This window comes from Durio zibethinus, chromosome 21, assembly GCF_047325235.1.
Source record: "Durio zibethinus cultivar Kanyao isolate XHJ-2024 chromosome 21, ASM4732523v1, whole genome shotgun sequence".
Classification (NCBI taxonomy): Eukaryota; Viridiplantae; Streptophyta; class Magnoliopsida; order Malvales; family Malvaceae; genus Durio; species Durio zibethinus.
This window is the reverse complement of record NC_143182.1, coordinates 22,731,561-22,803,649: the sequence shown is the minus strand read 5'-3', so window position 1 is coordinate 22,803,649 and position 72,089 is coordinate 22,731,561. Positions and strand designations below refer to the sequence as shown.

General features: G+C 28.7%; 2 protein-coding genes and 1 pseudogene across 31 annotated transcripts in view; 1 reads left to right on the top strand and 2 right to left on the bottom strand.

Moving 5' to 3' along the window:
- The window catches only part of LOC111305831 (ARM repeat superfamily protein), a 13,729-nt gene extending 6,560 nt beyond the window's left edge, over positions 1 to 7,169 (bottom strand). For 14 of the 29 annotated variants that reach the window (XR_002692078.2, XR_002692076.2, XR_016331027.1 and 11 more), the window contains exons 1-17: positions 6,784 to 7,169; positions 6,211 to 6,535; positions 5,927 to 6,025; positions 5,555 to 5,779; positions 5,296 to 5,415; positions 5,029 to 5,112; positions 4,888 to 4,947; positions 4,574 to 4,702; positions 4,313 to 4,374; positions 3,848 to 3,904; positions 3,620 to 3,740; positions 2,441 to 2,575; positions 1,925 to 2,005; positions 1,218 to 1,331; positions 1,010 to 1,089; positions 662 to 797; positions 127 to 276 (exon numbers count right to left, since the gene is read on the bottom strand). Coding sequence is in view for 21 of the 29 variants with exons in the window: in XM_022903685.2 (XP_022759420.1) it covers positions 127 to 276; positions 662 to 797; positions 1,010 to 1,089; positions 1,218 to 1,331; positions 1,925 to 2,005; positions 2,441 to 2,575; positions 3,620 to 3,740; positions 3,848 to 3,904; positions 4,313 to 4,374; positions 4,574 to 4,702; positions 4,888 to 4,947; positions 5,029 to 5,112; positions 5,296 to 5,415; positions 5,555 to 5,779; positions 5,927 to 6,025; positions 6,211 to 6,423 (1,866 nt within the window). In the remaining 8 variants the exon portion in view is untranslated. Of the gene's footprint in view, positions 1 to 126; positions 277 to 661; positions 798 to 1,009; positions 1,090 to 1,217; positions 1,332 to 1,924; positions 2,006 to 2,440; positions 2,576 to 3,619; positions 3,741 to 3,847; positions 3,905 to 4,312; positions 4,375 to 4,573; positions 4,703 to 4,887; positions 4,948 to 5,028; positions 5,113 to 5,295; positions 5,416 to 5,554; positions 5,780 to 5,926; positions 6,026 to 6,210; positions 6,536 to 6,667; positions 6,698 to 6,783 lie in introns of all 29 variants that reach the window. The other 15 variants (XR_016331024.1, XR_016331028.1, XR_016331025.1 and 12 more) reach the window with 7 other exon arrangements.
- Positions 7,170 to 28,307: 21,138 nt separating this feature from the next.
- LOC111306608 (putative transcription factor KAN4 pseudogene) lies at positions 28,308 to 31,240 on the top strand (annotated as a pseudogene).
- A 6,889-nt stretch (positions 31,241 to 38,129) lies between these two features.
- On the bottom strand, positions 38,130 to 51,018 carry LOC111305830 (nodulin MtN21 /EamA-like transporter family protein). 2 transcript variants are annotated; one of them, XM_022903682.2, is made up of 7 exons: positions 50,364 to 51,015; positions 50,205 to 50,252; positions 49,923 to 50,045; positions 45,150 to 45,299; positions 39,045 to 39,216; positions 38,789 to 38,849; positions 38,130 to 38,581 (listed from the first exon to the last, which is right to left on the bottom strand). In XM_022903682.2, the coding sequence occupies exons 1-7, from the start codon at positions 50,937 to 50,939 to the stop codon at positions 38,479 to 38,481; spliced, it is 1,233 nt and encodes a 410-aa protein (XP_022759417.1). In that variant the 5' UTR covers positions 50,940 to 51,015; the 3' UTR covers positions 38,130 to 38,478. The 2 variants fall into 2 exon arrangements, with proteins under 2 accessions (XP_022759417.1, XP_022759419.1); XM_022903684.2 differs by having other exon boundaries at positions 38,248 to 38,581; positions 39,045 to 39,138; positions 50,364 to 51,018.
- Positions 51,019 to 72,089: the final 21,071 nt, after the last annotated feature.

The following is a 72,089-nucleotide window of genomic DNA, read 5'->3' as shown; positions in this document are numbered from 1 at the left end:
TTTGCTGCAGTGAATCATTGAAGAAATTTCAATAACCTGGTTAATACAACTACTAGCAACAAGACTGAACAGGAAAATAACCACGAAACCATAAAAATAGACCAACTACTATAAAAAGTAACTGACAAGTTTCCCAATAGCTTCATAGCTGGAAGATAGCAATCTAGATAATAAGTTGTTCTGTAGCTCCTTGTCAGAAACAGAGCCAAGGACCAGGCTGATTGCGCTAACAACTTCTTCTTCATCTTCCAAAGGAAGACACTTCTTCTCCAAAGCCTGTGAGAAGAAATGATAAAGAAAATAGAAAACAGGATAATGAACGATATATTTAGCAACTATCTAATTTCAATAAGAAATGTTAAAGCAGCTGAAAATGTAGAAAGAGGAAAATGAAAGCAACAAGAAGAAAGAAAAGATAAAAACCAAACAACAGTGATAAGGAAAATTGTTGGCAACCAACAGTTCATAACATGTTGGATCATCAGCTCTATGTTTTAAATTATTCTGGAATTATGCTTATGCAAAGAGTAAACGAAAATAAAGACCTGGCATGGAGAGTATATATGTATGTCAAATAAATTCTGAAAACTTACCACAATTACATGAAGCATTTAAGTATTTTTCACTTTTTACCATATAAAAGAACATGAAGAATAATTACCTCCCATATCCACATCAAGATATCCAAATTTGATGGCTCAAAGGTCACAGCAGAAACATCTTCGCAAAATTTACGGAGGGCAGACGCACAAGCATTTGAGGACAGCGGTTCTGAAATCCCTGCAGCAAGAAATAATCTGGAAGTAGCAAATTAGTGAAACAATGAAATGGTGCATCCCATATAGATTGATAATAGATTTTGCACAACAAATTGTATTTTTTCTTTGCTCTTCACCTAAAACATAACAAAGACAAAATGATTATGTAAAAACACAGGCAAGATTACTACAATATATCTAATAGAAAGAGAGCACCTCATCGCTAAAAAATATAAAATAGGCATCCTTACAGTGAGGGTCTAGCATTAGTTTGCAGGGGACATATCCACTTGGAATAGGAACCAATAACATCTGCAACCGATCTGTAAACCTAGTTAAAAGGAAAAACCCTCCTAAGGAAAAACATTTTTCAACAAACCTACCATTGAGAAATAATATTCATTGCAAATCAAAAGAAGGAAAAAGTAGCAAATATTTTGAGAGGCATAACTGACATACAATGCACATAAATCCCTTGAGATTATCAGAAGGCCAAGAAGATAACACTGTAACCAACTGCATAATCACAGAGAAATCAAAAGTTTGGCCCCCTTGCAAGACCACTTCAGAAACCTGCAATTGCAGGACTCCTACATTATTAAAGTTCCAAGAAAATATGAGGAAATGATAAACTTGTGAATAATCAAGATGGATTCATCCAGTCACGTCTCAAGTGAAACATATTACAAAACCTCTAATGAGGAGTTGCACAAGAACATAACACTAGTGGTCCCACATTAACAGCTGCTTCGTAAAAGCTAGAGCATTTTAGACATTAGAATAGCAAATAGTGACAAGTGTGACTTAAAACATAAATAAAGATGAAGTACAAATACCTGCAAGAAAGGTGTAAGAAATAACAAATTACCCAAATTAATTACATGCAAAATATGCACATACATACACTGACACACATTTTAGATTTGCAAATGTATAAATTAAATATACACAACCTCCTTGACCATTAGCTCAAGCAGTAAAAAAGTCGATTGGAGTTGGTAAGTGTTCATGACAAAAATAAAAAGGAACACAGAACACCATTTATCAGAAGCCAGCAAATAATGTATACAATGCAAGAGTCATCTGACGACATTGGAAATAATGAAATCAATGCACCAAGAACTCAAGGAGACAAAAACCGGCACAAAGAGATACACTGTGCTTACCACATTGAGGGCAAACAATTTGATTTCTACCTCTTTCCAAGGTATTGCCACATTTGAAGAAAACCAACCACAGAAGAAAATCTGGAAAATGAAAAATGAATGAAACAATATAAAGTTGAATAACACCATACTTCGTTACAGAGGCAACAAACGGACAAAAAGGTAACAGCATAAAAAGACAAAGGACACATTGCTAGAACTAATTAGTTATATTATATACACTGATTAAGAGTCCTCGCAGATTGATAAGCATGCAACATTAACGGAGGCAGAGTTCAGCAAATATATCATAGCAAAAAGGAAATGAAGGTAGAGCCACGATGATTCTTAAACTGCAGTAATTACAATAGTATATTAAACTTGGAGGAAGAAACAAAACAAAAGCTTGAAAAGGCATCAAAAAGAATTTAACCAACAAAACATGGACTTCAGCTTTATAGAAGAGATATCATCAATCAGAACAACTTTTAAACCAGTTGAACCACATGGACTAGGAGTATACAACAGAATCAGCACCTTTTGTACAAATGTAGCAGGTTGTAGTAGCTGACATATATCCACCAAAAGTTCAACAAGATTCGTCCTAAATTGGACAAGACCATCGGGCAACTCAAAAGTTCCACTCTCGTCATTAAATGTAGATTCATCCACCTATGAAAGACGATTTCAATGTATTAGTCTCCATTTTCAAATATTAATAGCATAAACAGACATGCTCGTGTGCACAGGTAGTCACAAAGAACAAAAAATGCTAAGAAGTAATAGTCAATGTAAAGTTACATTAAATTGAAGCGATTGTTCAGCCTTCACAACAATAATTAAAGCAAGCATTCATGTCAGTCGCTGAGTTGTTAGAAATACATCATAGGTGAACAAGTTAGGGGCTATCAACCAAATTACTCCTCCCAAGGTTGTGCAATACGACTAGCGGTTAATCCATTTGGAACCCATTTCTCACCTATCAGCATGTTATTAATAATAGAAAGCATGAAATATTCAAGAAAGTGAAAGTACATAGACCATGACATCCCCCAAAAATGTGGTTGGATTGGGTAGTTCAACAAAGGCTTTCATGTTCAAGAAGAATACAAATTGCAAGGCAATTACATCATTTGGTTAAAATAGTAGCAGAATTCTACCGAGGTTTCCAAAAGCATTCATCCAAACACAAGCCCAAAAGGTGTCCTATAGGCCCTCCACTGCAAACTAAGGGAAGATTCAGCATTGAAACAGAATGCAGCAACTCAAGCCAAAAAAATAAAAATGAATGCAGTATCCATCTCAGAACCAAGCTTAAACCCCCAACATGACAGAACCTATCATTCTCTTCAGGTAATTCAGTTCCCTGACCCTTCCTCTTGCTTCAAGCTAAAAATCTGTTGCCTCAATTAAGATGCAAGATACTAATACAATTAACTTGCAAAATTGAAAATAAAATTTAGTCAAACTAGTTGAGACATCTATAAGTTTGGCTCCAATTGGTTGCAAGTTTTCTCCTTGCTTTCAGCTATTACTTTATGCTTTTTCAGTTTATTTTGGGCAAAACACAAGATCTTATTTCCCAAAAATGAGTAAATTGAATGACAGTGCAAACATGATAGTTACACATCCCAATTACACCTATAACGCTCGTCTTTTTTTCATAGAGATAAGGAAAAAAAAAGATGAAGGATAGGTTAAAGACTAGGAAAAAACCTGAGCACGTAGTAAAAGAGCATCAAATAGTGCTGAGAATACAGGAAAAAACATGCCCTCGACACTTTTTTTATTTGCACCATCAACATCAAGACCAAGTATATAGCTTGCAAGACTAGACCTGGAAATGAATGAAGATTGAGCCTCCAAATAAAAAAATTAAACAAAACAAAGAACATAGTATACTGCAAAACAAGCTTTCTTTCAACAGAAGTGTTTCGGAAGTACCAAAATTGCAAAGTAGAGTCTGCAATATCCCAGTCTTCACATGGAAAAACCACACAACTGACAGCACAAATTACATTCGAAATCGGGAATTAAAAGAATGCCAGGATGAAATATTAATTAAAAGCAAAAGGTACCGAAACAAAGACAAAGAACCAGCAAACTGTTGAGGAGAATTCATCCTAGCATGGGCCCTTTCCAAATTGTGATCCCTTTTGCATATGACGATACCCATTATACTTATGAAGGATCTATAACATGTTTATAAACTTTTAACACCCAATTTCCTAATTAGTTACCTATAAAATCCTGCCTGAAGCAAATAGCTGTCACTCATTTTACCACATTTGGGGTTATAACAGCAAGGCAAAGAATGATTATGGGAGAAAACGTGTTCATCAGCTTCCACAGAAATATCAGAATGCAAATATGATTGGTGAATTGAAAATTTAAAGATCAATACATCACCTCAACAGAGCATCCGTCAGCACAAGTGCCTCAGCACTTGCCTCTACGATCAAAGATGGTGCCTAGTGTAAATAAAAGTGGGAGATGTTAATAAGGAAGTGAGTTGAAGATATGCCATCTTGGATCTAACATCACTATCAGAAATGGGATGCCCAATACAAAGTTGTCGGCATAAGCATGAAAGTTGAAACACTTTTCAGTAAGAATAATATTAGTGGATGTAGACTTAAAAGGGGCCATGAGACCATACAAAATACTTACAGCCTGCCCAATTTCAGACATCAAACATGCAAGGCCAGCAACCACCTTCTCATCTCCACCAGTAAGGGCCGGTAGAAGAAGCATCTCTCTTAGAAAAGGTACTCTGCAGAGCAAAACCTGAGGCAGTCCCTATGAAAGCAAGCACAACATTAACTAGATAAATAGATGTAACAAAGTAAAAGAAAAAGGTTTTACAAGAAAGTAAATCATAGAACAAAATCCACAAAGTAGAGGACTATTGCACAGGAAAAATTAAGTTAAATAAATATAGTCAGTCACACCAAACTGCATACTGCAATTTGGTAGAACCATACCTCATGACGACTCACTAGTTCAACAAGAACTTCAACAGCCAAGTCAAATGAAGAGGATACCTATGACCCCAGAGCAAATATAAAAAATATGTACAATAACCACATGGCTCAAAAATCATGACATTGATAGTGAAATGATACCTGCAGGGAGTTGAATACAAAATTAAGCAGAGGATGTGTTGCCAATGAACCTTCGGAGATCTCTGAGAAGCACCCAGCACGAACCTAAACACAAAAAATAAAAAAAAGAGTAATGAAGTAATGGGTTCCAAAAAATCAGAGACTTCATATAACAGTTTCTTCTTTCTTTCTTTCTTTTTGTGTGGGTATGTGTGTCTAAAGGAGCAGATTTTTGTAAGTCACAACTCTGAACGGAGGACTTGACATGATTTCAAGTAACCATATTACCCAGCTGAGTAAACAACGGAGAACTTTTCTGTTCCTTTCATTTGGTTGCAGGCAACCTTCAAACTTATTTTCAGACTGCTGGAGTAGGAATTCAATAACCATAGGAGTATGTGAAAGAAGCTGCTTCACAAAAAAAATAATAATGATGAATAAATCTATAATAAAAAAAACCAGCAATGGCAAAAGAGAGGAAAAGAGAACACAATTAAAACAAAATGAAGTAGAGGAGGCAGCAAGCACAATATGGAAAATAGAAAACCTCTTGGCCATACTGGCTTCTGTGGGATGCACTTATTTTAGAATCAGTAGTTTGGGTGTCAACAATTTCCTCTGGTAGAACAGTGAGCATTTCAAGTACAGCAACAATCCCATCATTCTGGCTGCGCAGATTTTGTAGACTAAAAAAGAGTTGCTCGATAGGTTTTCCATGCTCAACAGATCGAAGTATAAGGGCAGAGAGTGCAAGGCAGATTTGGGTTAATAGCTGTTATCAAGAGAAAAGGAAGCTTAGCAATAGCAGCAGCAGTATTAAATCCTATTGGTTTTTTTTCCTTTTTCTTTTTACAGAAAAAATAAAATCCTATGGTTTAAATAAAGACAGCCTTCAGACAGAAAAATAGAAAAGCAGCACCTGCGGAGGGCCCGAACTGAATCTTTTAGCAGCCACAAGAAGGGCATTAAGCAAAGCATCTTTAACTCCTAGTTGCAAATAATATCCTTCGTTCTGGATCTGCACCAAAATATTTGGAAAATAGAAGAGGCAAGTTTTTATTAATTCCAAAGTTCCCATACTAGTAAAAGCAACTTGAACATTTTGAGCAAATATGAGAGTGTTAGACTATAGAGAAAGCGCCAGCCTGATGCTACTGATAAACTCCTTGAAAGCTAAAAACATTTTCCAAAATCTAAGCATACCTTCCGTTTGAGAATCTGAGCAGCAAAAAATTCAACTTCAAAATCGGAGAATAAACGAGGGTGATCAGAGGTAAGGATTGAGGAAGCGACCTCCCAGGCCGCCTCCGTCTGTTGGAACTGAACCAACCACTGATTAGCTGCAACGCGGTTACAAGATTCTGTATCGTGATTCAGCACATGGACAGCCTGCGCCACCTTTATTTGCAGCTCCATTTTCTGATTCTAAAAATGCTTGACCAATCATAGAAAGCCAATGCTACGAGAACACAAAACTGTGCCAGTATTTCCTTTGATTCATTTCTTCATTTCCTCTTCTCAGTAATTCCTTTAAATTTTCAAACTCAGTTAATTCGAGCTATAAATTATTTTGCTAAGCACAACAAATATTCACTGTAAAACCAATATATGATATTTATATAAATCATAAAATTTAAAACACGATAAAGTCGAAAATCACCCCAATAAGATATGAATCCAATTTAATTTCCTGCAAACAAAGCAAATTGCTATTTTCCATTTAAAAATTACTAAACAGAAAATAAAAGAATAAAAAATAAAAGCAAAAACCCTAACCTTTAAACTTCGGGATTGTGAATGGAGAGCGAAGGGAGAGAGAAGGGTGAAGGAAATGAAGAAGGCGGCTCACTCTAGGCCAGACAGGGGCAGGTGGGAGAAGGGAAGGAAGAAGAGACCGAAGGTGGACTTAAGGACCATAAAAGGCGGATGAAAGGGAGGAAGGAGGAGGGAGAAGGGAATGAAAGGGGTAGGCGTAGCCGGCCGGCGTAAAGAGGGTCAGATTTCCAGCGACCAAGGCGGAAAAATTAGGTTTCAATCCAAGGACGGAAGAGTGAGCTGTAAGAGAAAAAAAAAAAAAAAGAAGAAAATAAAATGCATAAAGAAGGCGTCTGGTCTGCTGAAATCTAATTTTCCCTCTCGGAATTTCTATGTATTAATGTCATGTTTTTTGTTTGGTATCAATACTATTTATAACATTCAGATATTTTAAAGTGTGAAATATACATGAACTCTGAAATCTATCTACTTAGGGTTTTTAAGATTCCACTAGCAATCTAAATTTTATTCTTTTTTATTGAACGAATAGTTTTTAAGATTTAATTAATCCTTTCATATCAAAATAGTTGAACGATAAACTGGATCACAAAAAGACATTCCAAGCATCAACACTTTCTAATAATGATTAAATTTTTTTTGAGGGTTTATAATTAAGTTATTCTTTTCCAGCGATTAAAATTTAAAAAAAAATCATATTTTTAAAATAAAAATGAAATTTATATTGAAAATATATAATTTTGATAAGATTTTTTTTCAAATATCTATAATTTCAATAAGACAACGTTTTTAGATGAACTGTATTTTCCTTGTAAAAAATATACTATAAAAAAATTACTTTTCAAAATTATATGGTAGCAACAATAACAATATTTTTAAGATTAAAAATGTAATTTTTGTTGAATTTTGAAAAAAAATATTTTTTAGAACAAAAAATAATATTTTTTAAATTAAAAATGTGATATTTATTAAGATTATATTGTAAAAATTTTATTTTTCAAAATTTTACAATTTTAACAAAAATAATGGTTTTAACATAAAAGATTATGATTTTTGTTAAATTCTGAAAACTTCATTTTTAGAAACAACACAGACAATGATTTTAAGATTAAAAATGTGCTCTTTGTTGAAATATATTATGCAAAAAATTTATTTTTCAAAATCTTATAATTTTTACAAAAATAACATTTTTAAGATTAAAAATGTTATTTTTCTAAAATTATTAGGAACTAAATTATTTTTTAAAATTATATAGTTTTAACAAAGACAATGTTTTAATAAACGTTATCTTTGTTGAAATTATATTGTGAAAATAAATATGACCTTATATTTTTATAATTTACATGTTGAATAAACAAATAATTTACATGTTAAATATATTATATGTGAAACAAAATCTAAAATATTTTAATTTAATATTATTACATATAAATAAGTAATTTAAATATAAGTATATGTCATTAGCAATTCCTATATTTTTATATATGTCATATGCTATTGACGTGTAATTAATATAAACATAATAAAAGATTGCACTATATAATCTTACTTTCTTCAAACTAAATACAAAAATCTTATATTCTTATAAATTTACAAAATTAAAAAATCACACATTTCTCATAATTTACAAATTTATTCTAAATCACTTCCCCTTCTTAAATCTTAAAATCTGCAACCCAAACGTCCTTAAAGTGTTTTTATGATTCTAAGATATATCAAACAGATAATGAGGTCTATTGCATAAAATGTAAATTTTCTATTCAAAAGATGTTTTTATCCCATATCAATCCTAAAAACAAAATAAAGTGTGGTTCTTCGAATTAAAAGTTTAGTTTTCAAATTTAAAGCAATAAACTTTTCAAAAATGCAAGAAAAAAAGTGTGTTTGTGATAAAAAAAAATTATTTTATTTTTATATATTTTAATATTTTATTATTTCATATATATTTCTAAATATTTCAATTATTCACAACACTTTTTCATATTAATACCAAACACATAAAATTTCTAACTACTATTTAAAAACAAACTATAACCACATTTTTCTCATCACATTTTTTAAACGTATTTTTTCAACTCAAACTTTTTTCAACCATAACAAAAATACTAAACTAGACCTAAATCATTAATATCTATATTTATATCTATACTATTAATAAAAGGTTTACTAAAAAATACTATTAATGAAAAAGTTTAAATTTGAGTTTTTTTGTTAAGAAAGTTTGATTCGGTTCACTTAATACCAATGTTAGATATAATGAAAATAAAAAATAAAAAAAATTATTTAATATAAAATTTTAAACATTTTTAATTAATTTTATTTTTAAAATTGTTCACACAGTCAATTAAAAATACCAATACTTTTATAATTAATTAGTTTTTTTCCTTTCACCTATTTTTATAGTAACTAGATAGTGCCTCCATCGCATGTAGTCATTTTAAAAAATCTTAAATTGAATAATATTGCAAAGTAGTAATAATAAAAATAAAAGTTATTAAAAAAATTCTTTATCTTCTTACTCATTTTCTAAATAAATAAAGATTTAATGATTTATTTTATTTATTATTTAATTTTACAACATAATTTCATTTATTTCAATTTTACTTTTCATAAATTCCATAATTTTACTTTATTTTCTTATTTCCATTTATTATCATTGTTTGAAAATCAATATTTATAGTAGACATTTTGAGGCCTTTTAAATTATTTTTCATATTAAAATATTTTTAAAAAATTTATTATTAAATTTTTTTTGTAAAATTTTATCATAAAAGAATTTTAAACAATCAATTTTTTTATTTATTGATTTCTTTACCTAACAATCTATCAATATCATTAATTTTAATAATTAACAATAAAATAAAATAAAAAACAAGTCCCTTTTTTAATTTTTTTTTCTTTTTATTCTAAAAACAATGTTGTTTAAAGATACATATATATATATATATAAATCCATGTTAAAACCATAACCTTATGTTCTTTTAATCTTTTTTTTTCATGCCAATTACTTCTTTCTTTTGCTTTTCCTGCCTTCACCCCACTAGCGTCCTTCTCACCCTTCAATCCCTCCCTTGCAGATAGCAATGTTCTTGCCACTGGTTGCATCTTCTTTTTTTCCTTAATTTTTCTTTTTCATTTTATATTTTCTTGCACCGTTTCTTTTTTTCCTTTGTTCATGTTCCTTTTCTCACTTTTCTTCCATTCCTTCTCTTTTCCTTTAATTGAAATTTTTAATGTTTTTATTTTTTAGTTTTACCTTTTTGTTCAATTTCTTTCTTCTGATGTTTTTTATTTTTTGGTAGTTGTAGTTTATGATTGTGAAACTATTATGGATTTAGTATTTTTCTATGAAGAATTTATTGGCAATGCTTTTCTATGAGGATTTTTTTCTAGAATTTCACTTTTATTTTTTGTTTATTGGTGGCATTTGATTATATGGTTATTATAATTTTTGGAAAAAACAAATGGCAAAACCTTTTTCTCTTGCATTTTTGTTACTTTCTAATAAGTTTTAAGTTATGAGCTTTTTAGTATAATTGTTTTTTTGGTAAATTTATTGTATTTTTTAACTGGTATTTATAGGTTGGGAGTTTTTGTTGCATGTTTCTTCTTTTTTTTTTTTGTATAAAAAAGCTTGTAGCTTCATGATAAATGAATCAATTATAGGCGTTGAGATTTAAACGTCAAACTTTTTGGATGTAAGGGTGGTTATAGAACCAACTAAGCTAAACTCTGGATTATTATATTGTTTTTTTCTTTTCTATTTTTTCACACAAAAAATTCTTTAGATCAATATATTTTCAAAAACCTAAATAATAAAAAACCAACCTAATTGTTGCCAAATGGTAACTAATTGCAAACTCAATTTTGCTTTAATTGAAAACATGGCACTTGCAATAATTTTAGTAATTAATAGATAATTGATCATCAATCTCATTGGGAACCATACTTTTCTTATCATTATATTACTTGATTTGCAATATATATGCGCTTGCAATTAGTGTGATAATTTTCACAATAAGTTTTTAGCGGCGTTACCTAGTATTAATTTTCTTATCTTTACTAATATTGATAACAAATAACTCTAGTCTTAATATAGCTTGTTTTTTTTACTTTTTTTTTTATTGTTAGGGTTTTTTATAATGTAAGAGATGATTAATCAATTACAATATAATACATTTGATTCTACAGTTGAGCTCACTTGTCAACATAATAGAAAGGATAAAAGATAAGCTTATAGACAATCTGGTAATGAGATTAAACCAATATTAAGAAGAATCAAATAGAAAGAAATTTAAAACTAGTAAAGAAGACAAAATAACCGAAAATCAAAAGAATCAATGATTTATGAGAGACTTTGTAATCTCGTTGGTGAATGATACAATTTTTAGGATTCGGCATTCAAGTTAATAATTTTGAAATCAAGCATGCTATTTTTCAAATGATCTAGATACCAATGTAGTTTTATGGATTGCCAAATGAATGCTTATATAGTCATTTTTTAGAGATTTGTGATATATTCAAGTAGAATGGAGATTCAAATGAAGTAATCCACTTGATAATATTCCTCTTTTTATTGAGAGACAAGGCCAAAAAATTACATAATTCTCTACCAACATGGAGTATTTCAACTTAAGATGTACTAGCACAAAAGTTCTTATCTAAAATTTTCCCACTAACAAAAACTGCCGAGCTAAATAATGATATTACTCAATTCAATTAATAAGACATGAAGATTTTGCATGATGCATAAGAAAGATACAAAGATTTTTTAGAAGGTATCATGATCATGGCATTTTGAATTGATTGCAAATTCAAGCATTTTATAACAGGTTAATGAGCAAACAAAAATTATTGTTGACACACATCAAAAGAAGCATTAATGGTCAAGATATCAGATTAAGCATATGCATTTTTTAAAGAGATAGGAGCCAAATAATTACCAATGACCAACAGAAAGATCCAACACTAAAAAAATTGTTAAAGTACGTGATATTGTTCCTTTGACGGCTGTCATATATCGAAATTTGAAAACATGACTTTTAGACGCAATATTAGTTACCATTAATATTTTTTAAACTAAGTGCTATTAGTCATTTAATGAATCATCTTTTTAAAAGATGTGATAAAATTAACTAAGAGTTCTAAAAGAATAATTTTTTGTCTGTGAAATAGAGCTAAGTTCAGGAGTTTGATTATGTGTAAAGAAAGTACTATTACTTCCATAACGTTTACCTAAATGATAATACCAAATAATTTTATGTTGTCATATACTGTCCTAGTTAAATGGTGTTTTTATTCATAAATAAATTTTACTATTAAAATATTAGAAAGAATGCTTTATGTTTTCTTTATCATTTTAAGGGAATTCCTAAAAATTGTTCTTACCTTATGAGCATTCAAGAATCTCTTTTTTTTTTCTAAGAGACTCTATCATATAATTCATTAAATGTTTTATGAAAAATGTTTAAAGTCTAATTTTGGAATTACTTCTAAATTTTCTTATTTTTATTTTTTCTTGATAATAAATATCCATTATTCATATTGAAATTTTTATCTAAACTTCTTTATCATTTTAACCAAATTTAGAAAAAAAAAAAAAAACAATTCTCACATAGAAATTTACCAAATATCATTTTTTAAGAGACTTTATCATCTAATTCATTAAATATTTTATGGAAAATGTTTAAAGTCTAATTCCAAAATTACTTCTAAATTTTCTTATTTTTATTTTTTCTTGAAAATAAATTCCATTATTGATATTGAAATTTTTATCTAAACTTTTTTATCATTTTAACCAAGTTTTGAAAAAACAATTCTCACATAGAAATTCTTTAAAAATCAACCATTTGTGATTTTTTTAAAAATTTCATCGTTAGATAATTTTCATTCATTTTCTAAATTTTATAAAAATATATTTAATAAAAGAAAATTAAATTTATAAATTATTTATTTTTAGCTAACTTATAAGTTTTAATTTTTATTTTTGTATTATAAATAATTAAAACATGTCCTAGTTTAAATTTTAAATAAATAACAAAACAAATAATAAAACAAGATAAATAAAATAAATAAGATAAAAATTAACAAAAAGAAAAAAATGAATGATATAAAATAAATGAAAAAAATAAAAAACTAAATAAAAATAATTAGGAAAAAGAAACAAAAGAAGACAAAAATACCAAAATTTGGGTTGAAAACTCAATTTGAATCTAGCTAAGCTTAGATATTAGGCTTAGTCAACACTTTTGGGCTTCGGCTAAATATTAATCTAGTTAGCAACTTATCAAAATAAGTCAAACATAGGTCGTGACTAGGTTCAATTTGAATCATGGACCATAATGTGAATCTCCTTATTTTTCTATAACAAAAAACATTGTTTTTTTTAAACCATAATAAAAAAAATACCCTGTTTTCCTTTATTTTTCTTCATTTTTTTTGTTTTCTTCTTTATATTTCACCCTTTTTTTTTCTCAACTCTCTTTAAAATGAAAACCACTAGCATTCAAAACTTAGAAATCAGTTGTTCTCAATTGTAGCCATTATTGTTGGCCACCTCTAATCGTCGCTCATAACATCGAAATTACTCCCAAATTCACCTAAAAACCTCTTTTGATATCTTATATCTTTTATTTAGTTTAATTTTTTTAAAAAAGGTCCACAAAGCCTTAGATCTAAAACCAAGTATTTAGTCTACCTATAGCATTGTCCATCATCCATTCAGTTACCATCCTTTGTCCGATCACTAGCAATTCTTTTATGCCCTGTCAAATTCAAGCTACTAAAAAAGAAACCAATATTCAAGATAAAAAATTTAAAAACCCAAACACACTATCGTTTCTAGCATCTCTAGCCATTATTCAAACAATCCAACACTACCTAAATTATTTCCCCCACTCTTTTTTAGTTTAGAAACTCTAAAAAACATAATTGTTAAACCTAAAACTTTAAACTACTCATTGCCAAAATTTTCTCTTTGTGTTTTTTCTTATTGAATGCTTTTTGAAAGTTGTGTTTTTGTTGCTTCTAAGTTAATTACTACGTGTCTTTTTTTTTTTTATTTCTTGGGTTGGCTAGAGAATTATGTGATCTTTTGCTATGAATTTTTTTATTAGAAGTTTTATGTTTGACTTTGTGATTGAGTTGTTGACCATTTTCTATTGATTGTGATCATTACATGTTTTTATAAAGATTAATCTTAATTCAAGAAGAAGTCTTTGATTTAATAACTTTGATCTTTAACTATTTCAACAAAAAAAAACTTTTATGTTTAGAAAAGTTAATCAAAATCACTTTCAAATCATTTTCCAAAATTTTCTTTCTTTGATTTTTTTGCCATTTTGTTTTCTTTTTTTCATTTTTATATTTTTTAAAAATAAAAAATAATAAATACACCAAAGAAATAAAATAAATACAAAAATATACCTAAGACTTAAAAAATAAAAAAAAAAAGAAAATTGATGGACAAAAAATGAAAAAAATGAATCCCGAGATTCAAAAGTATTTCAAAATACACTAGACAAAATGAAATGTTTACAACAATTTTACTACTTAGGTAGCTGCATTCATCTTTCACAAAATTGATCATATGAATGTCAATGCTATGCTATAGTATATTCTCTATTTCTTATGAATTTTGTGAAAGAACACATTTTAATATGATTGAATTATTAAAAACATGACACCTCTTGAGCAAATGCACTATGTAGGTTAACTTCATCACCAAATAAACTTAGCAACAACCCTAACTCCAACTATTTTAATCAAGGGTGGAGTAATCATCCAAACTTTTCATTAAAAAAATCATCAGAATGTCTTATAGTAACAATTTTATCAAGCACTACCAAGGTTTAGCCAACAACCAGAAAATAAGCCTTAAATGAAAAAGGTTTTAGCATAATATATGACAAAGATTACTTCAACATTTCAAAACCTTTTTCATCTAACTTAAGAATTGGATAACTTAAATTATAACTTAGCTAACTCATAAAGGAATTTAAAAGTGTAAGTTGGGCAGCTAGCTAAAGCCATAAACTCTTAATCATAAAAGAATTTGACATGTATTATAAAAGTAAACATGAAAAAGTAATATAAGACAACAACATTAAAAAATGGCAAACATAAGGAGCAATCCACTAAACTATAGCAAAACAATGCTCTATTATCTACCAATTCACAACTTGAGACACAAGTTCATGAGAATGCGAAAGGAAGTTCCAAGTTGTTATTGGACAATCTTCCATCATATGTTTTTTCTATCCCATTTCTTCAGAGATTTCAAAAACAAGAGTTGGACAAACAATTTCTCAAATTTCTAGATGTTTTCAAACAACTTCATATTAGCATTCATTTTAGGATGCTCTAGAACAAATGCCTAGTTACGCAAAATTTATGAAAGAGATTTATCCAAGAAAAAAATTGGTACACTTTGAGACAATGAAGTTGAAGAAATGTAATGTAATCTTGCAAAAGAAACTATCATAGAAGATAAAAGGCCTAAGGAATTTTACTATTCCTTGTACATTTAGTAACTTATATTTTGATAAAACCTTATGTGATTTAAGAGTAAACATTAACTTAATGCCTCTCTTAGTTTACAAGAAAGTAAGATTGAGAGAAGTTAAGCCTACTATAGTGTCATTGCAATTAGCTGACAAATTCATCAAGTATCTAAAAGGGTTATTAAAGATGTCCTGGTAAAAGTGAATAAATTGATTTTTTTTGTAAACTTTATTTTGTTAGGGAGAAAAATAAAAAAATCTCAACCATACTTGATTGACCTTTATTAGCTATTAGAACGACATTTATTGACCTATAGAAAGAAAAACTAATTTTGAGATTTTAGGAAGAGAAAGTTATCTTCAATGTCTTTAAATTAATAAATTATCAACCATAATCTAATTATTGTATACAGATTGATACTATTGATGAAAAGGTATAAAAAAATCTTTGATATAAGATACATATTAAATCTTTTGGAAGCTTGCCTTGTCTAAACATGTTTTACATAAAAAAAAAAACCTAAAATAGAAAAGTATAAAAGATTTTTGAAAACCACAGCTTCACTATCACTAAAGCTAAATATTGAAAACATAATTAAGTCTTTTACACTACTAGCCCCCTTATTAAATAGTAATCGAAGTTGAAACTAAAAATCATGTCTTCTTACTTATAATATGCATTTTTAAGTGACTATTTTGCTCTTCCAATCATTATTTCTACATCACTAAAGGATAATATATGAAAAGTTGCTACGGTTCTTAAAAAGTACAAAATAGCCAAAGCATGGACTATTGCTGACATTGAAAATGGCTCAAAGGTCAGTTTTATTTGGATGCCATTATCCTCATATGCCCTGTCACCAGCACACTTATAAGAAAAAGTTTTATTACAACTTTTATCCCTCATGATTCTAATTGATAATTGAAAAAAGCAAAAAGTTAAACTAGTAGCTATAATTAAGTGCTTCTTGAATAAGTAACCTAAGCTTTCTATTTATATTGTATATTACTATTTCATTTTTTCTTTATTTTCTTTTATTAATCTTTTATTTGTTTTGTTAGGTTTTGAGTTTGCATAAGTTTAAAGATCAATGTTATAAATTTCCAAATACTTTTTGACAACTCAAGTATGAGTTCACATCTTAAAATGCAAATTTATGGAGTAATTTTTTTTATCTCTTTTATTTTTTTGAACATTATAGACAATGTTTTAATTTAAGCTTAAAGGTCAGCAGTCAAATTTTTATTTTTTTAAAGTTGTGCTTTGCGTTGTTAGGTTAGAAAAATGTAAAAAAAAAAAAAAAAATGGTTAACATACTCATGCCAATAATAAGAATATGATTGAATTTTTACATCACTATTAGAAAAGAATAAATGCTATCTTAGTTGGTTATTGATTCTAGAAAAGCTTGGTTTGAATTGTAATTTTCTTTTCTCATAAAAGTACACTTGACCTTGATTACTAGGTTGTTTGTTTGTTTGAAAAAAAAATGTTAAAGTTGAGAAATCTTTTTTTTTTAATCTCATTACGTCATCTTTGAATTGTTTGAACCTTTCAAGCCATCATTATTATTTCATCTATATTTCACTTTTTAAGCTTTAAATATTCAGTAGCTTTTCTTTTTTTGTTTTAGCCACATTATTTTTATCCAACTAACCTTAAAACTTATCCTACTTTTCAAAAGAACTTAAGAGGTATCAAAGTTTGGAGTAAAAAATTATTTAAAAGGATGAAGGGAAATTTTAAGCTATTTAGGCATCAAAATTCAAGTGCAATAAAAAAAATTGTATTTCATGGTTGTTAGAAAAAGATATGTGAAAAGGAAAACAAAAAGTTTATTCTATAAAAAGTGATCTTGAGGTGAATAAAGTTGATTCAAAGAATTAATGAGAGGAAAAGTAAACAGAGTGTAGTCTTTTATGCTATATATATGTGTTCTCTTACTTTGTTAGTTCTTATCATTTATTTTGTAGCCATTACCCAACCTTCACATTACAAGCTTAATAAAATCCTTTTGATCATGGGATATGTACTAATCTACATTAGTAGAGAAAGATATGAAAACAAACCTATGGGATTTGAACATCCTAACTGAAGATCATATTTCTCATTTAGCATAGATTGGTTTGAATAGCAAATAACATGTAAGATTGGTATTAAACTCAAACAAAATAAAAGAATAATACAATTTGAGTTAGAAAAATTTCTTGAATTAAAAGGTAAACTTTTATGGTATTTGTGCTTTTCTTTGTGCCATGTATTTTATGCAATATTTAAGGCCACATTGAGAGTGAAACTTGATTATACATTCTTTTTTTTTCCTTCTACTTAAGAATTAGTAAATTTTAAGTTTGGAGATTTGATAAGTTTAAATTTTATACATTTGATATACCTCCTTAAACATATATTTAAGTCTTTTTTATTATGATTCGAGCTGATTTGGTGTTTTTATTTTATATGTAGGAATGAGACTTTTAGTTGGATTAAATAAATAAAAAAATAAAGTCAAAGAAAGACTTAAATAGATGGAGTTATTGCAAGACTAAAAAAAATTTATCTTTATCATAATAAGATTTGATGACTTAATGTCCTAATAAAAAACTAATAAACCTTTACTATAAATAAATAGTCGAGAGTAAAAGAAAAAAAATGAATAGAGAGAAAAAGAGAAATGGCACTAAGGATATAATTTGTAAAAAGCAACTAATGCTTATTAGTGTTTTTCATTTAATTTTGTTTTGCTTAAGCTTTAACATTTCTTTATTGTTTTGCTTCTCAAATTCTATATTTTTTTCATTTTGCATTTTAGAACTTGTAACCAACTTTTATTTTGATTTTATTTTCTAAGACTTTTCTTCTTTATTCACTATTGTTATTTTTTTTAGTTTTCATGATGCTAAACTTTTTATTGATCTTGATTTTCAATTTAAGTATGAATTCAATTTTTAATATAAGATTTCAATGTAACTCATACCATGTATCAATGGCCAACTAATATTTGTATTAAGAAACAATTTCAAGGATAATTTTGGAAACAAAAAATTGATAAAACATAAAAAATGTTCTAGACTACTATAAAAATGAAAGAGAAGAAAAATGAGAGAATATGAGCTCAAAAAAAAAAAGAAAAAAAAAGTTTATTCAATTATCGATGGCATTAAAAGGTTTTATGACTTTGATCAAGTGAAATCTAGAAAAAAAAAAGGAACCTTTTGTGATGGGAGTAAAACCCGAATAAACCCTAAAATCCCTCATTATGAAACACTTGTCAAATTAGTCTACCATTTTTTTCTTAACAAAGTTAGAAATAACAGTTGACATAGAAGTCTCTCACTTGTAAAAAGATGTTATGGCTAGATGTCACGGTTCTAAGACCTTTTTTTAGCTTTGAAAGCTGGAGGTTGCATCAATCATAATTCAATAAGCTATTAATTGCCACCAATAGTGTTTTGCTTGCATGCAAGGCAACACACCAGGTAAAGCTATCACTAAGGGTGAAAGAGATGCATTTTTGTACAAGCAAGCTATTTATTGCCACTAACAGCTTTTTGCTTGCATGTAAGGTAACACACAACGTAGAGTTATCATTAAAGGCGTAAGAGATGCATTTTTGTACTGGTAGTGCTGGACAAGCTTTTAGGGAATAATCTTTTTCTTATTTCTACCTTTCTTTCCCATGACGATTAGAAACAAGCAAATAAAAAATTTCACTTTGAATTTTGAACTTCAATATTGTGCTGCTCATGGTGTTTGGAAGGAAAATGGGAAGAACAAAGGATATAGAGAGATAAAGGCTATTCATTTCAGCTTGGTTTTTTTTTTTTTCAAATCTGTTTTTTTTTAAGTAACTTTTTTTTTCAAAAATCTCACTTTTTTGGAGGGATAATTTTAGTAAAAACTCTTTCAATTGTTTCTTGATATTCTCGATTGTATTTCTATTTGAGAGAAGAAGCTTTTAGAGATACCTCATGCAATCTTGAAACCTAATATTTACTTTTTCTTGAATAACACTTTAGGGATAACGTTCATAGATTTGATAATAGCAGACCGTGCATTGGTTCAAATAGTATCATCCTCATCGATGACTTTCTCACCAGAAGCAAAAGCAAAAACAGGTAAGGCATGCCTTTCACTCTTGATCTTTCTTAATTAGGGTTCTGATTCGATTTATACCTTATGAAATTCTAAAACGTAATCTTTACTTTTTCTTAAAGGACACTTCAAGGACAACGTTCATAGATCTGATAATAGCAAATTGTGCATCAGTTTTGGCAACATTATCCTCATCGACAACTTTTTTACTACAAGTAAAAGCAAAAAAAGGTAACCATCTCTTTCACTCTCGATCTTTTTTTATTAGGGTTTTGAATCGATTTATTTTTTTTTTAATTTTAAGTTTGGCAATCACAGATTTTGAGATGCCAATAATTAGTTTTAAAGCTAAGTTTTATTATTAAATTTAATTTTCTAGTATTTAGTTGGGCTTTTATAGTTTAATGTAATTTGTGTGTGATTTTTCAACTTGTATCATATGCACAACTTGCAATGAATATTAGGTAAATATTGGATGCTTTTACTTTTTTTTTTATTTCTTTATTTCTTTGTAGGTTTAGTATACTCTTTTTTTATTTGGCTTTGCATATAATTTTTTTCGATTTATTAATTTTTAAAAGTTTTTTGTATTTCTAATTTTTTATTTTCAAAGTTTTTGGTAGGCATGCTTTCAGGCTATCACTCTACCTAAGACATTGGATCTGGATGCCATGAAAATAGATGGTGATATGTGTATTGAAGGGTAAGCCTTTTTAAACTAATTCATTATTTTTTACAGTTTTTGTGCACCTCTGGATATTAATTGATATGATGCTATTTGAATTTTCATTTACAAAGCTTTGGATAATCATTTCATGGTCCCAAAGATATAACACTTGTAGATACTATATAGAATTGAACTGCTATTTTTATCCTATAGTGGCAATGATGTAACATGTGTTTTACCTTTTCAATAAATCAAATTCCTATTAGGAGGGATCCTTATGTTGCTATAACCTTTGATTAGGCAAGACATTTTTTCACTTGGCAAATTAAAGTGAAACATTGATTTATCATTTGTTTCAAGGCATTGGAATTACATTTTCACCATAATATCATGGAGGATATCATGGAAGATGCATCACCATAAAGATGATTGTATTAAACCAATAGTTATTGTGTTCCAATTGAATTTAGCTGACATGGGAAGTATAATATTTACTTTTATAGTATATTTATGAATTGCTTTTATTATATATGGATGGAAGAATAATTTGAAATTTTATCTTAGAAATTTATAAGTTTTTATACTGTGTAACGCCTAGTTATTGAATTAGTTTTTCTTTTTTGTCATGAATAATTTTTTGTCTAAATAGGTTCCTGTCATAACGTTTAGGTTAGGAACTACTGATTAGATAGACACAAAAATCATGTAGTCACTACCAATCTTTTTTATCTATGTGTGATTAGTTACCTATGTGAATCTTTTCTTTTTAAGGTTATCATAAACCTAAGCTAAAGGTCCTTAAAAAGAATAGGTTATAATCTACATCAACAGAACTAAGGTTCGAGAGTCGGTTACGTGCAAAGAATATATTAGCACCCCTTTATGCCTAAAATTGGTACAAAATTAATTATGTGTTATCTTATTTAAACCTTATTAAAGATAGTTTTATCATGTAAATAAATCAATTTCAATCTTTTTATTTATTTACAAAACATGGTGGTACAATAATTCTATCAAAATATCAAGCAATCATGTAATAAATATTAAATCATACTAAGCAAAAATTATCATGCAAATATATTATAAATCAAATGAAATATCATATAATAATATCATGCCTAGATCATGCTAAAATATTCATGCAAGAATGTCATGTAAATGTATTAATTATCATGCAATAATAATAATCATGTAAATATATAATATCATGCAAAGATATTATCATGCAATAATATTCAATAATGCAATAATATAAAATACCTTGAAAATATATTAATAATCATTCAATTAAATATATAATCATGCAACCAAATATAATCACACAAATATAATCATGCAATCATGCACATAATAAATATAGAAACATATAATCAAATACATTGCAACTACACATGCAATTAAATATATAATCATAAAAATAAAAATACATAAACCATGCAAATAATATGCAATTAAATATATAATCATCCAAATAATAATATATAAACCATGCAAAAAAATGCAATTAAACATGTAATCATGCAAATAAATATATTAATAATCATGCAAATATATTAATAATCATCCAATCAAATTAAATATATTAATCATTAAAACAAATATATTAGGCAAATAAATCATCATGCAAAGATAATATTAGTCATGTAAATTCATGCAAAAATAAATACCATGCAATAAATATAAAAATAAGAATAAACAATTAAATATTATAATAGTTATACAAAAATGACAAAAAAATGAAAGCAAACATTACCTCATTGGGTTTTAACAATTTTTCACCTTTCAAAAACAGATATTTCTTACTATAAATCTTAGCCTTTCTTCTAAAATCTCCAACAGGATCTTCGTGCAAATTTTTTTGCCTGATTGCTTCTTCCCTATTGATTCAAAACTTTGCTCAAATTTTTTTTTCTTTTCAATGACCTCTATTTGATCTTGAAGTCATTTGCTATGAGGCCCCCCTCTTGATCTTAGATTCAAGGTTCCTTATATAAAGAATTGAATCCCTTTCGATTTAGAGAAAATTAATTCAACTGAATCTAAGTTTTTTTTTCAAAATTTATTCTCTGTGTAATCTTTTCTTTTTCAATAAATTAAGCTCCAAATCTTTCTAAAATTATTCAACCATTAAAGTTAAAATCTGAGATAGAATTTAAGAGTTGAATTGAATCCAAGATTTTTCATGTAAAATCCTATATTTTTTTTTATTTTTTCTTTTTTAACCACTTAACTTTGACTCTTTCAACTAAAAAACAAAAATTAAACAAAAAATTTAACTTAAAAAATTAAAATACAAATAAAATTCAAGGCTTAATCTTTGGGCCCAAAATTCAATTTTTTTTATTAAGACCCAATTGTATAATCAAAATCAAAATTTGAAACCTAATAAATTTCAAAAACTCCCTAAACAAAATAAGTTGTCTATAGTTGCCCCTTTTTGTACATTTTTTGTGAAATAGGAATTATACAAAGACAAAAGACATCCATTTTGTTCAAGTCAAAAAAAGTCGAAAAAGAAAATGGTAAAGGCTTATCCTTGACAGATATTAGAAACTTTCAAAAAAAAAAAAAACAAAATGCTCCCCCACAATTAAAGCTTTGAAACTTTTGAAAAATAAATGCTCTCCCACAATTGAGGCTTTGCAACTTTTGAAAAAATACAATGCTCCTCCACAACTGAAGCTTTGAAATTTTGGAAAAATAAATTGTTCCTCACACCTGAGGCTTTAAAATTTTGAAAAAATAAAATGAGATATCTGACTTTGAAGATCATGCCTTAAGATATTACAGATCATTCTTACTTTCGAAAAAGCTCCTCCCTGATAAGGACATTGAAAATTAAAAAATTCATATCTTAAAGTGATTTTTTTCATCTTAAATGGACCATCATTAATCAGCTTCCAATGTCCTTTCTTCAAATTATCCCAACATCTAGTTCCTATTTCATACTTTCCAAACATATGCAATGAATGTATGGATGAATGAAAAAACTTAAAAATTCTTAAACTTAATTTCACAACTCAAACTTTAACTTTTATTCTTTTCTGACATACATAACATGTAGTGAATGTAATGGATGCAGTGAATGCAATGCAAAAGATTCAAGATTTTCAAATTTTCCAAGATTCGTAAATGTCCCAAGATTCACCAAAGTTCAAAAATTCATAAAGGTCGAAGATTCTCAAAGGTCCCAAAATTCACAAAAGCCCAAAATAATTCTAAAAATCCATAAGTGAAGCTTCTCATTCAAAAATTTTTTGAGATTCACATCCAAAGATTCACATTTGAAAATCTTAGAAGTTTACCCTTAAGATTTACATTTAAACATCTTAGAAGCTAACATTCAAGATTTACATTAAAAAATTTTAGAGATTCATATTCAAAATTCACATTAAAAAATCTTAGAGATTTGCATTAAAGATCACATTCGAAAAGTCCAAATATTAAAAAATTTTAGATATTTTCATCCAAAATTCAGAGATTCAGATTTGAAAATTTAAATCTAAAATTCAATGTCTCAAGGATTCCATCCTCTTGTGATGAAACTTCAACATTTTTCTTTTCATATGCCAACGTAGATAAGATTAAATTCTTAATCGGTGCTAAGAGCTTAAGATTCAACTAGTGTCAGCAAATCAAATCTCTTTGTTTTTTTCTTCACCTTAAAGTTTTACAAAAGTCAATACTAATGTATCTTACCAATATGCAAATGCAAAAAATGTCCCAATAAATTATATGCAAATGTCTTTTTTCATCATTTTCTTAACACATTAAAAAATGTCAAAAATTTAAATGCTCATCAAATGGTGCAAATACATGGTTCTAAGTGTGATGTAAATGTAATATTTAAACAATGATTTATATACTCACCAAATGATGTAGATGCATGGTACAAATGATTATGCAAATGCATGGTCCAAACAAAAATTTGTACATTTACCAAATGATGCAAAAATAATTATTGAAACAAAACATTTTTGTTACCCCAGACTAGTCACTCTTGTCACATTGATCTTGGAAATCATGTTTCTCCTATCCATCGAAATTCATATATACTACAATCTAAATTTGAAAATTCTCAAAATCTCTCAAAAGAATAATCACACAAATGAACCCACATAACAATTTTCCATGACTAAAATGTATCTATCCATGTGACATTTAGATCTCTTGAAAACTAATGATTACTACCCAAAATAAACTAGGTCAATCACTTCTTAGTCTTTCTAAAAGGATGAAATGGTTTTGCATATTGAGATTAAGTTATTAAAAAAAACTTTGTTAGTGAATAAGAAAGGGATAATCAATGTTTCTTTATCTAGGCTTATAAATGAAAGTTCAAATTTGAAAATTGATTTTTTTAAAGCACAATTCATTTTGGCACTCCTTTAGGTTCTTGATATGGGGCATTTTAACAAATCTCAAGATTGACTGTGATAGGTTTAAAATTTTTTTATAAAAGAAAGACTGGCTCAAAATTTCTAAAAATGAAATATTTAAATTTTAAAACACATCTTCATATTAGGGTTCATCTTCTTGGATTTCTTAAAAGTTTTCATTGTTTATTGGCTTCTTCAAAATCATTTCCTCTATTGCTTAAGTTGCTTTCAATCTTACTTTAAATTGCCCTTTCGGGGTTTTTTCCTTAGAGCTTCATTCAATTTTTTTCCTTTTTCTTTTTTTTTTCTTTTTTTCTTTTTGACTAAGATATCATGCATTTGAAAACTCAAAATTCATCGAAAATAAAAAAGTGATGGTGATTTCCTAAAGAAAAGTTCTTCAATTTAGATATCCAAACTTGATCAAAATGGACTTTTCAAAAGACATAATGTAGGCCAGAGTTTGGAGTTGTGAAATAAAAGATAAATAGGCCAAATATGTGTTTAGAGGTAATCAAATCAATGATCATTTCTTTTTTAAATAAAAATTTTCTTTTCACATTTTCCATCTTTCTTTTTTCTTTTTTCATTTTTCATTATCATTTTTCAATTTTCTTTTCTTCTATTTCTTTTTTCTATTTCTTTCTTTTCTTGTTTTCGTAATTTTCAACATTTTTCAAAAAAGATCTAAACACCAAAAGGCTTTGCCCCTGAAATAATTAAAGACCTTCACCTTCCTTTCTTGTGAACAAAATTTTCAAACTTTATCCTCTAGTGTGGGGGGATCCTTAGTTAGGGTTTCTTTAAAAAAATTCGATAGGCTTAACAGGGATAGCAAATAGATATTTTCTTTTTGGTGAAGGGAATATGAAATATGACCATTTATCATATCAACTATAAATACCTTTATTCAAAAGTAATTCTCAATAGCATATTTTTTTCGTTAATTTTGGAATCCTTTAAATATCTTATATACAGATGTTACAATGAATTCTTTTCTTATTTTTCTTTTTATTTTTTCCTTTTTTTTTCTTTCCTTTTTGACAACTCAAGCTCAAAGTATATCATTTTACTACATCAAATGAAGTCTCAATGAAACAATATTCTTTTTCACAACTCACACCAAGAGATAAAATCAATGCCATCCAAAGGAAAATATACTAAAAAAATTGGATAATTTGACTTATTGGTAAATTTGCCCCAAGATGTAGGCAAAGAAAAATTTTAGAGCAACGAATGAAAGAGAAAAAGAATTTTGTATAAGTCAAGTTGTCAAACAAGGATATTAAGGGCATATGATCTTTTCAATAATTCTGCCCTAAGAAAAAAATCAGAGAGGTTTAAGCTTTATGAAAAAACACGGGTAAGTGAAACAATTGGGTATGTTCATTCTTGATAATAATCACCAATTCTCTTAAGATTGTTTTCAAAAAAAATTTTCTTTAAAAAGAACATTTTTCAATCATAAAAAGAAACCATGTGAATTTTTATTTTCAAATAATCTTAAATTAAAAAAATAAATACAAATACCTATATGTAATCATAATGAAAAACAAGAATTCATATTTATGTACCAAAGATTGCCCCAAACAAATGAAATAATATACATACAAAAATATTTACATGGATAAAAATGTGTATGCAAATACATGTACGCAATACATTCATATTCACAAATATTTACAACATTGAAAAGGCAAAAATTACCTCAAATGAATAATATAATATACATACAAAAATAGATAAAAATTTATTTACAAATATATACATGTAGTACATAGTGAAAAACAAGAATTCATATCCAAAACTATGTACAAAATTGCAAAGGCAAAGAATTTTCCAAACAAATGAAATAATGCACATAAGAAAATGTTTACATTGATAAAAATGTTTATGCAAATAAATGTATGCAAAACAAATTGAAAAAAAAAAATTTAGATCCATAACTATGTACAAAATTGAAAAGGCAAATGAAATAATGCATATACAAAAATGTTTACAAGTATGCAATACATAGTAAAAATAAAATTCATATTCCTGACTATGTAAAAAACTTAAAAAAAATACCTTTTAATTAATAATTAAGCATTCACATCTTATAATATATGAAAAAGTGAAATGGAATAATGCATGAATGAATGTATATATGAATGAATGCAATAAGAAGGATTTAAGAATGTAAATGCATGCATATACAGTAAAAAAAAAGGGTTAGTAAACATAATATATATAAGAAAAAATATAAAGGGTTAGTATGCATATAATATATAAATTTATAAGTAAGATAAATATCCCATCATGCGTCTTATTTAGGGTTTTCAAGCAAAAGGAAGGGCAGGGCTCCAATTAAGGTATAGATCCTTATTATTTATTTACATGCTGTGTTCAGAGGTCTGACACTCTAAAAGTTCTCAAATTGTTTCGTACATCATCGCCCATTATAGACTAGTAAGGCACCCCAATCATCGCCCACCATTAAAGGCTCATACGAAAATGATTCAATTTGAATGGGAGTTTTCACTAGCTCACATAAAGGTTATCACCTCATGAGAGTGTAAGCACTTGCTCCCTTCTAATAAAGGACAAAACTTGAGTCTAGACCTTATGCATGAATGCAAGAATGGTATGTGTAAAGGGACATGCCAAATAATCAAATAAATTGATGCACATTAAAAAATTAAAATTTGCAAAACAAGAAAATAAAAACAAATAGGTTAATAATATGAAAATCACAAATAATTACATAATAAAACTATCAAAGTAAGGTTTAAAATAACACATAACTAATTAATGGCTTGACTTTTCTAATATCCCTAGTGGAGTCGCCAAACTGTCATAACATTTAGGTTGGAACCTATCAATTAGACACAAAAATCATAGAGTTACTACCAATCTTTTTTATCTAAGTGTGATAGGTTACCTATGTGAATTTATTTTTTTTAAAGTTATCATAAGCCTCAGCTAAAGGTCCTTAAAAGAATAGGTTTTGATTTACATCAACAGAACTAAAGTTAAGGAGTCATTTACTTACAGGGAAGGTATTAGCACCCCTTTACACCTAAAATTAGTACCAAATTATTTATGTATTATCTTATTTAAGCCTTAGCAAATATAGTTTTATCATGCAAATAAATCAATTATGATCCTTTTATTTATTTACAAAACATGGTGGTACAAAAATTCTATCAAAATATCAAGCAATCATACAATCATGCAAGAAATATTAAATCATACCAAGTAAAAATTATCATGCAAATATACTATAAATCATACCACATATCATATAATAATATCATGCTTAGATCATGCTAAATATTCATGCAAGAATGTCATGCAAATATAACAATCATGTAATTATATAATATCATGCAAATATATTATCATGCAATAATATTAAATAATGTAATAATATAAAATACCATGCAGATATATTAATAACCATTCATTCAAATACATAATCATGCAACCAAATATAATCACATAAATATAATCACACAATTATGCACACAATAAATATAGAAACATGCAATCAAATATCATGCAATAACATATATCATGTAATAAATATAAAATCATGCAATAATAATAAATAAATAACCATGCAAATAAATATATTAATAATCATATAATCACACAAATAAATAAATTAGTAATAATGCAAATAGATATGCAATTAAATATATAAACATGCAATAAACATGCAATTAAAGATATAATCACACAAATAAAAATATACAAACCATGCAAATAAAAATGCAATTAAATATATAATCATGCAAATAATAATATATAAACCATGCAAATAAACATGCAATTAAATATATAATCATGTAAATACATATATTAATAATCATGCAATCAAATTACATAATTAATCATGCAAATATATATCAGCCAAATAAATTATCATGTAAAGATAATATTAGTCATGTAAATTCATGCAAAAATAAATATCATGCAATAAATATAAAAATAAGAGTAAGCAATTAAATATTATAAAAGTTATGCAAAAATCATCAAAAAAAATGAAAGCAAACATTACCTCAATGGGTTTCAACAATTTTTCACCTTTCAAAACTGATGTTTCTTGCTATAAATCTTAGCATTTCTTCCAAAAACTCCAACAGGATCTTCTTATAAATTTTTTTGCTTGATTGCTTCTTCCTTATCGATTCAAAACTTTGTCCAAATTTTCTCTCTTTTTAATGACATCTATTTGATCTTGAAGTCAATTGCTGTGAGGTCCCTTATTATCTTAGATTCAAAGTCTTTATATAGGGATTGGATTTTTTTTTTATTTGGAAGAAATTAATTCAACTGAATCTAGGACTTTTCTCCAAATTTTATTCTCGATATAATTTTTCATTTTTTAATAGATTAAGTCCTAAGTCTTTCCAATATTATTCTACCATTAAAGTTAAAATCTGATATAGAATCTAAGAATTGAATTGAATCCAAAATTTTCCATGCAAAATCCTACATTTTTCTTTTTTCCTTTTTTTATTCATACCCATTTTTTATTTTTTTTTACCAATTAACTTTGACTTTTTTTACTAAAAAAAACAAAAATTAAACCAAAAATTAAACTAAAAAAATTAAATACAAATAAAATTTAAGGCTTAATCTTTGGGCCTAAAATTCACTTTTTTAATTAAGACCCAATTGCGTAATCACAATCAAAATTTGAAACCTAATTAATTTCAAAAACTCCCCAGACAAAATGAGGTGTTTACAGTTCCTATTGTTAAAAGAAGTAGATCATTAGCATTTGTGTATAGTGGAATGTATCTTAGCTTTGTTAATGGCCTGACATTTTCACCATTCTTGATACATCGATTTGGATAGCCATCAGTGTTTTACTAATTTAGTTATCTAAGAATAGTTGTGGCTAAATAAGGTAAACTACTGCCAAATTTGTTTGAGTTTGTGTTATAAGTTGTTTCTGTTTTCATGCATGGATTTCTTTGCATGTGCTATCAACCGATATAATCTATTAGCTTTCAGGTATAAAAAGTAAGCAAAAATAAAAATTGAACTAGGTATTTACAATGACCTATTTGAGATTGAATTCTCTATAAATGGATAAATTTTTTTTTCTTTTTTTGCATGTTTAGTATATACTTTTTTTTTTATTTTGCTTTATATGTGATTTTTTTGGATTTATTAAATTTCAAAAGTTTTTGGTATTTTTTATCTTTAAAAGTAAAAGAAAAAAAATTTATCCAAAACAGAGAAGTTCTATGAGCAAACAAGAAAGATCATTCTAAAAACAAATATGCTATAGTTGTAAGTAAGAACAATGCTTTTTATTGTTTATTAATAGGTTTTTTTAATTTTAATTTAATTTTTCTTTTTCTCTTTGTCTTTTGTGGTTAAATTTAGGTTGACAAAGCTAGTGGAGATAAATGGAAGAGGATGTTCGAAGCTATTAGTATTATGCTATTTCAACGTTAAATATCTTTTAAAAAGTACTTGCAAAAATGCTTGTTGATTACTTTAAAATAAATGGTTTTAAGAAAAATAACCTTATATTGCTAAGGCAGAGAAGCAAAAGGCTTAGTATAACTGACTTATCTTCTTTGTTTTATTTTTGAGAAAATGATAATTATATGCTATTGATTTATCTCCATGTTAAGGTAATTCTTAATTGCTCTATTCTATGGTTATGTTGATAATTTTTTCTTTTGGATGCTAGGTTTTTACTCCGATTGTTCCAGATATAATGGTCACTCCACTTAAATATGGTCATCTCTGCCGTGTAATCGATACAATGGCTCTTTATGTTTTTGATGAAAGATATACCTTTGAACAAACTATTATGGAAAGGGGTCGTGGCAATCCTTTATTCAAATTTTTGTTGGAACTAGGCTCAAATGAACATACTTACTATGTCTGGAGACTATATTATTGTGCTCAGGTTTATTTGTTAGATACCTGAATGCATCTTCTTAGTTTTATCCCTTGTGTTATACTGAAATGTAATGTGCCATGCTTTGTTTTACATGTGAAGAAGGAATATAATTGAAGAATTTCAATGTTTGTGAAAATGTAAGGTGATACTATTTAAAAGAAAGAGAATCACACCTTTGCTTGATTTATCCTTATAAATTGGCCCACCATCAATTTCAGATTGTAAGGTTAAGGAAATGGCCTATGATGGGTTATCAAGGAAATCAATCTATAATGATAGAAGTTCAATGAGTGATTCTGACAGCAGTGGAAGTGATTTGAGCCATGAAAATGGATACAGTAATTTAACATTTAGAGGACCCATGTTAAGCTTAGGGTTTGAAATAATAGATTTGGATCTTTCCCATTTACAAAAACCAAGAAACCTTAATCACCATTAGCATCAATATCAGCCTCAAATCTATGGTTGTGATTTTAAAAGAAATGTAAAAATGATCAATGGAGTGAAAAGAAGCATCAGAGCTCCAGAATAAGATGGACTTCAACCTTCTATGCTTATTTTGTTCATGCAATCTAGCTTCTTGAAGGCCATGAAAGTAATATACTTCATAAACTCAAATATCTTTTCATCTAGAATAGGTATGTTTACTTTTTCTCTTTTCCCTATTAGTGCAAATTGAAAAAGTTTATTGCAGAAAGCATAACAAGTTTACATATTTGTATTAGCAATTATCATAAAAGCAACACCAAAATCTATCTTAAAAGTTGATGAATGTCAAAGATCTAACCCTAGCTCACGTGCAAAGTCATTTGTAGAAAAGGTTACTGTGGGCAATCTTCATTTATTTGAACTTATGTATATGATCAAAAGTGTTATAGTTTTATGATTTTTCATAATTGTTTTGGCACCTTTATCGTGTTTTATTTTTGTATTTCTATGATTCAACTGTAGTGGGTGTGGAGAAAAAATGGGTAAAGAGAAAAAGGCATCTAGTTATAGATGGTAATCTTCTCAAGATGAACTTTTTTTCATTATCTCTATGGGTGTTCTGTGTTCATGTAGATGTATAGAACAGTGGAAAACACTGACAATGGATCAAGTAATTAGATTTTCCCTTAAAACTACATCATTTTTTATTTCTCTTCTATTTTTCTAATTTGTTTTAGAGCTAACTCGGTGACCAAGTATGACAAAGGCTCTATCATTTGATCCACTATTCCTCTCTAAAACAAAATCATTTGGAACTATTAGATTGATTGATCTAAATATGAATTATTTGCTAGGTGTTTGATAAAGCAAGAGCAATCCCTCAACTTATCGTAGGTGTTTCAAGTCAAAGGTAGACAGACATAAGTTTGAAGCAAAAAACAATAAGTGTTGATTTGGATAGAAGACTATCTTTTGGAAAAGCTAATACCAACCTTTCTTATTCTCTCAAATCATCACCAATCTCATAACAATCAACACCATAAAAAACCCTAAAGTGAGGACATCAGCAATGTCTCCCCTTTATACTTTTTTTTTTTAATTTTGTTATCTAAGAAGTTACATCATGATTTTTTCTATCTTCACAAATTTAAAAATAAAATAATGCCAAATTTAAATGGATGCATCAACTTAATACAATCGTACATGCATGCATATAAGCATACTTTTGGCCATGGATTGTTTCGATCCAATATGTTATCTGTCATTATTTATGATGTAGATAAGGCTAATTTATTAGAGGCTCAAATACATAGATTTTGATGAAGATGACCTAGGTTTTTTTTTTTATAAGCTAAGCATTTTCGTGTTCCATTCCAAAAACCAAGTTCCATCCAATCCCCATCTATTAGATTTTGAATGTATTAATTCCTATATCTTTTAATAAAAGTCAAGATTTTTTGTTCAAATTTCAATGCTACTATAACCTAAGAAAATACATACCACAAATAAACCTCATTTAACAATTAAAACCAACCACTTATTCAATACTTACAACAACATCAACATTGATCCAACTTTAATATTTAGCTTAATAACTATCAAAACAATTTATACAACTTTATTTTGCATCAACTCATCACACGAAATTTAAAGCAAAATCAAATAAATAATAAACACAACACCAAAAAAAAAAAAAAACCCCACAATAACATCAACTTAAAAGCTAAAACAAAATTAAAGAAAAAAATGATCAAATCTCAACTTCAATTTTCATAGACCGCTTTTACAATTAATGAAATTCTTTTCAAAAGTGTTAAAACAATATTGATGATGCTTAACTTTTTTATTCTTTTTCTAGATGGGTAGCACCACCTCTACCTATTACAAAAAGTCCAAAGCATGAAAAAAACTTCAGTACCACATATGCTGTAGGAAAAATCAAGGTATCCCAAACATGAACATATTTTGTTCCAATTGTGTCACTTTTGTGAGATTTAAAAAATAAAGAAATAATTAAATAAAAATAAAATAAAACATATAAATAAAGTAAAATAATTAAAAATAAAATTGATGAATAAGGGTACAATGATAATTTTTAATGGGTATTTATTTTAATTTTTGAAATTAATTGTTTAATTGGTTGGTTGGTAGCTATACTTAAGTTTGTCTCGATCCTTTTATATATATATATATATATTTTAATCGGTGATGTTGAATTTTAGGCTCTTAGAACTTTTAAGGGAAGTGTATTAAGATCTAGGCGATCTTTTGGTAAAGATTCTCCTTCATCTCATTGGCAGAGCATTATTGATAGCCTCAACACCCTCTTTAGTACTTTGAAAGAAAAAATGTTAGTTTGTTCATTCTAAATCTTAAGTTATAACTTTAGCTTTATTTTTTAAACAGGTATATTCCTTTTGTTTGATCTAACATTAGTTTATGAATATGTGAATATCTCTGATAATGAAAGTTCAAGTATAATACCTCATGCTTCCTCAAATGCTAAAGTTAATAAAATATCACAAAATGTTCTAACAAATAATACTCAATTGTTGGGTATTCCTTTGGAGACTTTAAGTTTCAAATAATCATTCACTACTATGCAGGAAAATACAAAAATCCAATCTTGAAAGAGATTGAAAAAAAGCTTTTGAATGACCTTGTGACACTTTTGGAGTCAATAGAGCCATTTGATCATGATACCATGCTATAGGCAGCAAATACTACTTTTGATGCTTTGGCTTATTTGTCAATTGAATGTAGACGTTTTGTTGATTGTGTGATGGAATTTATTCAGCATAAATTAAGAGTTTCAGTGTTTCACGAGTGGAGTCAATTATACAAAATAACTATAATCTACAAATGCCAACCATTCATTAAAACATTGAGAAATGTATAGATTTATCTAGCATCCAAACAAAAGAATTTGTTGCCTTAATTACCTCTGGGAATTATCTTCAGCTAATCCATGAAGTGGTTTATCATGTCAAGGACATGCTTTTTCAAATTAGGAAGCTTAAGACTATTTTTTTTATGTGTTGCCAATGATATAAGGCAAGCAAAGAGAAGCATGCAAGCTACCTATCAAAAGTTGACAAAAAAATTGGAACTTTCATAAGAGGAAGAAGAGCAATGCATGGTAATGACAACATTAGATGGGGTAAGAACTCACCTTAATCTTATGATATATAGTACCATATGTTTTTTTCTTTTATATGAAACTGACCAAGTTTTATACATGTATAAGTTTTATACACGTATATATACATGGCATTTTAGACATGCTCCAATTCAAGTAAAATTTATAGGCTAAATCAACGGAAGTGACAAAAGATAGTAAGGAACTACTTCAATAAGACATATAAATGTCTGGCATTAACGAAAACAAAACAAAAAAGCCTTGGCCCACTTTAGATTAGAGAAGAACAGATGTAGATGTATTTATATATACTGCTATTATATTTTGGTTAGCATAACTTATGTGTATAACCATGTGTGTGGGTATTTAAGTGAACCTCTATCTAAAACTTTATCTTTTTGTTAATGACTTTTGAAATCACTTAATGACCTAAACATAGAAAAACTTAATGATTTTATAAGGTGCTGTAAAGCACATTATCATTAGCCATAGATCAGTTTTAGCTACAAAAAAAATAAGGTTTTCCTCCAAAAGTTTACGGGCTTTTTGCTCTCTTAATTTATGAAGTCTAGGCTCTTGTGTTAGAGTCTTTTTGCAACAATTGATATTTTAAATTGATATATCTTTCTATTTTCTTAAGTTATTAGGTATATTTCTCTATGTTGAATGTCGAGTTGCAAATAAAGTTACTTATTCTTTTGTGATCCAATGATGATGACAAACAAACATTCAATGAATAAGTTTAATATCTCATCATCATTAACTTTGACTAATGTAAATATTCAAAATATAAATAGTTGCATAATTTTTTTTTTGCTCTTATACATTGTTCAATATTTAAATTATTAATATATAATTTTATTTTACTTTTGTAATTAAATTATAAGTATATAACTTTATTTTACTCTCATGACGAAGCACGGGCTTGAAATCTAGTTTTAATTTAAAAAAAAAAAGGAATAATTCAAGTAAAATGGTTAAGTGAAATTAAAATCTTAAAATTTAATCACTTTAAAATTTTTGTACTTTGTACATAACTTTTAATTTTTAAAATTTTTATTTGATTTTGCTCTTCAATTTATTTTCTGACTTTAAAATTTTAGGTTGTTAGATAAATTTATAATTAGAATAATTTTAGTAGTTAGTAGATAATTGATCATCATTCTTCGTGAAAATGATATTTTTTTTATTTGATTTGTGATATTGTATACTTGTAATTAATGTAAAAAAAGCACAACAATTTTTTTAAAAAAAAAAGAAAGGGCAAAATTAAAGGAGATGATGACAACTCTAATTGAGTCAAAAGTACAATAATTCTTAAAAAATTATTTTTTAAAAAACTTGAAATAGCATTTATATAGTTTAGCTTACATTGGAAATAAGTTTAAAACTATCTCTTTCAAAGAATAAAAATTTTAAAAGTAAAAATATTGAAAAATATTTAAACTATTTTATTTTTTTAAAATAAGTTAATATATATTTATTGTACCTAAATTAGTTTTTATCCTTTAATATATATCCAAATAAGCTTTTATTTAAAAAAAGGTTGATTTATATTAAGTAGTTATTTAGGTGCAAATTAAAAATTAATAATTTTTTTGAATATAAATTAAAGATAAAATGTTTATTTAAATTTAAAAATTTATTTAAGTACAATAAAAATATAAAAGATTTATATAAATACAAATATAAAGACTTACATAAATAAAGTAATAAAATTTAAGAAATTTATTTTATAATGTTAACTTATTTTAAAATACCATTATGCTAGAAAAAGTTTACTAAATTGAACAATTGAGTTTTTTCTTAAAATAAAGTACTTATTAATTTTAATTTCGTAACTAAATTAGTTTTAAACTTTATTTTAAAACTAAAATACTTTGACTCAATTAAATTCTATCTCATCATTTTATTTCAGCATCTCCTTCGTTCCATCATCAATCCTCTCTCTCTCTCTCTCTCTCTCTCTCTCTCTCTCTCTCTATTTTTCAATTATTTTGTATCAATTTTCTATTATTTTAAATCATTCTCGAATATAAAAAAAAAAAAAAAATCCCATTCCAATTGACAATCAAAATTTAGAACAGTACTTCTCCTATTCCAATAGTTGGGCGTTTCTGTTCCCATCTTCTTTCTTCTCTCTCACGCCAAAATCACTCTATTATAAGATTTCTGCGATGAGTAATAAAAATGTGACGCTTGCTACTTATAATTGACTCTTTTCTAATTTTTGGAATAATTTATTTTTGTCTCATATTTCACAATAGCTGACATCCTTCCCTCGCAATCTTTTTCTCTCATCATTCTTCTCTGATTTTTTTAGTGGCCAGATCTGTTAAAATAAGCTATTTTCTCAGCTCTAAAAGCACCTTTACCATAAGCTCTGTATTTTCCATATTGAAAGACTTTTTCCGGAGGATAGTTAATTTCATTTGGAGTATCCCTTTTGAGCAGTCCCTGATTTTTCTTCACAGACAATTGCAACTTGGACATAGCACCTCGAAGTTGAAGCACCCATGGAAACCAAACTCTCTTTCTGTGGTTTCAGCCCTTCAAAAGGAAGAGGATTTTTCGGGGTAAGGTAAATTGGGGAAACTTTCACATAGTGTTTGACGCAAATTATTTTACCAACAAAATGAAAGAATATTGGCCAATTCTATGAATTTTAGAACACGGAAGAAAATCCTTTAATCTGATTATGAAATTCTGTACAAAAAGCTGAAAGATGAAAGAAAGTCCTCTATTTTGAAAGTGGAGGCTATTATAAGAGATATCAAAGCATGGAGAAGTCAGTTTGAAGGTTTTCAATTAAATTGTGTAAACAGGAAAGCCAGTTTAGATGGCTAATTAGGTAGCAAACCAATAAAAGCAGGGAAGTCCCTCTCAAATTGTGTTCGTTTGCCAGCTTTCCGTTGTCTTGAATTTTTTAGAGGGCTTCTAAATTCACATAATTTTTCTCTTCACATTTTTTAAAATAAAATTATTTAATTATCATTTTCACAAAATTTTAAATATTTATATCCGAAAATTTTTACGATTTTTTAAAAATTTATTCAATAAAGGAAAGTGAGAAATTTTAAGAAAATAAAAAAAATTATTAAAAATTTTAAATAGTAAATATAATTGAAAAATTATTATTAATTTAACTATTTTTATCTTAAAAAAATAAAATTTTATGAGATTTTAATTAAATTAAGGATTCAATAATAAATATAATTTTTTATAAATTTAAAATTTATCATGTTTTTAATAAAATTTTTTTATATTGATTATTAAAATTTTATAATAACTTTAACTAAATTGAACCTATTAAATGAATCTCTTGATAAATTTCTCTCATTAGTATATTAAATTTTGACAAAATTGTATAATAATTAATAATATTACTTATACAATTTTAAATAATTTCAACTCTTATATGTTGATCAATCGTCCTAAAATTTTATTCTTTTATTATTATTTGTGACATTAAGAGATAAAATATTTAATTATAATCTTATAAAATTTTATTCTTTTTTAATATTAAAATAATAAATTAACTTTCTTTTTATTAATTTTAAATTATAATATTTTTTAATAATAATTTTTTATTATAGTAATTAATAAAAAATTTTAGTAAAATTCTTTTTTTATAATTTTTCTTCAAATCTCTATTAACTTTTTTGAAAATATATTTATGAAAGATTATAAAATTTATTAGATATTAATATCCAAAAACTTATGAGAAATATAATAAAACAATTTTACTTTAAAAAATTTTAAAAATAAGACGTTAAGAGTAAAAATAATGATGTATTTAAAAACTCTTTTTTTATTGTATTTATGACTATAGAGTTTAACATTCTATAAATAATATATATTTTTTCTGACGAAAAAAAAATTGTATCACTTCTCGTAAATACTTGTTTGATGAAACTTTAAATAAGAGAATAATTTTGGAGAAAAAAAAGAAAAAAGACAGAGAGAGAATATGTAGAAGATATCAATGATTTGCACAAAGAGAGAGAAAAGAGAGGATGTCAAGAGGAGAGGATTTAAGGAAAGAGACACTGATCGGATTAAAATGATGATATGCAATCTGAGTCAAATCATATTTGTTTTTTGGTCAAAACAAATCATTTTGTTTTAGAATAAAGTTTTAAAATATCCTAATTAGAGAATTAAAATAAACAATTACCTTGATGTAAAAAAAAAAAAAAAAAAGAAAGAAAAAACCGGATGTTCACAGCCTACGTTAAAACATTACTTTACATTTAGAAAGCCTTGATTGAATAGAGACAGCACATCTAAATATATTGATGCATATTTGACTCAATAATTGATGCAAGAATCTCTTTAAAAAGTAGAGTTTGAATCCCACCCCTCTAACAGAGGCAGCGATGGGCAGTCAAGCACTCTTGAGAATAATATTTACTGAGACTAATTGCTTCAATAGCTTAGCAAGGCATCTCAAACCTCATACACTTTCCTCAACCATGTCCCATCTTTCAAAAGCAAGTCTGGCTCCAAACATGGCCCAATCAGGTAAAGTCAAAATCATTCTATTTCAGACAAGTCATATGCATCTACAACGTGCTCTTCACTGTAAACTGTCTCGAAAGTTAACCATGTATATGGCAACTATGGTGACAATGGCCCCAATCAGTTGCAAGGTTGAGAAGGTCTCACCAAGGTATAAAAACCTATGGTCAGGAATCACAGCATTAGCAGTGGACCAAATTACAAAGACCAGAAAATCTATTTTATGTAAAATATATATATATATATGGATGTTACTACATTAAGACACATCTATGGATGTTACTTTTTCATGTCAGAAATTTAACATTACATTAGAATCCTACATTACCAATTCTAAATTGAACATTGTGTGCAATGCAACATCTTACCCAAAAATTGAAGCAAACATAGGCGTCAAGAAGGTGAGGGAGCTGAGCTTCGTCAAGCTACCTGAAATCCATTAGTAATGCCAAATCAAATTTCATATACAAGTTTAAACCTGAAATGCCAGACAACTTTCAGATCAGAGATGCACCATATGTTGACCCCCCCCCCCCCCCCCCCCCAAAAAAAAAAAAAAAGGAAACTACCAAGATAAGGTATGGAAAAGAAAAAAACTCGTTCAAATTTCAAGTCAAATTTAACCTTTAGTTGCACTGTAGAAGTATACACCATAGCTGATGGCACTTCCAAAAATTGATGTATAAAAGAGTGCCAACACATCACTTGCCGAAAGCTCCTGAAAACTCCCATTAAAAACAGGATCATAATTGAGAATGGAAATTCCAACAAGAGGAAGACCACCAATAACCATGTGCTGCAAGAAGATTACATGTACATTAGTCTCCAATTTCCATATTACATAGAGGTTGTGCAAGTAGACAAAAGGACAAAGTATGACTTACTGTAACTTTGCAGCATCAATTATCTCAAAAACCTTTGTACCCCTAAAAGGAAGTAGCAAGACAGGAAAATGGAGCCTATAGGAGGAAAATTATATATATATATAAAATTAACTCCAGATTGCTTATATTTTGGTATTTGTGAAGCAACCAATCCTTTTTTCCGGTATCAGAGCCCTACTCGCTAAAATAGAAAAAAAAATTGTGACACAATTAGACTGGTAGATTGAGATAACCCAGCCTAAACAACTATGAACTTAGATCAAACCTCTACCTCTACCTCCTTTTGTAGTTTTTTTTAAACCCTCTCCGTACTTAGAAAATCTTCAGATGTGGATTTGGAAGGGTAGTTTCTTTGGAGAAGGGTATGAAGAATGCTAGAGATTTTAGCCATGAGGAAGAAGGCTGAAAGCAATCAGGGGGATTCATAAATGCTATTACTGGAATGATCTTCAAAGTATTCTGGATTCATTCTTAAATGACTAGCTTTTGTGGGGTTAACATTCTCATTAGGGTTATGAAAAATTCATGGTTTTGCCAAAATGGGTGTTTACACTTTTCAAGGAATTCTGAGTGTGTGGTTGCACATGAAGTCAAAATTAACATATGCTTAATGTCCTAAAAAATGTGAGATTGAAGGGACAAGGTGTAGAGGTTGGGCAACTATTTCCAAGGCTGAAAAAGGTGTTTATTCAGAGAGTTATTTTATTAACTTTGTTTATTTTTTCGGCTCAACTGCAATTTCCATATTTCTAAATTCAGATTCTTTTTGGATTTAGCGTTGCTTAAATTATACATATTATAATTGCTTTATTGTACCAACAAGGGATTGGCTCAATCAGTAACTTTGTTCGCCTATCAAGGTAAGTAGTCTTGAGTTCTCCCTTCTCAGTCCCCACTCTTTGGAGGCTAAAATTCTAGGATCTACAGCATGTAGGATGTAATTGCAGACAAGCCCAACAAGTTTTAGATATTTAAAATCTGTTGGTGTTTCGAATCTTCAAGACAACAAATTCAGATCACTGGAAAATTTGTTGGCTGTCTAACTTTGAAAGGTGTAGGAGACCCTGAACACATGGTGGCTGCTGTTGAAGTATTGCGGTAGACCTTGAAACAATTGTAGGCTGGCTTTGAATCTTCAGCCATTAGCCAGGTAGGATGGTTATAAATAACCAAGTTAGCAGCCCATTTTATTTGTTATGAAAATAAAACAATAAGAGAGAATTCACTAACAATTCGTCATGCAAGGCTGGAAATCCTACATGATCAAGCTAAGGCTAGAATATAATTAGATTGTCTCTGTTTCGAGATAAGAAAAAAAATTCTCTCTTTATTAGGAAGAACATTATTCTTGTTGGCTGCTAAAATAAAAGATAGAATTATTAAACCTACTTGGATAATATGCAATTAGATATTCCCTTTAATGGTGGTTGGATGGAGTTTGGTAGATATAATATATTTATATCATTATTTTAAAAGCTAAAACATGATCATTTGATTGGTGTTAATGGCTGATATTGAAAGAATTTAGATTGATATGGTTTAATAAAAAAACATATCGTGTAGAGACCAAAGTGCTGGGTATCTACAACTTTCGATTTAGTTTTGTATTGAATTGGACAATTTCAATATTTGAATTATATATGGATGAAAATCTAGTCAAGTCTACTTTCAAAATAATCAAATGGAAAAGATAAACCTATCTTATTAAAGGGTGTGTATGCTGTTCAATAGCTACACCAGCATTAACTTAGAAAATTTACTGTACTTTCTCTAGGTGGAGTTACGGGTTGATCTTTATACAATATTAAGTCATTTTCGAATGCATTAAACTAATAATGATTTGGAGTTTTATAACTTAAGATAATTGTTTTAGTAAGCAGTAACAAGTTGCAAGAATTAGAGTTTAGGATTGGTTGAAGGCTAGTACAGTCATATTAATTACTAAATATGTGATTCTTACTTATACATAGTTGTAATTTATAAATATTAGGCTGATAACCGTATGGTACATCAAGAAATCATATGTGATTGTATACAAATTAAGTGACTTACCAAATCTCCAATTGTTTTTTAAATGTGTAAGTATATATATGTTAGAAATATGCCAAAAATGGTTTCGTATATTTTTATATGAAAATGGGTCTTCATTTGGATTGTTTTGATGGAATGTTTTGTGAATGGTAAAATGATTTGGAAACCATGAGCTAATGAGTTATGATTCAAATCTATCTAGAAATTATGCCTTGGAAAAATATATTGGAATTGAATTGGAATTTGCAAAAATGTTCTTCGTCATCATGGTTTTGTAAATCCATAAAAGAATTGAAATCAGAATGGTTATAAAATCTGAATTTGGCTACCTTCTAGAGCCTACCTATCATTGGGGATGAATAAAATGGGAAAACATGCTAATTTGTTTTTAGCCTATACGGGGTATATTTCTGAATCTGGACCTTGCTACAAGGATGAAAGTGGACATAGCCTATTGAATCTGAATCTGTCTGTGTTTTGGACTCTACCATTGGGGATGGATACATTGGTATTACATGCTAGCATTATACTTAGCCTCTTTAAGCATGCCAGCATTATACTTAGCCTCTTTAAGGTTATTTCTGAATCTAGACCTTGCACTAGAGCGTATTTCTGAATCTAGACCTGCACTAGAGTGAAAGTGATTGTAGCCCATTCAATCTGTTTATGAATCTAAATCTAGAATCATACATGAATCTTAATCTTTACTTGAATACGAATCTGTATCCATGACCATTCAAATTATTTACCACCCATACTTCCTTATTTGAATCTAAAAATTCATTTAATTATTGAAATCTGAATAATTTGTGAATAATTGTCTCTAATGAAACATTGATTTTTGAACAATCTGTATCCATGACCATTCAAATTATTTATTTACCATACTTCCTTATTTGAATCTAAAAATTCATTTAATTATTGAAATCTGAATAATTTGTGAATAATTGTCTCCAATGAAACATTGATTTTTGAATCCATTAACAACTACTAGTTGGCTAGTCTTTGTGGAATTCGGGTCAAGAGAATGTTTCTAGCACTTATGATATTTTAGCTTCGACTTACTATTCAGTGATAGATAAAAACTTTAAAGATTCCTAGTCTAACAATAAATGAGGTGAAGGATTTCAAAACCTCTTATGAATTATTTTTGATCTTATCTAACTTTACAAGATTAAATTCAAACTTATTTTGGAATTTCTTTAAGCATTTGTTGCAAGTGATTATTTAGAATCTGTAGCTTCACATACTTGCAAAAATATGTGGCTGTTGTTGAGTCCTAGACTAGGATCAGTGGCATAGGAGAATACTTTTAATAGATGAAAAATGCTTTTACATTACCTATTTTACCCCTAAAACTTACATCTAAAAGTTGACTAAAGCTAATTTAAGATGAAAGGTGTCATTCCTTTTTCCTCTTTTTTTTCCTCTTTGTTTTTCCTCATTCCTTTTCCCTGCCACTGTTGGCCAACTTTCATGCCAACAAAAAGGCTAGAGCCAATCTTCATGGTAGATCAATTGAGGAGAGGCCCAACTAGAGCTCAATATTGGATCGGCACTAGAAGAGGTCAAATGTAGCCCATGCGTGCACCATCCAGTAGCTTTGGTCACCACTCTGGAGTGGCAGGGGTCAAATCCTACCCTCCACATCCAGTGGCTAGCCTTTGGTTGGCAGGAGAAGAAAAGAAAAGAAGAGAAAAAAAAAAAAGAAAAATTATATATATTTTTGTTCAAAAATTTAAAATTATATTTATAACCATAAATTTGAAAATTTATCATATTTATTTAAGTAAAGGTATTTTTGACCATTGAAAAAACTTCCTATCTTATCCTTAATTATACACACACTAAACATGGTATAGGATAAAAATCATCCTAACTACTCTGAATCCTTACATACACCAAACATCGTATAAGATGATATTATCTAAATCAATCCAATCCAATCCACGATGATATTATCTAATCCAATCCAATCCACTTCCTTATCTTATTTTATCCGTTACACTCCATAATTTTGCACGCCAAACCAACTACGCTGTTAAAGTATGTTTGGATAAATATTAGCAAACGAAAGCAAAAGAAAAGAAAGGAAGATTTTTAAAGGAAAGGATATATGTACTCACTATTTGGATAGCTAAAATTAACAAAGGAAAGGAAAGAAAATAAATCCTAACAATCATTATTTGGTTAAAGAGCGGAAAGGAAATGATTCATTATAATATTTTTCCCAAATTTACCCTTTTTAAATAAAATGTTTTATTTATCAACCGAATAATTTACAAATTAATTATTTAAGTAAAAGAAAAGGAAAATTTTAATAAAAGAAATGGATTTTTATTAATCCATAAAAGAATGTATGTTTGGAATTATTTCCAGACATTTATATTTTATTCAAAATTAATTTTAATGAGAAAATTACAAAATCTATATATGTCTTAGTAAATAAATTTAATTATAAACTTACATTAGTATTTTCTCACAAATTTACAAGCTACATTAGCATCAACATAATTTCTCCAATTGTATGTGTTTTTTCATGGACATGTTTTATTTTCTCAAATTTGTGAAGTAGTAATAAAATAAAAAAAAGATATAAGGCTCTAGCTTAAACGAGGAAAAATAAAAGATATGATTTCTTTTTATTATGGACAATGGTAGATTACCTAAATCAATAATAATTTCAAATTTATTTTCATATAAAATAAAGAAAATATTCTAAAAGAAAAAAATAATATAATATACATACAAAAAATTCATAAAAATAAATTTGAAGACCTTATTATTAGAAGTTGATGAAAGTTATAAGAAAGTAAAATAAGTAGAGAAAGGAGTTTAGATGTGATAAAAAGTAAATATTAATATCATTTATCAAGTTTACAATGTATTCTTTGAAATTTGATGAAAATAATAATGATATAAATGTCATTTTATATTTTAAAAAATTTTATCTCTTTTCTTTCCCTAATTTTGCCCCAAATTGGGGTAATTGAAAAATGGAGCATTTGGGCGAAAATGAGGGATGCTCAATCCCCCTTCCTTTTCTTTATTTTAATTTAAATAATATCCAAACAAGGAAAGGTTTCCCTTTCCCCAACTTTTCTTTCCTTTACTTTTCCTCCCCTTCAATTCAAACATAGGCTTAAGGTTAAAAACGAGCATCATTACATATAATCAATCGAGAAAGGGGTACATCCACTCACAAATGTCACCCTTTAGCTCTTTACATGTACTAATATCTTGAAAGTTATGTCTTTCTTCTAGTTTTGACAATGCAGAGAAGGTATAAAAAATGAAACTATAGTTTCATTCTGAGCTTTTGGTCCCAATCTAGTTTCATAGGAATTGAAAACAAGTTTCAGGAGAAACTGATATTGTGAAGGGGAAAGTTGTTGAGAGTAGAAGGAAGAGAAGAAGCATGACATCGAATATGTAAAAGTAATGTATACACACTTCATCTTGTGGTTCAAGTACACAAACCTAAGGAAGGATGATCAGGTTTTGAAGGGTAAGTCGATGTAGATGTCAATATGAAAAACGAGCATGGAAGCTGAGAGGTTGATGGACCTGTTTTTGTGAAAATAAAACTTGAGATTGTGGATGATGATGACTTGCTTATTTAATTTCCGAGATGACAAATTATTAAAGTCATGGTTGTCTCACTCTTATCTTCTGTCATGTATGCAGCCAACTATCTCTTTAGAAAGAAAGAAAATAAGTAAAAACTAAAGATATTTTCCAAAGTCGATGAGAGGCATCACTAAGAATGACAGATATATAATAAGCTTACGATAGAGGAAACTGGGATGCCTACCCATCCAGTTGCCATGATAGGATCAGAGTATTTGGAAACCCAGCGGACCATTACTGTTCCAACTGCCATACTCTGAGCTGCAAGGAGCATCAACCACTCTCCACTCCCCCATAGTGAAAAATTACTTTCATCTAAAGCAAGTGCAGGTACCTGCAAAACACAGTTCATCTCATACTAAGGGGAAACATATGAACAATCTTATTTGCTTAAGCAAAAGCCTAAAACTATGAAATTATATTAGATCAAAATATATTATAATATAAAGCCTTAAACAACAACAAAATCTCTTAGAAGACACCATATACATGAGAACTGTACTAAAAAGCACAATAGTGATAGCTGTTCAAAGAAATGAACTAGGACCTCACCCTTCTAAAACAAAATGAACAAACCATGGTTCACAAGGAATAAAGAAAATGGTAGTTTGTTTTAAACAAAGTGTTACGTAGGTCCATAACTAACCTCCTAAAAGTTAAAAAATTTTCTATAAAATTCTGTACATGTATGATTGTATGAGGCAAATATGCAAACAAGATCATCCTTTCGTGATTTAGATTTTTTGAGTTTTACTCACTACACTATATCAAAATGGTGGGCACTCATGTCAAGCCCAAAGCATCACTTCCTGATGGGTAATTTCAAATCAAACATAACTTATTTGATATTATTCATTCACATAAACACATTCCCTAAGGCTTGGACACAACCATCTAGCACAAACAACTCCTTGGAGATCAAAATTCCCATCCAATAGTGAAAACCATGAATTACATGTGAATTTGTTAATAGCTTGGAGATGAAGCACTATGCAACTTGATTTCCCATGATCTGTAGCCTAAAAAAATTGAGCAAATTAACAAAATCATTTTATAGGTATTTAATGAGTTTCTATGAGTTTCAGCTAAGATGGGTAATGCTTGAAGCAAAGTGGTTAATTCAATTAAAAGATGCGCAAAAAGTTGTTTCTCGATCAGTTTGAGGTCTAAAATGTTGATTGAATAATTCAAGATGAGTTTGGAGTGAGATCGAAGTGTTCAACCTGAAAATCCTAGTATTGGATCAATTATCTGCATATCTTATATCAATACCAGATATTCTTGGGTTTTGCCTTGATTATCCTGTTTAGTATGGATATTGTAATTTTTTGGGATTCAACGAAGAATACTCGAATTACAAGATAAAATATTCAAATATTTTAGTTTAACAAATCTAAAATTATTTCACGACATCCAAAAATCTGGGTATCCAACTCAAGACCTTAACATTTAACACTCTGCAATATGTACTACCACCTAAGACTAGTGTGTGTGCATGTGTGTGTGTGTGTGTGAAAAAGAGAGGGCATAGTTTTCTTAAAATTTAACCCATAGAAAGCAAAATGAGGAAATTAGAGTTCATTGGAAAAAAAAAAAAAAATAGTACCAGTATTCTGCATCATGATTGAATCTCTGTACAGGTGGATTGCTATTTAAAATGAGTCAATTAGTTCTTTGTTTGAAAACCTCTAAAACTCTACTTGTCGCTTAGCATTTCACTAATGAGTTGTTCAACTCCAGGTATTGACCAAGATTATTATTTCAAATTTTGATAAGGAATTTGAGTGTTTTTAGGCCATCTTTGAGGAGAATGTTGAATACAAAGATAAAATTTTGTTCATTTTTTCAACTTCCCAGCAATGGCAAAGCAAAAGTTCTAACAGAAGCTCCTTGATCTACTTCATTGTTGTGTTCATGATCATGTAGTAAATTAGGATACAAATTCTCCCATGATTGAATTTAGTTAGAAATTTCCTATGAATCAAAGCATCGAGACTCATCTTGGTAGTGGGACCAGATGCTTTGGCAAAGCATCTTGATGATATTTTGACAACATTGGATATTTATAATTATGAAATTTTTAGGTGTTAACTTATGAATTGCAAATCTTTGAAGTGCTAAGTTACAAATCAAGAATCATTGAGGTTCTTACTTGAAAATATGAAAACTTATAGAATAAATTCAAAATCATTTGAAGTTTGGATTGTAAGATTGACAGCATATAGATACCTCAAGGTACAAGTCGCCACTTAGTGCCAGCCAACAACCCATTTTGATTGATGACTCATTAGCTAACTTTTACAATGTCCATACAGTCTGGTCTAAAATCAGTTGATTCAGGTCCAAGTGTCTTAAATAGAGCCAAGCCGGTCTAAAATCAGAAGGAAATAGAGAAACCTGTTCTTTCTCCTGCCAGTAGTTGAATGCTGTATTTTGGTTTTAAAACTTAGTCGTGCCTTTATAAGGTTGATTGCATAATTAGGCTATGACCTATAATTTGTAGCAAGTTGTCTTAGTTGTCTAATCATTTTTTAGGTTTGATAAGTTAGAACTCTGAGAATAAAGGAAGAACAGATTATTTGATTGTTTTAAGCTTAAACATTTCCTACTGATTTGGGTGTTTGAAATTTCATAAGGTATTCAATCAGTTCATCGTGAGTAAACATATGATGATTGATGGAAAAAGGTATTGGCATTGGAAGCATTTGGAAATTAATTTCTACATTTTTAAGCTCAAATACCTAATTTCAAGGATAAATTGATATTTTTAGGAGATTTTGAGTTTTGATTTCAAGTGAGTGGCTAATTATAATTAATTCCCTAATATTTGCAGCCTTTGGCCTTCAGTTAACCATTCTATTGAAATACATTGATGTTCCTTATATTTGACATATTAGATTGTTGTTGAATCCTTTTGTTAAAAAATTGTTCTCTTTATTGATCACCATATGACCTTTAAGTTAGAAATGAGTCATATGTGTTTTTTTTTGGCTTTAACTAGTTTTCATTGTACCAATTACTCCAGTTATCAAAACCTCTCAACTTCTACTGATATACCATTTAAGTTCAGATTAAAGCCTTTCCAAAATACATTTAGTATGCCAAAATGATCCCAAAGGCATAGTTATCAACCCTTTTCAAATTATTTCTATTTAGAGTGTTTTAGGATGGTTATCAATATTTATACATTTTGGTTGAAGATATCTCTTGGTTGAATTCAGGAACTCTGTCTAAGAGTTGTTTCATCTATTAACATCATTAGAGCTCTTTTTAAAAGTGAAATGACTTTATTGGACTTGTTTATGCAATTTGATCTACTATGATAGTATAAATTATCTTTTAAACTCATTTGAAATCATTGTATTATAAAATAGAATTTTGAAGAGATTTATGTGCTTTTTGAATCATTTTAACAGAATTTCACATCTAAACCAAAATGAAATCAGGCAAATTTTATTAGCCTATGCACTTTGAATATGACATTTTATGAGCATTAATGTCACTATTTTGACCTATTTCATAAATCAGTGAAGCCTTATATGTTTTGACCATGCCCATTCAGATTTGACCAATGGGAGTTTGACCCATTTGATTATTCAATGAGAGTTTGGATCATCAGCGCACTGATAAGAAATTGATATATGGACCTGTTTAGATGGTAGTATCCTCTATGGGAGTTTGAACTGTTTAGATGCATCAATGGGAATCTGAACTTTACTGTACGGTGTCAACGAGAAATGTGAACCAATGTGAATACTGTTTTGGTAAGATTTATCCGTGTAAGTATATATTTTCATAAGAAAGAACTTCAAAATATTTTTTGAGCTTTTGAGTATAAGAACCTTATTAGTTTGTTTCAAAGATTATTCATAAGTTATGAGCTTTATTTTCGATATGAGTACTTCGATAAGTCTTTGTTTAGAACCTTGTGATTGCCATATTCTAAAGGTGTTGGAAATGCCCCCAATTTGGTCTCTTTTTGCTTCTACTTGCGGTGCGTTTCATTTCCTTAACTATGATTAGTCAACTTGCTGAACTTTGTGGGCTCTTTAACTTTGCTTAATTTTTTCAGACTAAGCTTTAGAATAGTTCAGACACAAGTTTGAATGTATTTGGCAAGGGTGTGTAAGAAAGTGATATTAGATCCTAAAGGACTTTTCTTGGTATTTTAGAATTGCTCTTATAACTTTGAAAGTATAATCTTTTCTTAGTATTTTGCACATTAGTATATGAAAAATGCATATAAACCTTGAACAAAAGGCTATGGGTTTGGGATGTGACAGAGATGGTATTAGAGCACTTAACTTTTACCAAAAGTTCAAACTTGAGGTCTCGACTAAAAGACATTAAAGCAGAGGATAAAGTGGGGGTTTGGCCCAGCATTAGAAGCATTTCTACTTTAAAAGCTGAACTTTTTTGGGCAATCTAGCTTTTAAACTTTTTAGTTCATCAAGAAAGCTAATTTTAACTATTAAGAGAAGTTAAAAATTGAAGGTTCACATCAGGCTTGTGTTCTAAACCCTATCGAAGTCATGTTATTTTTTTTTTTTTTTGCACTAGAATGATGAGTCTATTATATACAGGTAACTTAATGGGATTGTGATAACTCAAAACAAGCAAATACCAAGCTAAAACTCATCAAATTTCCTTTAAGTGCTATTTTGTCTCCAACATGCTTTTGATTGATTTAACAAGGTCAATAAATAAATAATTCATGCATCTCACATTTAGACAGAACTTCTAGGAAGCAATATATAATTGTATTTGTATTAATGAATCAGATAAACCATAGCTCGAAGACTGATAATCGATTCAGGAAAAAAGAAAATCTGGAGTGATAATTATAAGAAGTAATAAATGATTATATTGATGAACAAGTACATAAACCATAGCGTGAAGACTGATAATAGATTTAGAAAAAAGGGAAAAAAAAAAAAAACTAGTGCTTATGGCTTACCTCCAGAAGCACTAGTCCGATAACCCCAAGGGCTAGTCCTGCAGCTCCTACTAATCCAATGGACTCATCAAATAACAAGGCAGCAAGTACAGCCACTGTCAAAGGCTGTGAGTCAATTATCACCTGAAAAAATTCAAACAGGAATAGGTCATTCTTTTTAAAATTTTTTGGATAATTAATAGGTCACCTTTCTAATATGCTTATCACAGAAGGAGAGAGAGATTAGGTACTAAATTGTCTCCATTATAGACAAATTAGAATGGAAGGAAAAGGAAAACATACACTGCCCAAACCTGCAGAAGTCCTCTGCAATCCTTGAGCAAGAAAACCCTGAAGATTCCATCAACAAATATAATATATATATATATATATATAATTGGACAATGTTTTCCATGCTTTGGAAGAAAAGAAAAGAATAGATAAGGAAGAGAAAGCAAAGACCTGGAAACACGAGGCGTCCACAAGAGCAAAGAGAGCAATGGAAAGCCAAGCAGTGAGGCCAGAAGGCAAAGGCCTGCCCTTTGACTTGGCAAACGCCACCAACAGCAACCCCGCCGGAATCAAACGAAAAGAAGCCACAAAGAAGGGCCCTGCTTTGGGCAACACCTCCTTCATTGCCACCATTGCCGTACCCCAGAAGAAGAATGGGGACACCAGCACTGCCCACTCCAATAAAGTGTTGCTTTTGCCCTTTTCAGCTTGTTCTGCTTTTTTTTCTTCCTTTTCATTTCGAGAGACAAGGCACTCTGCGTCCAGGCCTGTACCCAAGCAATCCACAACTTCTGGGTCTTTAGCTTTGCAGTTGATTCTGAAACGAGTGGAGTGGGCATTGAAGATATAGGATAGTTTTAAAGTTTCTGAAAACTGGGCAACAAAGGAGCTATTGTATTTGTGTGAGGCTGACGAGAATGACCATGAAGAAGAAGAAGAAGAAAAAGCAATACTATTATTATTACTATCATACAAGGAGAAAAAAGGAGGGGAAGAGGGAAAGGTCCAGCAGTTGCAGCACCCCATTTTCCCCAATGCCGATAAGGTTTGAAGCTTTAATTTGCTACTCGCATGTCAGAAACTCGGAAATTAACAAATAAAAAATACAATTACTATTTGGGCCAGTGGACTTAAAGTAATTACTACTATGGAAAAAACTATCGCTAGGCTTTATCTACGGGAAATTCTAAATACATTCCAAGTTTTATTTTCTAAATCTCATTTTTTAAAAAAATTTTTTAGTGATACCATTTAATTATTTTTTATAAAATTTTTAAATTATATTCAATAAATTTTTTAATTTATAAAAAATAAATCTATTTTCAGAGGGTGAGAAAAATTTTTAAAAATTATTAGAAATTTTTTATTAATTAGTGTAATGAAAAAAATTATTATTGAAAAAATTATAAATTTTAAAATTAATAAAAAAAAGGTTGATTTTATTATTTTAACCTTAAAGAAAATATAAAATTTTAAAGAAAAGAAAAGAGAACTTTTTTCACACAAGCTTCAGCGTACTATTCCACATCAAATAAGGATTTGCTCAGATGTGTATCATCTTTTAAGTTTGGTATATTTTAAAAATCTAAAATCATGAAAGAAGAAAATTTTTTATCTTTTAGTAAAGATAAAGCTAAATGCAATTTTTCGATTAATTTAATATAGAGGATCAAAAACATCTTGCCTAGCACCTTTCTTTACCACCACTAAATCAACATAAAATAAAATTAGAGATCATAATGAATAGTAAATAAAAATATATCTATTATTATTCGATTTGTTTATATCAAATTTGGATAATAATAAATGAATAATTAACAAATTTGGATAAGAGATTTATTATCTGTAATGAATTTAGAGTGAATATGAATAGTATTTACTGAATATTTAATATTTAAATCCGTTTAAATTTAATAAAAAATAATAGATATCTAAATCTATATTCATATCCGTTATCCATTTATATATATAAAATATATAAAATTTTATACTTCTATAAGATTTTAGACTTTAAAAAAATAACTTTTATTTATTATTAATTAAGATTGAACTTAAATTTTAAATTAAAATTCTTGTTTATTTTATATTTTGACAAAAAATTTACATAAATTGATATTTTAATAGATTAAGATATTTAAATGAAGAGTACTTAAACTGATATTTAAATAGATTCAGATTTAGATAATGATATTAAGTTTAAACAAATTTAAATATTATAATTATTAAATAAATTCGAATACAAATATTTCAAAAATAATGGATATCCACTCTGTTGACACTTTCAAATAAATGCAGAATTTAATGAGACAACCCAGAATTTACTTGTATGCACATTATTCTTACGAAATTCAAGTTTATTAAAATGTTGTTAAATGGTTGGCAATTTGTCACTAAAAAGTGGTCTTAACATATCAGTATGAGGGGAAACATGTTTTTTATTATAAAGTAGGTTGAATGTTTACTCCGACTAATCTGTCCAAGAAGTAGATCACGTACTTGTACAACCATTGTGGTCATTTGTCCATTAGATCCAAGAGGAATTCATGAAATAAGAAATGATGATTTCACCTTGGGCCCAAACAGAAACAAAATTCTACATGCTAAAATCAAGAAAAAAGGAGAATAAAAATTGATAATCATTCCTAATAAATTTTATGTAGACATTTTTAATCATCTATTTATTGTAATTGAAACACCAATCAACAAAATGAAAGATATATCTTCCAGCAAGAGTGCTAGCAAGATAAATATGATAATAATTTTTTTTTTTTACATCAGAAAGACAAAATCCTAATACAAGTAAGGAGAAATGGGAAGCCTGACCTTTGATGTCCCTTTAAGTGCCTTTAACCACTAGGTTAAAGACTTGGGGACAAAGATGATAATAGTTACTACACTGGAAATGGTGACAATTCACAATTTAGAGAAAGTTTTGTTTCGATCAATCAATCCAAGCCTAAGCTTAACTAGATTAACTAGTCAACTTATTCTTTAATTAATTGTTGCAGGAATACAGGCATGATCCTGAGTAGTTATCTATTTGATAAATATTTACCAATATTTCAACATGAATTGCTCATTAAAAAAAATTAAGTCAAGATGGCACTCAAACCAAAGAATAAAAGACCATAATTTGGCCATAGCTTCCAATCATTTTCTTAAAGTCCTAGCATATGCAATTAAGTGGAAAAATGGAACTAAGCAATTTATAGAGTAACTTTGTATTAATGATCAATGCTTAATTTAGGATTTAATTTTTTTATCTGATTTTCAATTAAAAATATAATCTTAAATTTGATTAAAATAAAAATAAAATATTTTTAAAATTAATTAATTAATGATTTTTTAATAGAAATAGATAACATGCGTGTTATAATAGTGTGATATCTTGAAATAATGTTGACAAGAAGTAAAAATATTAAAACCTTAAAAGAGTATTTGGTTTACGAAATCTTAAATTTCGAGAGAAAAAGTGATTTAGAGGAAAGTGATATTGAAAGAGAATATGTGATTCTTAAATTTTTATTGACTTAAGGAATCTATGATTTTTGTATTTGGTTTATGGGAACGTAAGATTACCTAATAAAGTTATTTACAACATTATCTTTGATAATACATAAATAACACATGACATTCATAATACTAATATATGAATAACATGTTATTGTCCCTCCGTAGGAAGACATGCGGATCAACATTCACATTAAGGTTGATATAAAAGTTGGAAAGGGGTGGTAAAATCCCCTCTCAAGGGTTTCCAAGGGCAAAACCCCTAAAACAAATTTTATGTGCAATAATATTAAATAAATGTATTTTAGATTTTATATATAATAATATAATTTTTCATGTTCTTAACAAATTTTATGTTTTTATTTTAAAATCGTTGTCTTTTCAACAAAGACAATGTTTTTTTATTTTAAAGCACCGTCTTTGTTGAATTTTGAAAAATATTCTTTTCATATTTTTAATAAAAATTACATTTTTTATCTTAAAAATATCATCTTTATTAAATTTTAAAAAATATTTTTTTTCATATTTTCAATAAAAATTACATTTTTATCTTACAAACGTTATCTTTTCAACAAATACCATGTTTTTTATCTTAGAAATGTCTTCTTTATTAAATTCTAAAATTTTGTATTTTATGTTTTTCAATAAAAACTGCATTTTTATCTTAAATTTGTTATTTTTATTTAATTTTGAAAAATATATTTTTCATTTTTTAAATAAAAGATTATATTTTTATCTTAGAAACATTGTCTTTTCAACAAACACTATGTGTTATATCTTAGAAACATCATTTTTATTGTATTATAAAAAATATTTTTTTCATGTTTTTAACAAAGATTGCATTTTCTATTTTAGAAATGTAATATTTGTTGAATTATAAAAAAATATTTTTTCATGTTTTTAACAAATACTGTGCTTTCTATCTTAAAAATGTTATTAGTTTCAGGTGATCAATTACTATGATTTACCAATAACTACATTTTCATAATAAGAAACATAGTCATTGATATGAAGAAATATAAAACAAAATTTAGTAGTATCAATTAATATGTTTTTTACATACAAAACATAATTAAAAATAACATAAATACTATATTATACTGAATTTACCAACAACAGCTACATTTTTATATAAAAAAATTTATGTTTTATCAATTACTACATTTTCATGTTAAGAAACATTGTTGATATTGAAAATATAAAATTTATTTTGTTATTATTTTCTAAGGTTAACTACATTTTATATGTTAAAAACATAATGCTTTTGAAAATTTAAAAAAAAATCAAAATCCTAATTGCCAAGTATTTAATCGTGTGGTTAGGAATATAGTTTTATCCAATCGTGTGTCTAGTAATATAATTTTATGTGTTTGAATGAGTTTGGATTTATCATACAATTACGTTAATTTTGAAGGGTAAAATAAATAGTAAAAAATTATTATTGAGATAAAAAATGAGACATAATTTACTTTCTTTTAAAAAATCTTGGTTTCTAATTTTGAGCTATTTAGACACTGTTAAAAATTTTAAAATACCTTCAAGAATCAAATACCTAAAACAAATTAAAGAATTAGATTACTAAAACCAAGGTTCCTAAAATAATCTAATTTTTCCCTAAACTAAATGTCTGGCAACTCTTTTATTCCATCTTCTACTCTTATACCCAAACCTCTCTTTAATCTCTCTCTAAGCCTGTTACACTGCCATCCAGTAGCTTGTCATCATAGTAGTAGGTGTTGCTCTTTCACTTCTTTTGTTTCTTTTTTCTCATTTTTTCCTTTTATGTTTTTTTTTTTTTTTATAAATTTTGTATTTCCATTTTAAACTCAATGTTGAATGTGGAAAGCCCAAATCCCTTTTTTGGTTTGTCTGCACAATTTTGCTTTAATTGTATACAAACCTAAGTGTTTGTCTTGAAAATAAAAGAACATCTTAAGTAGATTTTCAAGCGATCATTGAGCCGTTCCCTAGTTCGGTTTCATTGCTATCTCTATAGATTGTTCATAGTCGCATATTCATTGCAGAGAGGATAAGTACTCCTTATAGTCACAAATCCACTGTTTTTCTTTCTTTAGTCAGACTAGTGTACATTTCTCGTCTAACTTTGAGTCTTTAGTGTCTCTTTTTTTTTTTTGTCTTTTCTGTTGTGTTTTTTTTTTTCTTGTCTCTCTTATTATGCTTTAGACATTGAAAGTTGTTATGGGTATTTTTATGTCTAGAGGACAAATTGACCTTTTCTCTCATTGGAAACTATTAATAGATAATGAGGAATATTTTTTACTTTTTTATCAACCTAATATGTTAAACAACCTAACATATACAGTGCCAAGTTAGCTCAACTACATTATTATCCTGCTCGACATACCATTCACCTTCTGCTTATAAATAGAGTCATCTATATACTATCTATCTAATCTAACTTTTTCTTTACTTTTTTATTTTTCTCTTTTTCCAACCTCTCTTATTTTGACCTCTGACTTAAGCTTTGAAGTGTAAATGCATGGGATACCCCCTGCCTTTTACTCTTAGCCGTTCTCTTTTTCTCTTATGATTTTTGGGTCCTAACCCTCAACTCAAAGTTCGGCACCAATATTTGGCACACCAGGTAAAGACATATTTTTTAGCCAAGCTAAACATTATGCCACTCAAAAAGAGAGCTAACAAGGAATGAGAGCCAATCGTCCCATCTAGGATCAAAACCCACAATAACCAACCTATAGACCAACCTATGCCAGCACGAGCAAGGCCCATCATGAAATAATTTCAAGCCTTAGCCGAACAAATTCAAACCTTAAAATAGATGCTTCAAAGCATAACACCACCCTAAGCCTTTAAAGTACCCAACTTGGTCACCTCAAGCATATAACCAATAGAAAGACAACTGAGCTATGAGAAAGTTTAAGCCTATTCAACCTCTATAAAAGAGAAATATGCCATTCCAACCACATATCATCACTACCATAGCCACATTTCTACCTAAGCCACTACCCAAAAATCCAAATAAATTAACCTAGAAAACCAGTTGAACAAAAATCTAAAGGCTAGAATGCAAGCCAAGAAAAAAAAGCTAAAAGAAAAGTTATTGGTTTTGAAGATGAATTAAAGTTATTAGAGACCTCATCTTTCATCGAAGAGATTGACAAGACCATGCCTTTAATGGGATTCAAAATGTTAAACTTGGAGACCGATTTGATTATTTGAAACTTTATATAACTAACATAATGATATAGGTGCAAACTAGGCTTTGATGTGTAAAGGATTGGCTACAATCCTTAAAAGGGTAGCTTGATCCTAGTATAGTAGCCTTAAATCGAGATCAATCACTACATTCAAATAGCTTAACTACTCTTTCTTCTCATATTTTGTCAACAGGAAAAGAACTAAAAAAAATTACCTCAAGCTTGATATTAATTCATCAAGGTAGAAAACAAGTCTTTAAAAGACTATGTTATGCTTTTTAACGTGAAAGCTCTATAAGTGAAAGATCTAGAGCAAACAGTCACTGTTGTCACTTTAACAAGTGAACTCAATGACAAAAAGTACCACCTGAAACTTAGTTTGTCTTTAGAGCCACCAAAAAAGCTAGCCGACATCCTACTTATGGCCAAAAAATACATAAATGTTAAAACTATTAAAAAAAACAATCGAGGTAAGAGAGATTCATTTCTCTTTTCAACGATCGAGGTAAGAAACGACTCATCTCTTGTTTTCAATATAAAAAAAGATAAAAAAAAAACTCTATGATCATCCCTCGAAGAAGAGACGACATAAAGTTAAGAGCTCGAGTAGAGATAGAAACTATATTGCATTAAACATCTTTTGAAAGAAGATTCTGATGCAAATAAAAAAAGATCCTAAGCTCAATAGCCAAAGTCACTGAGACAAAACACAATAAGAGACCCCACTAAAAGATACGTTTTTCACTGAGACATCGATCACAATATAAAAAATTATATTGAATTGAAAAATAAGATAAAAAGTCTAATTAAGAGAGGTCGGCTAGAAAAGTTTGTAGATTGATAAAGATAATGTCAAGGCAAGTCAGACTACAGAAAAAAAACCAATGAGAAATCATAAGGACAGACCAAATAGGAACCAAAGTGATAATAATCAAAGAAATAAGTAAGAAGATAAAGGTTGAGCAGTAGATAAAAAGCCTATTATAAGCATAATTAATGTGATTATTGAGGGAAGTTCCACATCAACCAAGAGAAAGTTTGATCAAGGAATAATCATGGGCATAGGTTTTCGATGAAGAAAGAAAAAAACTAAAAAGATGAACTAATCTTTTTCATATTGAGACATGGAACAAATCTAATTTTCACATAATGATACCATTATAGTCATTGTTGTTGTATATAATCATATAGTAAAAAGGATTCTAATTGACAATGTGAGCTCGATTGATGTGTTGTACTATGCAATAATTCTAAAAATGAGAATAAAAAAAAAGACGTTAAAGCCATTTATTACCACGTTGATTGGCTTTGAGAATGAATAGATGCTAGTAAAAGGAACAATCAAGTTACCGATGATACTAGTAAATGAGTCAAGGAGTATTACATTGGTTATCAAATTTATGGTGGTAGATATACCCTTAGTTTTTAACATAATATTAGGCCTACCTAGCCAGTTTGTTATACGGCTAATTAGATAAGCTCTTTACTTAACGATCAAATTTTTGACATCGAATAGGGTTCGAAAAGTCCAAAGAGATCGGTCCACAATACAATAATGATATGTCACAATAATGAAAGATAGGACTATAAAGTGGACTAATAGTTCGACTAGGGAAAGAAAGTCATAAAAGACAGAGAAGACTGACGTAAAGATCGAATAAGCGAAAGAAGCAAAACAAAGTGACCTTGGTAAAAAGCAACAAGAAACTAATAAAAAAGAAGTGTACTTTCAATTAGCTTCTACCTTTTAAAGTCCACATTTGTACAAGCTATTTTTGTAATTTTTGAATAGATAATAGAACCGAGCTCTTAAGCTAGCATACAGATATGTCAACAGGACTGAGCTATTAAGCCAACCCAAAAAAAAATATGAAATACAAATCTACATTTTGATTCAAAAATATTTTTTTATTGCACGCCACTTTACTGACAACAAAAGCTAAATGTTACATCGAGATATGTCCTTTTCATAGGAAACAATCCTGACCTAATTTAATAGAAAGAAATAATCAACCAGAGATTTAAGGTAAATGGCAATAAACTAGAACTAGTTGAGAAACTCATCTCTATGCCATTCTAGGAGAATAATTTCAAAAAATGTATGCAAATCAGGGTCAAATTAGACAATAAAAAATAACTAATTCAACTACTAAGAAACAACATCGACCTATTTACATGGACCCCATCAGATATGTCAGGGATCTAACTTGAGGTAATGGTCCATAGGTTACACAACAATCTAAACATGAAGTCAGTTCAATAAAAGAATAAGATCTTCATCCCTGAGAGGCAAAAGGTATTTAAGGAAGAGGTCAGTAAATTGTTACAAACATGTTTCATCAGGGAAGTATACTACTCTAATTGTATAATGAATGTAGTCATGGTAAAAAAGTAAACCAAAAAATAGAGAATGTTCATTGACTTTATCGATTTCAATAGAACCTGTCCAAAAGATAGATTTTCTCTCTAACATAGACCGATTGGTTGATAATAGTGCTGAGCATGGCTTACTTAGTTTCATGAATGCCTAATCATGTTATAATCAAATTAAAAATACTAAAAGAAAGAGTGGAAAAAATAGATTTTATAATAGAAAAAGGTTTGTACTATTATAAGGTCATGCTTTTTGGCTTAAAAAATGTAAGAACGACCTACCAAAGATTGTTTAAAAAGATCTTCAAAAATTAGATCGATTGAAATATAAAGGTGTATGTAAACAACATGATAGTAAAAAGCAAGAGCCTAGTTAAGCACCTGAATACCCAAAAGACACCTTAAATACTCTGAAGAAACACAATAAAAGACTCAACCTGAGCAAATGCACTTTTGGTATTACATCGAGTAAGTTCTTCAGTTATATGATCAATAAGAAAAATATACAGATAAACCTAAAAAAAGTTCAAGCCATCTTTGATATGAAAGCACTGACTTCAATAAAAAAAAATGTAAATATGAATTGAGAGAATAGCTACCTTGAATAGATTTATTTATAGGTTGGCGAAACATTGCCTACCATTTTTCAAAAAATTCAAAACATCTTAGAATTCAAATGGACACCCTAATGCCATAAAGCATTTATAGAGCTTAAAAAGTTTATTTTTCCCCTCTTATTCTCTTTAAGCCAAGACTCGACAAAGTATTATATTTATACTTAACTATAACTAATTAAGCTATTAACTAAGTATTAGTTAAGAAAAAAGAAAAAATACAAAAACCAATGTACTTTGTAAGTAAAATGTTGACAGGGTCGAAGATAAATTATGCCAAGATAGAAAATTAGCCTATACAGTAGTCATATCGACCCAAAACTTAGATTATATTTCCATACTCATATAATCCATGCCCTAACTCACTAACTACTTAGGCAAATTTTGTAACACATGTTTATCAATTCAACTCTATAATCTTGGTGCTAATGGATTTTTGTTATGGGATGTGCCTCAGTTGGGACTAAGGAACAGCCTAAAGAAGCTAAAGAGATTAGGGAAAAAGAGATGTGGAAACTTTTTGTCAATGATCAGCCACCAACCACAGAAGTGAAACCAGTCTAATTTTGATCAATTTAAAAGACATGCAATTTCATTTCATCCTAAGGTTTGGGTTCAAAGTTTCAAATAATGAAATCAAATATAAAACCTTAATTGCCAACCTAAAACTAGCCATAAAGTTAAATGTGAAGAACATCATTATATACAGTGACTCCTAGTTGGTGGTTAGCCAAATAAATAAAGAATTTAAAAGTAAAAAAGAAGGAATAAAGATGTATTTAAATAAAGCATTGACTTTTCTAGCCATATTCTCTAACGTTGAGGTTAGGAAAATACTAAGATTGAAAAACACATTAGCCAATTCTTTGTCTAAGTTAGCCTCAGGAATGATGATGAAAAGCTCAACTCATGTCTCGATGAAAGAGCTAGTACAAAAAAGTATAAAAAAGAAACTGGTCGAATAAGTTAAAGATAAAGAATAATCAATAATCATGATCAAAGTATACCTAACAGTAGGGCAACTACCTGAAAATAAAGTCTGAGCTAAAGCTCTGATGTGGAAAATCCCTTGGTACACAATGATCATTGGAAAATTGTATAGGAGATCTTTTAGTTTGCCCTACCTGAAATGTATAAATGATGAAGAGATAAACTATATACTTAAGAAAATACATGAAAGAATTTATGGTAATCACCTCGAACCTCAACCACTTGCTTATAAGGCACTCAAACATGGTTACTATTAGAAATGATGTGATCGATTTGATGAAGAAATATGACAAATGCTAGAGATTTACCCATGAATAATATCTTTCATCAACTGAACTAGTCCTTATTATCAACCTTTGACTTTTCATGCAATAGGGAATATATGTCCTCGAACCTTTCGCCTCAACCACAGAGCAAAAAATATTTATAATAATAGCAACGAACAACTTTACAAAGTGGCTCGAAACCGAGGCCCTAGCTACAACAATAGAAGCTCAAGTTGAAAAGTTTGTATGAAATAATATAATCTACAAATCGATCTACCTCGGTCCATAATAAGATATAATGAAAAATAGTTTAAAAATTCATAGTTCAAATGATGGTGCTCTAATATTCACATTAATTTAAGATCCATGTCGGTTGCTCACCCTTAATTTAATAATTGATCTAGGCAATCAACAATACAATACTTAAGCTTAAAAAAAAAACTAGATGAAACTAATGGTAAATGGGCCAATAAGCTTCTTGGAGTCTTGTAGGCTTTTAAGACTACCACAAAGGTCCTCATAGAAAAAATTACCTCTAATCTAATGTTTGGAATAAAGCCATAGTGCTTGTAAAGATAAACCTCTCGAGCCTTCGAGTTGAGCTCGAATCTAAATAAAAGAATGAAGAAGCCCTTGGAGCCAATCTTGATTTGACAAAATAGTAAAAAGATGTAGCTTTGACCATAATAGCAGCCTACCGGCAAAAAGCATCTAACTATTATAATAAAAGAGTTTGATGAAAGAACATAAAAAAAAAAAATTAACTTAATGCTCAAAAAAGTCAAAGCCTCAAAAGTAAATGACCAATATGGGAAGTTAACTCCAAACTGGGACGACCTTTACATTGTCAAAGAGTTCATCCATAATGAGACTTATAGGTTATAGGATATGAATGGTAGCCCTATTTTAAGGACACGAAATGTGGATAATCATAAAGCCTACTATCAATGAAAAAATTTAGAGCTGAGTTCACACTTTGTACTTTCAAAAATATTGATTGAATAAAATTTGCACTTTGATTACCTCTATTATGAAAATATAGAGCTTAGGCAATGGTCAAACTCATACTTGAAAAATAAAAGGTAAAATCTAAAATGATGTGCCACATTAATGGTCGAGAATGATGTGCCACAGTAATGGTCGAGCTAATGAATTGTCCGATCTAAGTCCTTATAACTTATGTTGAAAAGGTTGACAGCCAAAGTGAACCAAGCTAGAACTTGTGTTAATTCAAATCCTCAAGTTAATTTAATGAATCCTTAAGTTAATTGGTTAAATTCGATTAAGATCACCTTATCCATGCTAGGACTAAGAAATTGATTTATCAAATTAAATTAGTTTATCGAAACTCATTATGTTATCTGAGCTAAGACTTGTGATTGTCTGATCCAAATGATGGATGAAGGCAAAGTGTAAAAAGAAACATTAAAAGAAAATAGGGAGCTAAAACTTAAACAAAAGTATATTTCTCTTCATTCATGATAGAAATTTAGTAGAATGATTCACAATTAATAAAAGTTTGTAGAGTTTAACAAATCCAAACTGAGATTTAACAAAAAATCTTGATCTCAGAGATGTACTAAAGACCTTTAATAAAAAATCAAAAAAAAAAAATAAAAAAAAAATTTTCATTCTTCTTAGTTTCCTCTCTTTTTAATAGCAGCAACAATAGACCTCTCATCAATTTTAGGCCCAAGGGCAATGTTAAGCTCGACATCCATGGCTATGTCTTCATTCTTATCTTCTTTTCCCTCAGACTATACTAAAGATCTGGTCTTGAAGTTATCCAGTCTGATGTTAGAAGGTTTAAGTTTAGATTCGTGTACTTGAAATACACATTATCATTGCATAAATTGAAGGTGTCAATGACGTTCTCAAGAGAAAACTCAACCTGAAGAGTGAAATATCTTTAACCTAAAGAATGAAATATCTTTGAGAAGCCATGAACTCTTCAATGATCACCTCATTGACTTTTCTTTGACTTCTTCCTTAAATTTTTACTCAAACTCTAACTCAAACCTTAACTTTATAATTTTGACCTGAGCTTCATTGAGGTTGAGCTTGGCTTGTTCCTTTACAGACTTAACTGAGGCCTTCTAGACTTATATATTTTCTAGCTTGGTTACTTAGTCACTAGCCACGTTCTTCTTGTCATCTTTCTTTTTATGCAAGGCAATGAGGTTGGACCTAAGCCTAGTGATGACATCATTATTCTTGTAATTCTTTTAAGCAAATCTCTTAAGGTTATATTCAGTCTTCAGATAGCAGGCTAAAGCTAAGCAAGTATAATACATGCCTTCATTGGTTACGTTGGAGGGAATGGCCGAAAGCTTCTCTAAAACTACAACAAGAAAACCAAGCTTAGACATAGAAAAATGAAATTCATTAAATGGTATAAAAACTTAATTAAAAAATTACTCAATCATCTAAAGGACTATAACTTTAATAAACTTTCTGGCTATATTAACATCCTCAAGAAGATTTTCATTAGAGTTATACTCTAATCCAATAGAGAAGCACTTCGAAGTGGGTTTCAAAATTTAGACCTTAAGAGTTGCTATAGAATGGGAGGCAACGATCTTTTGCTTCTTGAGGGGAGGGGCTCATGACCTATCATTACCTTTTGCTTACTCTTGGCATCAACAGGAACCTAAGCTAAAAAGCTCAACAGTTTTGAAACTGGAGAATAAATTATTATGATCTCTTTCTGAGATAGAGCCCCAAGCTAGACAGGTTATTTTTTATCTTTCTTCAATCGCTATTGGTGGAGAAACTTATGAAAGTTAAACTTTTTATTTTCCTTGCTATCATCAGATATATCTGTAAGATGAGCTAAATGTTAAAAAAAATTATAAAACCAAATATCCTACAAGGTTACCTTCAACCTACCTCAGTATCTGGTCTTATTCACTACTTCATAGGAGGTTAACTCATATGCATCTATGACCAGCTCTTCTTTTTTGGTGAACTCGAAGATCATGTCCTGAATAGTAAGGTTGTTCATTGGTAATTAAGTGAGTTCATCATCAAAAATCCCAAGCTCATTCAAAACTTTCCACACCTCAAGCTTTTTATTCTCATTTTTATTCTTATTTTCCTTTTCAATGTAGAGGAAGAACATATTCCAATTTTTTATTAAATGTAGGAAGTCCGTGAATATCTTTTTAGCTAGACAAGTTATGATGTTGCATCATTTCTTATCGTGTGGATATTTTTTAACTAAAAAGAACTCTTTGAATAGAGGGAAAAAAAGAAAAATATCTAGGTTTTTACAAGGAATAACGAAAGTTATTATGTACTAAAAACAATTAGGAGTAAGTTGAGTGATAGTTAAATTATAAGAAAGAAAAATTTTATTAACAAAAAGATATAGAGGGAACCTCAGAACAGTCATTACAAAATCCCAGTACACCCAGAGTTACAATTTTCTAAGGAAAAAGTGACCTGATCCTTGATGTTTGACATGAATACACTGTAACCTTCCTTTGAAAGGCCAAAGTTAACCTTAAAAAATCAGACATGATAAGTAGAGCACATGTTAAGGCAGTCCTTAAGATTATCTCTGCCTTTTAATCTCTTCGTTATGTTCTTAAGGTTTAGACCTAAGGAATAAAGAGTAAATAAAGGGACCTAAGCTAAGGCTTTTAAATTTTAAAAAGACTCATCATCATCTTCACCTTCTTTCTTAGCATAGTTGGTCTCTTCTTCTTGCTCTTCATTAGAACCTTTCTCATCATTGGAGTTTTCATCGTTAGAAGACTCGGACACTAAAGCAGAAACAAGATTCTTAGTAAAAATAATAATAAAGATCAACATAATGTCAAAGAAATAAGAGAAATAAGAAGACTCCTCAAATAGAGAAAAAAATGAGAAATATAAACTGGAGTTAGCTTAATAGAAAAAAGCATGGAGGAAAGATAAATAAAAGGCTAGACCTCAAAAAAAAGAATAGCAAAAAAAGAAGGAAGGTCAAAAGGTTTTCAAGCTTAAAGTCAATAGTAACCATAAGATCATCTATGCTTTGATAAACTTAATCTCTTTTAGTGCAGACATTATCTTTTACCCCCTTCTAATTTTTTTTTTTATCATCGAATTTAGCCAGAAAGTAACCTTAGAGTAGTCCCTTCTAGTAATGATGAAAAGAACCTTATTACCTTTGTCTCCTTATTAAGCCAACCTCCCCTTAGAACTACTTTGTAACTTACTAAACCCCTGATCTAGCACTAAAAAACATTATAAAAAGAAAAGAAAAGAAATATATCAAAGTACGAAGGAAAAAAAGATTAGTTGAAAGAAAGTAAGAACTTTAAGATCAGTAAAAATATGTTAGTTTGAGAGCAAAATGACAACAAGGTGAAAAATGATAACCTCAAAAACCTTTTATATAGCCGATGTTTAGATCATATGAATGATCTAGATTATGCCACATGTTCGAATGATTACTGGGCAAACCCTTCACCTTCCCAGCTTTGGATTTTTATCGTCCAAATACCTCTCTTCTCATTAAATGCGATTTTCAAATAGTAGAAAGATGAATCGATCATTCCACCTATTTAGATCAGTTATAAAACCCAAGTTAGACCAACCAAACAAACCAATTGCCAGGTCAACCCTATGTTAGACTTGAGAATTAAACTCCAACACTAAAAAAAAAACACAAGTCTCACATTGGATGTATAAGTCACACTAGTAATCACTCACAATCTTGTTCAACTCAACCTTGGGCCACTTTGATATTAGGTCACTCACCTTGACAATCCTAAAACAGACCAATTAGGTGTATAACCTGAAACCCAAGCTCAAAATCAAGCTCAGCACCTATGATCACACGTTAGGTCAATGCACTTTAAAATGACTAAGGCTACACTCAATAGCTTACAATCGATTATAAACTTCTCTTACCTAACCCCCACATTAGTTTTAAGAACATTCAGTCTCGGTAACATGAGGTCAGGTCCAAGGCATAAATTTTCAAAAACTCATGCTCAAAAACTCGAGGTTGGACTAATGAACACATTTGCCAAAATGGCTTGATCAGGCACCTATCAATCTGATACTCAAACTACTAGGTGGAAAGATAGAATATTCAGGATATTTTTAGGTCAAAGGGTAAATTAGACTTTTTCATCATTAGAGACTGTCAATAGACAACCAAATGTATATTTTACTTTTGGGTCGACTTGACATGTACAATGCCAACTCAACTCGAGTATGTCATTATCCTACCCTATAGACCCCTCACTTTTCGCCTATAAATAGAACTATCTAAGTACTATCTATCTAATCAAATTTTTTTCTTATTTTTTTATTTTCTCTCCTTTCAACCTCCTTTATTTTGACCTCTAACTTAAGCATCAGAAAGCAAACACTGGAAATACCCACTGTTTTTACTCTTAACCTTTTTTTTTTTCTCTTATGATTTTAAAGTCCCAACCCTCAACTTAGAGGTCGACATTGACAAAAGTGATGGTGGTAGCTAATTTCATGATCTTATTTAATCATATCTCATTTCCATTTTATTTTCCATAAACATGGATATGATATAATGCTGTTGATTTTATTTGCAAATCCATTTACCTAGGTTTTAGATTTGCATTTTTAATATGATAGAAGTTCTATTGTTGTAATTTGATTTTTTTTTTACTGAATGATTATTTTGAAATACCATTTCTTTGCTTTGAAAATGGAAATATGCTAGTTAAAAAAAAAGCTCAAGAACTCATTTTTGAAGATATTCTAGTTGATTAAAGAACTCAAATTGCAAATCGAAATGTCTTTTTTTTTTTTTTTTGGAATTTTGAAAATTGATAGAAAGAAAGCCCTTAAAAGTGTGGAAATACCTTGAGAGATAGCCATGGAGGATGAGAAATCTAGAAGCAAACTAGTTTGGGCTTTTTTTATTCTTTTTTTATCTTAAAATAAGAATTTAATTATTAAATTTATTCATTATTGGACTTAACAGCGTGTTACAAAGTTTTGCGTTAAATAAATAAAAAATGTTTAATTTTATATTAAACTAAATTAAAGATAATATACTTAATTAAAAGAATGTCAAAACATTAAATCTTAAATTAAACATTTAGTTTTATATCAAATATCAAACATTACTTAGAGCCAAAAAGGTATAATAATGCTTAGGACAAAAACCTGGTTTTTTTGGGAATTTACATTTTGGGATGATGAATGTTGAATTGGCTTGTTACTTTGTTAAATAAGCAGCCAGGACGAATTCAACCATTAGTAGTTCAGATTTGATGCATCATTAAGGTATTTCAAAAACACAAATAAGTTGAGATCTATCATATCTATGAACTTGAAAATAAGCATGAGTGTCATGTTTTCATTATTCTATTACACAATTTATACTAATTTTGAAATTAAAATTTTTTTTTAAATTAATGTTCCCATACAATTAGTTATTTCTTTACAGTAGATAAACCCACAATAACTCCTTCAACATGTAGTACATAAAATTTGCAATACAGAAAGTAGCTTGTGCAAGAATATTTTTGATGGCGAACATTCTTCCAACTCTAGACGTAAACTTAGGAGATAGGATTTAATTTATTAGTACAACTGTTTGTTTAGTTTATTTTATTAGTCTTTATCTGGGTTGGATGGGCGTTGTTTGTCATGGATTATTTATCTATCTATTATGTTTGGAGGTTATCTATCTATTATGTTATCATGGGTTATCTATCTATTACGTTCTATGTATATAGGTTCTACTGTGTATGGAGGTTAGGTTTTGGGTGATTGAAACAACCTGTAGCAGAGTAATTGAAGCTATATCAATTTTGATGAAAGTCCTCTCGTCAAAGTCTACTCCTTGCTTGTCTTTAGGTCAAAATTTATTACCAATTTAAAGATTTTGACTGGGTTTTTATCAATTAGAAATGATTATTATTAATTGCAATGAATTTGTTTGGTTTTCAATTTGAATTATGCTGAATGTGAATGTATTTAAGTTTTGGGTTAAAGAATTTATTTGGGTATTATAAATATTGATGAATTTAGTATTAAAATCATGAAAATTTTGGATGAAATATTGTTGTTAAAAAATATAATATTCACGAAAATGGATGAAAAAACTGTTAGAATCATTAAAAAAAAAAAAAAACTTTGATGAATGTTGATAAAAAACAATTTCAGCTATACTCATTCAAACACAGAAAAATATTTTTCATAAAATTTTTCAAACACTTAGAAAAAATTTTTTAATAAAAGATTTTTCATGAAAAATAATTTCTTTCCAAAACCCATTTTTAGGTTATCAAACGGAATCTCGAATGCTTAGTTGAGATAATCCATTATTGTTGGGAGTCCTATCTACATTTGACACCTATTTAGATGTTTTTATATAGTTAAAGTTATCATAATTTGATCTTAGATCACTAAAATTAAAAATTTAATATTCTAAAAAATAAATCTACTATTACACCCATTTTTTTCATTTAATATTAGATCTCATGGTGCGTGGTGGATATTTAACGGCATGGTAAAGGAAATTTTATTTACATCTCATTTATTATTGTATACATCACACTTCTAAATACACTTCAAATTTAAAACTTAATTATTTATTTCTACTAAATACAATTTGTGGACATCAAAATTGTCCTGTAAAAAAAATAATATTATTATTAAGTACAAAATATAAAAAAAATATAAAATATAAAATATAAAAAAAAAAAACAAACAGAACAAAAAAAATGGGGGATGACAGTAGTGCCTTCCCCGGCACCACTGCCATCATGCCCTACCCCTTACCCATTTGATCACCATACCCCACCTTCCACCCCTCTGATCAGCCATCGCGCTAGCTTCTAGCCTTATTACTATCAGATCAGACAAAAACAATAAAAAAGACATGGGGCTTGTGCTTGCATCCCATACTGAGCCCTATGCCACGCACGGCCTGAACTTTATAAATAAAGCTCCTAGCCGAACCTAAAAAAGGGGAACGAAAAAGGAAGTTGTAAAAAAGGCTACAAAAAAAAGGGAGCTTTTTGCCTAAAAAAAAAAATTCAACACAATCCTCCCCGTAGGGAGGAACCTAGCATCGAGAAGCTTCCTGCACAAAGAAAAAAAAAGTCAGTTTAAAAAAAAAAATTTGACCAAAACTTCAAGAGTAGATCTGGAGAATTTGGAACTATTTTTGGTGAAAATGATACTAGATCTGCGTTTAAGGGGTTGAGAAAAACATTTTAGGTGATTTTGGTATTTTCTAGTCACTGGCGACGACGATGACGGAGGCGGTGACGGCGACTGGCTAGCCACTTACATTTGGCTAAGAAAAAAAAAGAAAGGTTTTTTTTTTTCTGGAGAGGAAAGAAAATGACTGAAAAAAAATTTGGGCTTTTATATAAGCTGTCAATAGCCAAAACGACGTCATTTCAATAAATGCATAAAACGACGTCGTTTTAACCCCTGAAGATTCATGCTTCAACCCGTGACTCGACCCGGGATCCGTACACCCGACCTGCGACCCGCGTCTCCTTCAGCCTCTGACAGGTCAGTTCGAACTACTGAAACCGAATCGGACTACCCCGAACCGTTGATGCCAGATCGGATCGCCCTGAATCACTGACACCAGATCAGACCGCTTTGAACCGCTGACGCCAGACCGAACCGTCGGACCAAACCCGCGTTAATCGGACTATTGACCGATCCCGTTCAGGTAAAAAAAAATTTTTTTAACCTTTTTGAATTTTTTTCTTATTTTTTATATATTATTTTGTTGATATTTACGTATATTAAAATATTTATACTTGTTAGATTAAATGATAAAATTTTTAATTTTGTTAAATTTTTAAAATAAACTTTAAAAACAAAATAAAATAAAAATAAATTTAATAATAATACAAAACTAATAAAAAATGTAAGAAAAGGAAATTCTTATCCGACGATGAGATTTAAAGGTACTCTGAGTAGTGATATCTACGAAATCTCTAGGTGAAAATATTTTTTAAAAATATTAACAATTTATTGGATTATTTATATAAAAAATTTTCAATAAAATAAAATTTTTTCTTTTTTTGTTATAAAATAATAACAATAAAATCAACTAATAAATTAAAAATGGGTAACAAAAATGAGAAAAAAAGAATTTTGTCCGATTATGGGATTCTAAAAGTATTTCGGGTAGAGATGCTTTAAAAAATCCCTAAGTGAGAAGATTTTTTTTTAAATATTACCAATGTATTAAAATATTTATAGAAAATCTTCAATACAACAAAAATTCATATGTTCTTCATTTTTTTTAAATAAGAATAATAATAAAAATTAATAAAATTTCTAAAAATAAAAAATAAAATGTGTGTATCATGTTATTATTTGTATTGCATGCATGATATAATTTTTACGAAAAGTAAATTCGGACCTCCGATGATAAGATTTTTAGGTATTTCGAAAAACGATACCTAAGAAATCTTTAGGTGAGAAAGAGTTCTTTTAATATTACCAACGTACTAGAGTATTTTGAGAATTATTTCAATAAAAAAGGTTCTAATTTATTTTTCTCGAATAAAATTTGAATAATAAATTTTTTAAAATAAAATCAAACAAACCAATTTCCAAAAAAAAAAATCAAGAAACTTATTTTTTCAAACACCGAGAATGAGACTATTTTTAATCAAAATCAAAGGATAACACGTAGTTAAGTGGTACCATTTTTAAATGGGCATCGTGAGGGTGCTAATCATTCCCCACGTGTAACCGACTCTCGAACCCAGACTATTTCTCAGACCATGAAATTATCTTTTTAATAAATTTTAATTAATTTTAAAATCTTATTAGAATGGTAAATTTTAATAGGTGGCCAATCGCACCTAGCCAAAAAAGATTGGTGACGACTCCATTTTTCGTTCTTTTATTTTCATTTCCAAATTCATCGGGCGGACACAAAACCATTACGACACACCCTTACCTTTCATTTTCCATTTTTCATTTCTACCATTTCTCTTTTATTCTTTTTTCACTTTTGAATAAAAAAAAAACCCTAAGTCTATCAAATTAACCAAAATCACATGTATTTTTGAGTTTTCTAGTAATTAAAGGTAAGATTCCTACCTTGTTTTCAATTGATTTTGGTTTAATTGTATTTGTGACTTAGGGTTTGCAATAGGATTTAGGTGAAATCGTGTTTTTTAAAAATAGATATCTAAGAAACTTTAAGGCTTATCAAAAAATGGATATCCGAGAAGCTTGAAAGCTTCTCGAAAATGAATTTTTGAGAAACATAAAGTATTCTCAAATATCCATTTTCAAAAAATCTTAAAATTTTTCGGATATCTATTTTCAAAAAATTTGATTAAAAATGACTTAATCGAAAATATATACGTCTATGGACCCATTTACTTGATCATGTGTGCAAATGGAAGAAATATGATAGGTCTTACCTGCAATAATAACTTCGCACTATAAGGAATATTGATCTTGATAATGTCAATAGCAAACTAACAAATATAGATTTAAACAGTTATACCTAAGAAAAATTATTAGAGATCCTTTTAAAGATCTTAGCAAGAGATATTGTCAAGGTTAATGTTCTTTATAGTGCCAAAAGGTTGAAATCTACCTTATCGTACTTAATGCAGCAAAAAAACTAAAATGCTCTCTTTCCTTTAGTTTGTGTTATAAATTTATTGTTTTTGTTTAAAATGATAAGAGAACATTTGTACAATTTAAATACTTAATTTTGGAATAAATTTTTTTTAGTATTATATTTTAAATATAAATGTATTTATTTTATTAAAATTAAAATTGAATGTTATAAAGAGTTTATAATTAAATATATATTTAAACAAAAATTTATGTATTTTTGAAAATAGATTTTTGAGAATACAATATAACTCTTGAAAATTCATTTTGAAGAATGCAATATAATTCTTTGAATACCCACGTAGAAAATACCAAGAATTATATTCTATTTTTGAAATTCATTTTTGAAAATATAAAATAATTATCAAAAATCCATTTTTGAGATTTTAGGGTTTAGTATATGTGGAAGAGGGTATTTTTATAATTTAGTTAATACTAAATTTAGTATTTACTATATAAGTATTCTTAGAAGAAAATTTTTGAAGTATATAAAGAAAATTTTTTGATATATTTAAAAGCTTCCTAGTGAATCCCTTTTACACCTACACTTCCCTTTTCACCTTTAATCTTGATTGCTTCATTTCCTTTTTCTTTTTTTTTTTCATTTTGTTATTATATTTTTCTTTTTCTATTTAAGGTTTT

Excerpts from the sequence above, each read along its gene's own strand:
- LOC111305830 (XM_022903682.2), bottom strand. The coding sequence starts at position 50,939 with ATGGGGTGCTGCAACTGCTGGACCTTTCCCTCTTCCCCTCCTTTTTTC. Across the intron at positions 50,253-50,363 it reads TGGACGCCTCGTGTTTCCAG|GGTTTTCTTGCTCAAGGATT; the intron begins GTCTTTGCTTTC and ends TGGAATCTTCAG. Across the intron at positions 39,217-45,149 it reads CTATCATGGCAACTGGATGG|CACATGGTTATTGGTGGTCT; the intron begins GTAGGCATCCCA and ends ATCTTCTTGCAG.